The 72,089-nt window shown below is 40.8% G+C and overlaps 2 protein-coding genes across 4 annotated transcripts in view; one reads left to right on the top strand and one right to left on the bottom strand.

Annotated features, from left to right (window-relative positions):
- ALDH7A1 (aldehyde dehydrogenase 7 family member A1) overlaps positions 1-7,135 on the top strand; it is a 16,711-nt gene extending 9,576 nt beyond the window's left edge. Inside the window, exons 10-18 of one of the 2 annotated variants that reach the window (XM_050913028.1) lie at positions 273-314; positions 1,678-1,772; positions 2,647-2,731; positions 3,018-3,124; positions 3,886-4,002; positions 4,444-4,541; positions 4,705-4,778; positions 5,750-5,825; positions 6,630-7,135. In XM_050913028.1, the coding sequence (XP_050768985.1) occupies positions 273-314; positions 1,678-1,772; positions 2,647-2,731; positions 3,018-3,124; positions 3,886-4,002; positions 4,444-4,541; positions 4,705-4,778; positions 5,750-5,825; positions 6,630-6,684 (749 nt within the window). In that variant the 3' untranslated portion in view covers positions 6,685-7,135. The remainder of the gene's footprint in view (positions 1-272; positions 315-1,677; positions 1,773-2,646; positions 2,732-3,017; positions 3,125-3,885; positions 4,003-4,443; positions 4,542-4,704; positions 4,779-5,749; positions 5,826-6,629) is intronic. The other variant, XM_050913029.1, reaches the window with a different exon arrangement.
- Positions 7,136-23,732: 16,597 nt separating this feature from the next.
- GRAMD2B (GRAM domain containing 2B) lies at positions 23,733-70,497 on the bottom strand. Of its 2 annotated transcripts, none has more exons than XM_050912759.1 (14): positions 70,376-70,497; positions 43,833-43,955; positions 41,668-41,755; positions 41,288-41,354; positions 40,215-40,318; positions 36,063-36,158; positions 35,013-35,084; positions 34,815-34,892; positions 34,002-34,113; positions 32,141-32,263; positions 31,860-31,947; positions 31,316-31,417; positions 29,414-29,507; positions 23,733-24,997 (listed from the first exon to the last, which is right to left on the bottom strand). In XM_050912759.1, the coding sequence occupies exons 1-14, from the start codon at positions 70,495-70,497 to the stop codon at positions 24,956-24,958; spliced, it is 1,311 nt and encodes a 436-aa protein (XP_050768716.1). In that variant the 3' UTR covers positions 23,733-24,955. The 2 variants fall into 2 exon arrangements, with proteins under 2 accessions (XP_050768716.1, XP_050768717.1); XM_050912760.1 differs by lacking the exon at positions 70,376-70,497 and adding an exon at positions 60,018-60,075.
- Positions 70,498-72,089: the final 1,592 nt, after the last annotated feature.

Genomic DNA, 72,089 nt, shown 5'->3' with positions numbered 1-72,089 from the left:
TTTCCAGTGCTGTTTTTGCCTTTTTTTTTTAAGCTTCTTACTGGCATAACTGCTCTCCAGGTATCTTTCTTCACAATATGTGATAGATGTAGTATTTGGTGTAATTTTCTGCTTTGGCTAGAGTGTTTAGTTGACTGTGATGCCTAAAATGTTTTGTCTATCCAGAAAAATATGTTTAATGAAATTTAGCTCTAGTTAGAGGTGACCTCACTGAATGAGGTGAAGTGGATCCATGTGCGCATGACATAAGTTGTTTTGTGTGTTTTTATTAGGTCGAAGCCTGCTGGAACTGGGAGGAAACAATGCAATTATTGGTAATATGCACTGTAGAAATTTAGTCCTATAGATGATATTTGGAAGTTAGTATACAAATGTTTGTAGCAAATTGTCCCTTTTTTTTCTTTTTCCACACTGTGGGTTTAAAAAGTATGTAGTAGAATGTTGGGTTTTTTCTGTCTTCAGTATTGTGGAGGGGTAGTGTTTTAAGATAAAAAAATGAAAGTTCAAGCTCTTATATGCATTCACCATTGAAGTGAAGAAGGGAATGAGAGAAGCAGTAAGCTTCAGTAATGGGATGTGGACAATGCTAAATAAATTTGATTTTAGGATAGTTCTAATCTCATGAACACCACATTTTTAGCGTTTTAAAATATAAGTACATATATATAAAGTCTAAGACACTTAATGATACTTGAAAGCAAAGCATGCAGGTATTTATTTCAGTAGCACATTTTACAGGTTTAAGTAGGTTAGGGCATGATCTAATTCCCAGATAAGCATAACTTAAATACCGTGAAGCTGAGCAATGTGGCAGAAAGAAAATATAAGCAAGATAAATACCTAAATTGCTGTCCCGTTACGTTGTAGCCTTCCATTTCACCTTTTTCATACTCTGAACAAATGTAATTGCCTATTTAGAATATTAAGCTCTTTTGAAAGTCACATTTGAGCAGGTCTTTTTTCCTGTGCTGCTTTGCAGCCAGTAGCATAAACTTGCTTTATACTTAGAAAATTGTTTCCTTTTTCATATGAAAGCCCTGCTTTTTCTGGAATTGGCTTTGAATGATGGCATAAACATTGTTTGATTGGACTTTGTCCCAAATTTAATAATAATTTTGGATAGTTAGAGAATTCTGGGGGACTGGTTAAGCTGAGTGATATTTTTGGGATCCTTTGAGGCTTATGCATACTAGCTTTGCTTTAAACATCCCAATGTCTTCTAGCCAGATGAATTTGTTCATCTCATTTATATTTTACATTATTGTATACTTGTGTCTTTTAGCTGGGTTTTTTTGCATGCCATCTGGATGCACTTTACCATTGTTTCTTTATGCTGCTAGACTGCTCAGTGAGAGAAGGACAAGGTGAAGAAATGGCAAGAAATTGCTTGTAGTTTCTTGAATTAAAATTAAGCTGAAGTTCTCTGCAAACTTTATTGCAAAAGGCTCTCTTCAGTAGTTCAGACCTACGTTCATGCCCAATTGTGTGTGTCTCATTCCAGGTGTAAAAGTAATAGGAATTTTGAGGTGTTTCTGTATATCATATTGTGCTACACTAGTGTGACTATTCCTAATGCTTGTTGATCAACCTGTCAGTTTATTATATTGTTTAGTGTCTTAAGTCTTGCGAACTGCCTGTTAACTCCAGTAACATGCTGATGTTTTAATTTTTGTTAAGTATTTGAAGATGCAGATCTGAACCTAGTCATCCCATCTGCTCTATTTGCCGCTGTGGGAACAGCGGGTCAGAGGTGCACAACTGCTAGAAGGCTGGTGAGTAAATGTGTATTGCATGGTTTGGGTAGCTCTGAGTTTAAACTTAATTCCAGGTTAGCTCAGTAAATGCCTAACAATTCCTAATATTATGGAGAGCAACAAACAATCTTTGAAACACATTTTTACTTTGTCAAAATCAGTTTGGTGGGAAAATAAGATGGTAGTTTGTCATTCCACTATAATTCTAGCTCTAAAGAGTTTCTTTGTATGTGTTTCTAAATGTACCTGGTGCGAAAACTCAGGAAAATAAAACTTCCCATACTTCCTGTATTTCTCTGTCTTCATTGCCAGAGCTTCTTTGCTTGTGCCTGCTACAAATTTTGGTGCAGGGTTTAGATTTCAGCAAAGCAAGGATGTGTGTGTTGCTTACTTTATTATTAATTTTTAACCAATTATTTTCAACAAGTTTAAAGGTGTTATAATGTCAGCCTGTGTCTGTATACTCTTTTCAGAGTTGGGTTGATTGTGTAAATATTTGTCAAAATTGATGCGGATTAACTTCGGGTGTATAGGAAGGGCAGTGAGATTCCTCAAATTATAGCAATAAAAATCACTTGAGTATTTGTCCTAAAACACTTAACTGGAGAATTTACAGAACACATTGATACCATTGATCTGAGATGGGGTAAAATTAAAACAGGTTTTTGTTTCTTTGCTTCTTTTAAATCTTTATGGTGAAGATTTTAAATCTTCATTTCATGGTGTTGGTGCTGTTTCGAGGCCTTGCTCATGTGTTTATTTTTAACTTTGGTATTTGCTGAGTATGAGCAACACTATCTCCCCACTTCATTCAGCCCTCTTCAAAGTGCAGTAGTACTTATAGTCACATAGGCTGAGCTGTCTTACAACCTTCTTACTACATTTTGTTTAGTTCCTCCATGAAAGCATCCATGACGAGGTGGTGGCAAAGCTTGCTAAGGCCTATGCCCAGGTCCGCATTGGTGATCCGTGGGATTGTAAGTAGCTATTTCCAGCTCGTGGGTTTAGGAGACAAGTTTCTGTTTCTTTCTGTTTAAATTCCAGACAGATTATAGATCAAAGCTATCTAATTTTAGCAGTTTACCAGGGAGCGGGGATAGCTGGTTTCATTTAGAATACAAACTCTGAAAGGAAGATGAAGGATCCAGCTAATACTGCTCATTTTAGACAGATTAAATAATTACTCCCAAAATGTCATGATAAGAATATTTACAAATATGTACAGTTTTGCTGAAAGTATGTCTTTGGATCTTTTGTTTTTAGCTGACACTCTGTATGGGCCTCTTCATACCAAAGAAGCAGTGAAAATGTTCCTTGATGCAGTAGAACAAGCAAAACAACAGGGTGGCTCTGTGGTCTATGGTGGAAAGGTGACTTACTTTTATTCTCCCTGCTACATTTAGTGCTCTAGGAAAAAAAATACAGTAACATGGTGGCTTAGGCCAAGATTGTACCTCAGTTTGTCCTGTCAGCCATTACAGGATGTTAAGTTAGTCAGTCTGAGAATGTTTGAATTGCAGTCCTGTCTTTAGGGTAAAGATGGGTCTACTTGGAAGCTACCTTCTCCTCCAAGAAATGGCTGAGAGCTTTTGGCTGTTCCTTGCACTACTCCCTAGTTGCAGGTGATGGTGAAAATACAAACAGCAGTATACATGGTGAATATCAAACACTTAACAAAGAAAAATTGCTGTTTTGTCCCTGGATGCACAATATCAAACTTCAGGAAATACTGAAGATTCAAGAGAGCCACTTGCACATCTTCATCATATGGGATGTTTAATTCTCATGGACTTAACGTTCTGGGAATTCTTGTCTTTCACTGGCACCTTCTTTATTCCTAATACCTTTAAAGTTCTGATCAGCTTACAAGTAAGAGAAGGGAAGTGGTTTTTGTCAGCTGCTGGACTTTAAGATTTGATTACCTCCTTAGTAGACTAAGTTATGCTTCTGTATTTTAAATACTTAAACAAGTAAAATCTAAGTTACCTACTCAGATGAGCTGACCTTCTATTTCTGATTGCTAGGCACAACTATAGTAATCAGACTATGAAGGATTCCCTTCCTACACTAGTACTAAGCAGGATGCTGGTTTGAACTTACTCAGTTGTTTCTTCTTTTATGTGTTTTGAAGGTTATAAATCGCCCTGGAAACTATGTTGAACCAACCATTGTGACTGGCCTTCCTCATAATGCACCCATTGTCCATACTGAGACATTTGCCCCCATACTGTATGTGCTGAAATTTAAGGTAAAATAACAATGGGGAATTAGGTGTCAAGGATGCTAACAGAAGAGTCAGGAGAGAGATTTCAGATGTTATGTCGTGTTCATGTAATTGTCGCAGCACTTCAAGTGGTAACTGTTGTTCTGCACTGTGGGATATCCACTGTAATAGCTTACCTCACTGTGTAACTACGTGCATTTTCTGTGAAGAGAACTGGAGTTAAGATGAGAGTCTGTACAGGAATAGATTTTTATTGTTTATGTCAACCTGCTCAAAAGCAGGTTGTGTGTTTTGGGCAGTGGTGGAGGTATCCTGTCCCCAACTTGATGCACGTGTGTTTGCCAAGTGGCATTCAGTATATTTGCCTTATGGCTGTGCTATGTTGGGTTTTTTCTCACAGTACTGCTTTGTAACTGCTTTACTTTGAATGGTCACGATTTAACCTTTGACACATCCTCCTTTTAGGAGGAAGAGGAGGTTTTTGCCTGGAATAATGAAGTAAAACAAGGTCTCTCCAGCAGTATCTTTACCAAGGATTTGGGAAGGATTTTCCGCTGGCTTGGGTATAATTTAAATTATTTTTCTACCTTCCTGAAACATAAGATCAGTCTTTCATGTCTCTTGTCAACCTATGCACAATGCTAGTTGAGCATTTTATAGCCCTTGTTTTAGGGAAGGAGCCTTTCCTGATCCTGAGGGGTAATTATGTCTTATCTTTGTTTGTAGGCCAAAGGGATCTGACTGTGGCATTGTGAATGTCAACATCCCAACCAGTGGGGCTGAGATTGGAGGTGCTTTTGGTATGTTACTTATGCTTTCTTTCTTTATCCTTTAAATGATGGAATCCTCTAGCATCAGGTCTAGAGACTTGATATTATTCCTCGGGCTTCATTTTTTTTAAAGCTCTAGAGACTTGATATTATTCCTCAGGCTGCATTTTTTTTAAAGCTGGGGGGATTTTTTTTTTTTTCTAATTACTCTGGAAGAGAATAAAGCATTACCACTGTAAGACTAGTATAATTTAGGTCTCCTCATCTTATTTTTCAAGGTTTTAATCAGTCCATTTAAATGACTAAATCTGAAGAAATCAATGAAGTTAATTTTGAATTATACTGCTTTAGCAGAAAACAGAAATTGACTAGAGGTAGTTGGGTTTCAGCTTTGGAAAATATCTGTATTTGATTTTTAAATATTCCATGTATCATTCCCTGCCCCCCCATCAAGGGAATGTAACTCATAAGTGTGTTTAGAGATGTGGCTGAGTGGAAAACTGTTTAAAAGAGTTTAATTAAAACAGTCTTGAGCATTTTTGTATATGTTTGCATGTGTATTTAAAGTTTACAGCATAAAGTATTTTTGTGAGAAGTCTTCAAATACATTTTTGCCTTTATTTCTCTTTTTTGTATATACTGAAGGCAGTGGGGGGAGGGAAGAAGAAATATTCGCCTTACCATTTAAACAGTACAAGAACCAGCACATTCTTGTACTCTTGTCTCATGTTAAAATATCTTTTAAAACAAGGTCCCCTGGTGCCAGCATGATGAGACTTTCAACTCGAGGCAGATATTTTTTGGATCAAGCATGAGGAGAGAGAGCTAGCTGTGTGAGTTGTATGTGGTGGTGGTCTGGTAATTTATTTCAGATGTAGAACAAGGGCAAAGGAATAGTTTTTCCCATGAATTTTTATAAAATGTCTCATGTCCTGGAGTTAGTCCAGATTCCCATGCTCCAAAAAAATTCCAAGTTTTCATTTATAACCTTTTTCCTACAGGTGGTGAAAAGCACACTGGTGGGGGAAGAGAATCTGGAAGTGATTCATGGAAACTTTATATGAGACGGTCTACTTGGTAAGACAGACTTTCTAAATTCCAAATAAATGTCGATTACAGATAAACTTGCAATAGTTCAAAACGTATAAATCTTTCACTACAGGAGGTTATCTTCGCTAAATGTGAGATAACCATGTATGAGTGTAACTGCCTTTTCTTCATGCAAGAATTTACATCTCCCTTCCTAGTAGAAGATGATTTGAAGGGTCTAGATAAAGACCTTTCTTCACTCACTGTTCCTCAAAAGGGGGGGGGGGGGGAATCTGGTTTTTTTCCCACTCTTGCCTGATTTTAAACTCGGCTAAAAATTAAATTACTGAAATTTGTCAGGAAATACATGAAGTGACAACCACGGTGAGGGGGCCACTATTGCCAGTGGTGGGTGATTTAGCTACGTGTTGGTTATCTATCCATAAATCTCCTGACAGCCTGTAGTGGTTGACCATTCCCACTCTCTGCTGGCCTCCGTAGCCTTTACCCGTGCTAACTTTGGTTTCCATGCAAAGCCTTATGAACGTGAGAAATCCCACCTTAATTTTTCTGTATGGACATTCTCCTAGTAAGAGATTAAACAGAGAATACTACTTTACTTCCTCTTTGATCTATCAAGGAAGGGATACTGGGGAATGTGGGCTTTCCCCATACATGGTTACTATATTGAAAACCGGAGTAAAGTCAGTTTGTAACTTTAAATAGGCAAACTGCTTACAGAAGTCTTTTGTATGTATGTGACAGAAATCAGAAGCCTTATACATAGGAAATGGACTGCATAATCTGTCTCTGTGATCAAGGCTGGTCTCTAAATATTTGTTTCTCTTCCAGTACAATCAACTACAGCAAGGATTTACCTTTGGCTCAAGGAATCAAGTTTCAGTAACAGCCTTATGAACGGCTGTGCCGTGAACTCTCCTAGCATTTCAGAACCAAGCACCTTCTAAGCCTCCTGGTGAAGAAAATTATCTGAAACTTACCTGCAGCAAAGATACCAATTCTGTCAAAAAATCAGCTACTCTAAAATTGCTTCACTTTCAGTTTATGAAATTACTACTTCAGTCTTCAAATGATAAGTATGTGGTCTTTGGGAAGAAGGGAGGGTGACTGAAACTAACAAACCTGGATTCAGGTGGCCTGGATAATCTGTTGCCTTATCGCTGTAGTTAGTATCAACATGTCTGTATCCCCTGCCTCCTCACCATTCACTGATATTTCCAGCTAGTAGGTCTATGCTTCAAACTACGTGCTGGGTTTCCTACAGATACCTGGTGCTGTGGGGGGTGGGCAGTACAGGGCTATTTTTCACTGCATAAATAAAGGTACATTTTGTGAGATACCTTGGGCTTCTAGGTTTTTTTGTTTGTTGTTTTGGAGCAGGAACATTCAGCTGACTGTCCATGTTCACACACTGAGCTCCTAGCTGGGAGAAGTATCCCTGGGCTAAAAGGACTGCTTTAGTCTTCCTGCCGCTCCTTCAAAAAGGAGACTTTCACCCTGTGTGTTGGGAGATAAGGGGTAACACCAAGGGCTACCACAGTCTCTTGGAACCTCCTCTTAACGCTAGAAGGAGTCACAGCCAATTCAGGTTGTCACAGCCCTTGTGACACCCTACAACCAAACCAGCTGAAGAACTGGACATGCAGCCGGGAGGGTATACTCTTCCAGAGGGAATTTGCCAGGGAAAGGCAGATTGTTTATGTGTGTTTCACCTTAGGTGGGGGTTTCTCATGGCCACTGAAGACTACAGCCATCAGCAACTCATTTAGGAGCCTTGCTCAGAATCCAGGATGAGAAAAGGCATGGTGCTACTAGGCTGATTTTAGCTTTCCACAGAGTAACTTCTGAGGTTTTTAACGTACCATTTTTGGAGGAGATTTCTTTTCCTCTCAGTCTTACATACCAATTTTCCACAATCTCTGAACATGGCAGAGCTGTTCATTTTGGGCTCAGATTCTAGGACTCTGATTTGGCTTTTGGTTTATTTTGATGCTAAGATGTTATAATAGGAATGTCATCCAAATTGTGTTAAAGGTTGAACATACCACAATGCTAGCTGGTCTTCTTTCACCTTAATATCTAGTTTTAAAATACATAGTGTTTTGAATTTTACGTCTGTATTATAGAAGGTATTTTGGGTGTCACTTTCTATAGAACAAGCAGTAGACAGCCAAAGTTTTTTCTTACTGAAGTTCAAAGTTTTTACCTACCGAGTCTCTTAACAGCCAGGTGAACTCTCTCCTGTAGTTCTTTGTGCTTGGCCATTTAACTAGGAAACAGATTTCATGAAAGAATGTTGTGTATTTGCACACAGAAAGAACTGAAATCTCTTAAGCAGACAGATGAATCATTAGCAGATAGAATGCAAAGAAACAATCCAATTTCCAAATGTAATTATTCTGAAAATAGCACAAGTTACAGAAACTGTACTCTTTAACACTGTTCTGTGGCACTGAATGGTACTATGAAACTCTCAACAATGAAAAATAAGAACTTCTCTCTTTCCTCTTCGTGCTGCTTATTGATAGTTTTTGGATAGTCTCATTATGTCACATCTGTTGTTCTAGAAAATAAAGGCCTTTTTACTCTGTTTGGATAAAGTAATTTCACAAGTCCAGTGGTTTAATTTACAGGAATAAGCTTAACTCTGCCATCTGGCTTTAGATATGTGAACTTGGGCCATGGAGCGGAACAAAAATGGGATGGTGAGTCTGATGTTTGACTGGTCTTCAAATCATTATCTGAAAATGAGTATGAATGGGAAAAATGTAGGAATGTAATCAAGAGGGTGACTGTATAGCAAACACACCAAACTTTTTTTTTAAAGGTTAACTTGACATTTTGATATATAACAATCCCTTCTTCAACACAAACTTTTGAGTAGTTTTACAGAGGACTCAGCTTGAAATACTTGTCTAACTACCTCTGTATAATTTGAGTGAGCACATTGGATCCACTTTATGTAGGCAAATAATGGGCTCTCTCTGTAAGTAGATTACAAATTCATCCTGACTTTTGCTGAGTATATGAATTACTATTCCAAAGATCGTGTTATCTGCATTGTCATTGGACTGCTAGTATGGCATTACAGCAGGTAATCATAACGCTTCATCTGCTTCCCAGACAGCTTTGAATTCCTTAGATGATTTTTGCAATTTGCTTCTCTCCACCCTTCTATTTATTTAGTTACCTGTTGAAGAATCCTACCTGAATTGACTAGCTGAATGACTTCCAGTGAAGTGGCTCTGGGGAGAGTGCCTTTTAAAGACAGCTGCAGATTGTAACCAGTTTTGGCAAGGAATTAGGGGCCTATAAGCAGTTATGATTACAATGAAGTATTAAACTAAAGAGGTTTAAAGGTACTGTAAGCACCCTGTTTCTCAATATCTGCTTTAATTTGGAAAGTCCACTCAAGAGACTGTAAATTGCATTAGCTGTTATTGGGTTATCTCACCCAAGGAAAGCAATTTGAGAATTCATAAAATGTGTCTTGGAGCTACTGGTATGTGCAACATAATGAAACTTGCGGTTTTAATACAAATTCTATCAGCGGCTTCCACTGTTGCATAAACTTAATTACCACTGAGTGTGTAACACCAGTGAATAACAAGTGTTAAATGACATGTGATCAATAATTCATTTGTTAGCACAGTATTGCTTACTGTGAAATGACCTTGATGGGAACAGTCTTGCAAGTAACTTCCTTTCTTTTTGCCATGTTATTAACTGAAGAAAAATGCAAATTCTACTAATGTCATTTTTACTGATAAACAGAGCAATTGCTTTTTTTAATGAATGGTGAAAAATCAAACCTGCAGGCTGCTACTCTTCCATTCTGTTGCATCCTATCACATGTAGTGATAGGATGTAGTGCTACATTATAGTAGCAGAGTTAGTACGTGAACTGTTTTCAGGAACCAGGAATACTACTTGCCAGTAGTAGGTCTCAACTTGGGTTTTTGCAAATAGCTGCCCTGCAGTGCTGAATTTAAAACAACTGGGAAAGTGCTCACTGTTGTCTTTCAGTACTAACAGACCAACCCATTCATATTGTATCATGTTGTTTTCTCGTGGTATTTCTGTCATTCAGTTCTATATGTTGTTACTGGATGGGTTCAAAACCACGTGGCTGCCAGAACTCTTAATTTGTGGCAGGTGTCTGTATTTCTGTATGAGATGTATGTATAGCTGCCCCATTGAAGACTCATCAGCCTGTACTAATCCATTCAAGTCTCTGCACTAACCTCAACAGGAGCTATGTAAAAAACTAAAGTGTAAATTACAGGAGACCTCTTTGCCTGGATTGTCTTCTGAATCATTTGCCACGTTGGTGCTGCACCAATGTGTTGGGCGTATATTGCACAAGTGTATACTCTTATTTTCTTGTGTGGAAGAGGAAAAATATTTTTAAGGCTTATATGTGGGTAAAATGACTAAATCACATAGAATTAAATTCTTGAGTAAGAACAATGGCTTGGCAAGGACTTCTTTAATGTCTTGTGTTCGGTGTTCTGAAATGTGTATTCTTTGATCAGCAAAACATGCTGTCATTTGCTACATGCCTAGTGTTTGGAAACTAATGGATTAATTACGTTCAGTTGTTTGCAAGCTTCTGCTGCCACTGAAGTTTTTCTTGCAGTGAAAAGTGTCTCGTCTAACCTTGCATTTTGCACATGGTTGCCTGCAGGTACCTGGTGCAAAGGTACATACTTGTTCACAGTCTCTCTCTTCTGCTAAATTATTAGCATTGATTCTCCATACAGCTCATTGCTTTCTTCCAGATAATAGGGAAACGCTTTTGCGTTTTGGGACAGGGACTTGCACTGTAAGGCATAGCGGAGCCTTCTTTTAATCGTCATGTTCCTCCCAGTGTCGCTGTTGGTCAGGCTAAAGCCTGCTGAAGGGCGGCACAGCAGCCATCCTTCCTGCACAGAGCAGCCTTTGCATTCACTAGCCAGCTGTGTAAAACACAAACCTCTTCGTCTGAAAGTCTTTTATATTCTGGCACATCTGGGAACACTATGTCTGAGCTGGTAATTAAATACACTTTATCTGCAAAAGCCCCGGTTGATCAGTGCAATTGTTACATAAAACGATAATTCCAAAAGCCAAAGGATAAAAATAATAGTGTTTCAGCTGGGTACTCATCTCCAGGGAAGAACAAATTGTTTAATACATACTTTACCCAGTATGTTGCTGTTTCCGGCATTATGGCTCTGTTTTCCTGCAAGCTGATTTCAAGTTGGCGTTAAAGGGAACAAACAGTGCAATGTAGATCTCCGCATCTCAGAGGAAGGCACATCCTTTCATTACATTAAAGTCTGGAAAGCTGGTGGTAATTGTGTTTCATGCTTTCCTGGCCTGATCCTTACAGGTGTCCCAAACCACCTTAGATGTGGTAGTGAAGTTAGCATCACCTGTTCAGCTATTCAGGGGAGTGTTATAGAGGGTAATGAAATGGCAGCATGCAAGTTTAAAAATGAGACTGAGGAAGAACAGAGGATAAATACCATCTCTGGCTTTTATTTAATCCCCAAACTATTACTGAGCGCTTATCATCTCCTGTCTCTTGTGGATTTTAAGAGGCTACTCACTCATCAGCCTGAGATTTAGACTGACATATAATGATATAAACCTCTCGGTCCAATGTGGCAGCTGCATTTGAAAAGTATCTAAAAAGTGCAGCACATACCTCTTCTTTGAGTTGTAGTTCTTCTAACTACATTTTTTACCACAGTTGCTGGTATTTTTGTATTTTTAACACATTTATCACCAGAAGTATGCAGGAGACTCATCTAACCCCAGAATATAAAGTTCTTTCTAGCTCATATGTGACTGTATTCACTTACGACTGTATGTGCTCAGGATTATATGTTTGAGAAATAAGGGATATCTGCTTGCCCTATAAAAAGACATTCCTCCTTCTCTCAATTTGACCCAGACGGCACTTGATTTATGGTCTTGGTTTAAGGCAGAACAAATAGCAGAGTAAGGTTATGGTGATGTTTCATGATACAGTGCTAGTCAAACTATCCTCCTAAGCTTTGCTACGGTATTAAATCTTTGTAGGTTGAAAAAACAATGTGAGGATCTTAGCTGAAGGAGGGTGTATGTAGGATCAAGGAGTGACAGCAAAGGAGAGAGAAACTTACGGCAATAAGAAAAAAGTCAGGGATGGAGCACAAGGTAGGAAATCTAAAAATAGCGAGTCAAGCATTGCTGTTCCAAAGCAGGCTTAACCAACACTGGCTGCTGTGACCCTGTCTTGCCTGCTAATTTCCTTTCCATATTTTTTGTTTAGCTGTGTTACTGATGGTTTTTTTTTCCCCTGCCAATTTAATGCTGAAGTGACTCCCTGCAAAGTCTGACAAGCACCATAGCTGTGCAAGGGAACCTGTAGGAAGGCAGCAACCAGTCACTGGCTGCAGAAAAAGGAAGGGCCTTGAAAGTGAGGATGAGGAATTCAAAACCACCAGCAAAGGAGGTGGTGAAGCCAGGGTGAAAGACACAGGCAGCACTGCAGTGGAGAGAGAGGACCCAGTATCAGGCTTTTAGATGCGGGATATTACATTGGGAACGCTGGGGAAGATAAGGTTGCACTATTGCAAATGGGAGGTGGGGCAGAGTGCACAAACTAGGATAGATTGAAAGAGCATGTTTTTGAATATTGTATAAAAGGAACAAAAGGATAAGAGAATTACTGGTTGAGGAGAACAGGGGGAGCCAGATGTAGTTTAAGCTAACACATAAGGCTGCAATTAGGGCAGATAAAGCATAGACAGACATTCACTATAGAGCAGTATCATCCTAAACCTCCAAATCTGTTAACAGTTCATTGATTGGAGCATGAATCTGGAAAAAAGGAAAAAACCCACCAACAACACAAAGGAAAGCATCTGAGAACAGAAGAAACATTCTTGTTTTGACGGTTGTGTTTCTCGTAATGTTTTCTTTACTGTAAAAATTGTCCCAATGTCATTCAGCATGTTTTGTATAAAAAAAACCAAACTCCACACCAATTTCTTTGTTGCCTGTTTTTTAAAATGAGCTCTGATGTATTAATCCATGCATTTCAAATCTCTGTATATGTTAGATTTATGTCAGCCAATATTTGTCTGAGTACTCTAGTTTGCGTGCTGATCGTATCATTTTCAGCTGTTCACTGCCTTCTTTCTGAACAATAAATACTGAAAGTTCACAGAAAGGCTAACCCTTACTGGTACTTAGCCTGTGTTATTCCATGTTTTGTTATTCCTACAGGAAATAGTAAATATGAAGCATACTTTGCACAACTGTTTTTATGAGTTCTTCAAATCACAAATTTGCTAATTACTGTGAGAAGTTTGTTATTCCTCAGAGTGTTAGCTTGTTTCTCTGGGGCTTTTTTGAAACTGCGTTAAGACATTGGTATTTCAGAATCTGCTGGGTTTGCAAAGAGTAAGTAAGTGATTTGCTTGGCTTACAATGGCCTTCAGCTAATCACAAAACATATTTTGAATTCTGTGTTTAAGCTGATAAGAAAACTTGCTTCGTAATGTAGGTTGAAATACCAGGAAATCATGGTCTTTCATTATCTCCCTACCAGAGACCAAAATGAGTTCTGGCATAGAATTACAGTGGATATGACCCAAGTCAAAACAATTCATTTTTCCCCTAAATACCTATAGACCAACATGTATTTTCTATAGCATCTCCATGACTTTCCATTTGTTTGAATTGTTTATCTAGTTCATCATTCTGTAGCTTCTCATTCCTCAGCACTGAGGTGAGATTAGTCAACCTTTGTTATAGTTCAGTATATCAACAGAGCAGAGCAGAAAATATTTGTGCTCTTCTTTTCTCATTATTCAGGTTTAGCACTGTTTCTCTTTGAATTCTGTATAATTCCGTACAATTATTCCAGAATGATATTTGCTGGGGCGTGGAGAATCTGGATCTGTATGTGTCTCTGCCAGGCCACTTAATGAAGACTCGAGGTATTTATTTTTGCTTTCTTCCACTGTGTCCTGGTTTCGGCTGTTTATATAAACAGGAGGGGTTGGCCGGGAGGCGCGGATCGTGGCTCTGGCATCGGTCAGCAGGTGGTGAGCAATTGCATTGTACATCGCTTGTGTTTTTTTATTTCTTTTTTTTTTTGTTGTATTCTTTTTCATTACAATTATTATTATTCTTAGTTAGTAGTGTATTTTTATTTTTACTTTAGTTATTAAACTGTTCTTATCTCAACCCACGAGTTTTACTTTTTTTTTTCCTTTCCTCCTCCCCACCCCACTGGGAGGGGGGAGGGGGAAGCGGCTGCGTGGTGCTGAGTTGCTGACTGGGGTTAAACCACGACACACTGAGACAGGATTAATACAGTGAGCACAGCCAAAGCACAAATCAAGTTCTCCGTAGTCTCTGTTGTGAAGTACTGTTGTCCAGCTTTTGATTCCTCCACAGCTCTTCCCCAGGAGGGAGGGTACAAGAAGCTGTATTTTTCTGCAATATGCTACTCTGCTGCTCTACTTGTCCAAGAGATGAGAAAAGCTCTCTGCCCTTTCTTGCAGCCTGAGCTGCCCCGCTGTGAATGCCTGCACCAAGGGCAGCCGGCAGAGCTGGGGAACGAGCTCACAGGCATGGCATCCACCCGTGTCCTCCCAATTTCCCATCAGCAGAGCCAGTTGCCGGGGGTCAGAGGTACCAAATAAAGGCCTCATGCTGGTGAAGCACAAACATTATGGCCTGACTGCAGCGTTTCTGAGGGTAAGAGCAATGCATGCTCACAGCAGTGCATGAGCATCTCAGACTGAGCGGTCTGCTCCCATCTACAAGATTTCCAGAGAAATTATTATTGCTCTACAGTTACGCAGTGCAGTGACTGCAAGGTAAAAGCACGGAGAATTCAATATGAAGACAGCTTCCTTCACACAGTTGTGGCCAGAGCACTACAAAGCAGGACTTTGGCTTGCGCATTGAATTAGAAGCCGAACAGAATCCTGGTTAAACTGTTGCCCCATGCTGCCGGTTCCCAGACAAGACCTGTGCCGCCCTCTGGGACACTGCTGTTTTCTCTGTGACCCACCAAACCGTGGCAGTGAATCAGCTGCTGTCCCGCAGCCTTTGGCTGCCTGATTCAGCAGGTTTTCTCTGAGCCAGGCCAGGGAATCTAACAAAATCTAGGTTTTCTTTTATGACTGGGGTATATAGGTGTGTGTATGATGGTCCTATTCCAGCTCGCTATTAAATGGCAAGTAAGTGCTGCCAAAAGGGAATTAGACACCCAAAGCAGCATCTTCCACATCTACCCACAGGAGATAAATGTGTTTTTACCCTGGTCATTCATCATTCCCAGCTCCTCCTTCCTCTGCCAAACTGGTTACTCAGATGCTCTAATCTATTTAGCAGAGCTGATGCAGCAGAGGTGATGATACAACATACCTTTGCACTCTGGACTTTGCACAAAATTAACCCCGCCTGATTTTCCTGGAAGCAAATTAGGGATACTGATGGCCCTGCACCACAGGCATACTGGTGGGGATGGGAAGCAGCAGCACGTGACCAGGAAGGGGGGTGACGGTAGGGTGGCAGCAGTACTGGTCTTTAACGAAGGCAACTGCTGGCAGATTGGACAACTGTCACAGTCTGCCTCCTTTAAGTGCTTAATGGTAGAGGAGATGGAAATGTGCATGTGTCTGAAGTGGCTTGGTCAGCTGTATAACTAAACCCTTAAGGATCAGGCAATGCTGATTTCTTTACACTCATTTTTAATCTCAGGAAAGACACCAGCTGCTCAACGTTACAAGTGGTGCAATAAATAATAATGTAGCTGGCCACAAGTGTTTTGTAAGGGATTGCTCATTGCAGGTGCTAGAGAGCTGGCAGAAAAACAGGTAGTGTAGGTTATTCAAAAAGCCCTGCACTCCTGTGGCCGAGCTCATGACGCATGCTATTGCCAATAAAATCCCAGGTGAGCAACTTACTCATCAGCCAGCCCTAGGAGAGAAACGGGCCGATTGCATGTGACTTAGAGGAACAAGAAGAACCACCGAGCCGAGCCTACAATGGAGGTGTGAATGGATATTTTCTTTTATTGAGCTCATTTGCACTTCCTGAACTGTGCCCTAGGCCACTAGGCCAACTAGATTTTGGTAGTAAAATTATTGACTTTTTTCCCCTCAAGAAACCTATATTGAAAGTAGCAGCTTGGCAGCAACTTGCACAGTGCTGCTTCTCGGGTGTTGTCATTTGCACTGCTGCCAAAAGGCTGTTGGTGCCCTGAGGCAGAAGCCACTGTTTGCTTAAGACCTCTGAGGCAGTACACACTCACCCACTGCAGCAATTCACACTTAAATTGCATTATCATATGTGTTATACAATTGTATGTGATGCAAAGCAGTGGGGAAATGCCCTGGGAGTCCAAATGAAGACCATCACAATAGAGAGACTTTCATCCTTTTGGCAATTTCTTGACCATAAATTGATTAGATAATCTAGGCTGCTAATATTTACTTTTCGATGGGGCAGACTTCCTACTGACTTTCTTAATAAGGTTGTCAAAATTTGTTCTAGACTGATGACAGGTAGGAGGACAAATATGTTGGAGGAAACATCAAGACTTCATTTCAGTGGATAAAAGGTCTGTGTTCCATTTGCTCAAATTGCACATCCTCTTTACTCTGCAATGATGGCAAACTTTTGCAGAACTTAATGTTACACTTTTCATCCCAGCATGACTGATTGATAAGAATGCTGCAGTCTGCTGTCATGAGGCTGCAGTTGTTAGCCTGTGTGCAAGCTTATTTGCTTATGAAATTTGTGTGTCAAGTTCAATACAGGGAGGAATAGTTCTCTCCTCCTAGGGCTTCCACAGTCCCTGATGGGACCAGTGTGGGATGAGCATCGACTAGAAGCACATCCCCTCGTCCAACAGCAGTGGCACATAGCTTTAAGTGGTGTTATCACCAGGAGAAGTAACAGCTAGCGAAAGTGGTGCAATAGCTGGAGATTTAAAATTTTCCCAGTGGTGGTATATTATGGAAGGACTTTGCCTGGGGGCAATGGGAGCAGAACCGTTCTGCTGCACGGGGGGCACTTCCCCAAGCAGAGCCAGGAAAGGGCAGTAGGGGAAATCCTGTACTGCTCTGAGCTTTCCAAGTCCAGGCTCCCAAGCAGCCTTCTAGGATGGCCCAGGACACCACGCAATAATAATTTAGTGGCTAAAGCAGCACAGCTGTTACACGCTCACTCATCCATGCTTGGGGTGTATTGTAACAAGTTTTTACCTGTTGGAAAAACTGTCAGAGAAAAAAAAAAAAAAGGCATGTTCTATGATTTAGACATTAACATCTCTGTTTTTCCAATGGGATTTGAATACATCTGTTTTTGCAGTACATTCTTGCACATTGTAAAAGAAAGAATGGATCCGTTCAGACCAGAATAAATACCCACACTCTGGAAATCAAACTAGCTTGAAGATCTCTCAGTCTTCAGAGCTGAAAAAAAAAAGGTAGGTTTCAGAAAGACAGAAAAAAAGCTTTTGAAAAGAACACTGTACAGTTGTGACTGTATGTCTCCAACACAAAAAGAACCACATTTTTTCACTAAATGCAGAAACATAAAGGAATTTCTAGTATTAGCTTAAATAGCTTATTATAAATAGTAAAACAGACCCAGGATTTGATGGCTCTGCTTCTTACAGCAGAGCAGAGCTGATTCGTGAAAAAGAAGTGAATGGGAAAAGAAAACTGGTAAGCAGAGAAAGTAAGAGATGAGGGAGATGATGCCTGTTTGGTGTTGGCCCCTGGAGACTAATTTCACTATTCAAAATAAGGAGAAAAAAATCCAATGAAGCGTGTCAGCATATAACGTTGCTTTTGCAGGAGAAAAATGAATATTGCACTTAGCTTACAGTCCATCTTATCATGAGGAATACTTGCTATGACCGACATGCTTCCAACTTTGACATTAAAGGCTGTCACAACTTTAAAAACAAATCTGATTTCCGTAAGTTGGAAATAGTAATACAGGTCTGATTGCGCTAGGTAACTCTATCTGCTTCCTGAGGGAACACAAACAAAATAAAAATCACAGGAAAAATACATTATCCTTTGATAATCCTCCATTGTCATATATTGAGGAGTTTTCTCTGATGCTTACAGTTGAGGACTGCAACCAGAGTTGCGTGGAAGCCTAAGTTACTGCTGCTGACTTATTTGGTCCATCATCCCATTCGTCTGTGCCCGTGGCTCCTTGGGGAAGCATAGAGGTACAGGAAAATTGCCTCAGAATATTCTTGCTGTTTCCAATGTTGTTTCACTTCGCATGGAATAAAATTACAGAAAACAATAGAGGGGAAAAGTAGTAATGTCAGCAAAACTCCTAAAATATTATTTCAAGCATTGGTCAACAGGCCTGTCTTTGATACTGGGCTGTCTTACAGACTCTTCATATCTCTGGTGGAAAATTAACTATTTTTGGATGGGTTACTATTTAGCAGATCAACTTTTGGATCCAGGCTACATCTGGTAGCAGAAGGGAAATGGAGGCAGAGGATGGCCTATAAGCAGAAGGAGGGCGTAACTAAGTATGGGAGTTCTCAATAGCCAACTCTAAGCACCCTCGTTTCCTTAGTCCTAATCCTAATCTAACTCTTGTGCTTTCATTAGTTCAATTAGACCCCAAACCACAAATTGTTTTCATGGGAGGAGTTCTGTGATGATCAAAGCGTGATTTCAGAACCAGAAATGTATGAAGGGACTTGGACAAGAAGTGTGGAAGTTGTGTTCCCACAATCAAGAAAGTGTAAGTCTTTCAGATCAACAACTATCTTCCTTACAGCCAGTACCATTGATCAGACTCTTTAGAAGGCTGACCATTTCCAAATCAGCTAATGTAGATTTTTTTTTTTTTTTAGTGTGTGCTGTTAGTGGCATCGCTTAGACCTGTTTTGGGGGAAAACATAGAAGGACATCTCTTCACGCTAGTATCATAAGCCAGTGTCATAAAGCATTTATTTTTCACGATTCATCTGTGAGAGAAGGTTCATGGTTCATTACATACATCATGGAAACAGCTGTTAGTACAAGCTGACTTTCTTCCCACCTTGCCCCTGCTCCAGAATGCGGCCACGTGTGCATATTGCCACGATAGCAAGCTGTAAGTGTGGGAAGGATTCAGAGCTACATTTTGCCCTGCGTGCCAGGTCCAGCATGTAAGGTTATAATTAAGTTACTCATTACCTTTTCTTCTTGGAAGGAGCCCTTATCTATCTGTAGATAGTGCGAAGAGCTGGTTTTTAATTTTTTACTTGACAGCACATGGGAATGATTTTCCTTTAATCTCCTGCTAAGCACTGCTAAAATGCCTACTCAGTGGAAAATTACCTTATCAATACCATTAAGTGAGAACAGCAGTTGAAGAGGCCTTTATTGTACAGTCCAAACTCCCTGCATTACCAAAGACTAATAAATCCTTGTTATGAAGCTTAATATAGAACGTCACACCTCCAGAATAGGATGCAGTTACTACATCATCATGCATCATGACATGAGCTTGCTGTTTGTTATGAAAAGCCTGGGAAAAGATATGTTTTCAACTTTAAGAACATAATGAACATTTAAGCAGTATCCAAATGAACTCAGTACAGAAGTTGGCAAGGCAAGAAGGTCACACACGATAAAATAAATTGGCACAGGCTCCACACATAATGGACAAAAAGAAAAAAAATGGGGGGGAGGGGGAAAAGCTATCTAGACTGAATTCACAGAGGCTGGCAGCTAGCGAGCCTAGTCAGTATGAAATGTATATGGAGGGCAATAATTTCTAGGACACTCTGCAAGGAGCTAATTTCCACATTTTCTGCCACAGATGTCTACTTAGTAAACAGACATCCAGCTCAGGGTGGTTACTCCTTCCACCAACAGTTACACTCTCGGAAAGGTGTTCGGACCTTCCAGGAGAGCAAAGATTTTTGGAACAAATACTGTCCATTGTGGGGAAAAAAGGTAAATTGATTCATGCAAAGCATTTGTAACTTCAATAGGGGCTAGCTGGAATATTCTTATACTTTTTGTATTAGAAACACAAGCTTGGGGGAGGCTTCGCTGACATACGATTGCTTTGAATTCCTGCTCAAAGTCTGCTTGCTAAGATGCTGCAGCCTGACCACTTGTTTGTAAATTATAATAGAGATGATACCAGGTACAGAAGAAAGACAAAAGCTTCTGATTATTACACCAATCCTGCTGGTATCTTCTCAGAGCACTTTTCTAATCAGTTCCTTCTTGGGATCATCCCCTTTGAGGGTCCTACCAACAGCAGGTGTAGACAAGGGCTCCTAACCACAGCGCCGTAAGGATGTAGGCTTAGTCACCCAAATCATTTCAGATTTAATCTAAGCTGAGTAGGCACAGTATTGCTGGCCAGTTTGACTAAATGGAAACTTGAGGGTCAGTAGAAGCCACCAGGAGGAAAACTAGAAAGTCTAAAAAACAACTATGTATGTATCAGTCAAATGCCTACATTTGGACAGGAATAGTTACAGGCATCATAACATTGTGTGAAGCTCAGGGAATAAACTCCACTAAGAGCTGCTGAGTTAGTGCATATAGCGTACATTGTTTTATTATATGCATTTGACTGATTTTTTCTTAAAATCCAGGAAGGCTACTGATACACTGGGAATAACTTGAGACAATTAAATGAAATTTACTGGCATATATTTTGTTGTGGCTCTTCACTGAACAACAGGCTATCATGAAGCTCTACAATTATAAAATTGTATTACACTGATTTTATAACCCAAGAAAGCAAAAAACCCCATCCCTTTTGTAAAGTCTCATTACCTGCAACCATGTTTAGCAGAAAGCTCCACTGGGTTTAAACCATAAACCCAGAAGTGTTGAATGAGATTAGTCAATTTTCCCTCTTGAGCAAATTTGCCTGTCAGACTCAGATAATCTCATCAGGCAAACTGAAAGCAGGTGCTGGCAAAATCCTTTCAAAGGACGTTATTCCTCTGCTGTTTACAGAAGCATACACACAGGCACTGAGCACAAAAGGAACTGTTTGCGCAGTTTAACTGTTTGCTCAGTTTTCTGTCTAAGTAGCCAGCTTTCTCATGATCTTTATTGCATGTCACACCTGCTCTGTAAACGCAAAAACTCCTATGTTCTTGGGAGTAACACCTCACTAGCAGCTGCAGCTGAACCAGCTGAGCAATAGCCTGCAACGGCCTGGATAACACCAAGCTGGAGATTTGTTTAGCATTTGTCAGCTGACTATTAGGTGGAAACTTGGAAATGAAAGTGCAGGCATAGCAGGAAGCGGAGAGCATTACTACACACCTGCATGAAGGTTCACGTGAAAGCAGTGACAGTATTAAGTTCAAACGCATGCACACATACACAAAACTGTTCGTCTTTTCTGCAAATGCTAATGGGAGTTACTACCTTTCTGCTGAGAGGGGGCTTTATAATACTTCCCCTTCTTCAAGTGCTAGCTGCATCCTTCACACCAACAGAATCATAAACTTGATACTCCTCAGCCCAAGCCAGTTCAGGCAACTAATTTGGCAGAAAAGTAATTCAACAACCCCTCAACCCAACCAGCCTCTCCAAACCCACATTACTTTTTTCCCCTCCTTTTTGCTATCTGTGAAAATGCACGAGAACAACTGGGAATATGGAAGAGAGGAGAAATGGAAAGGAGGACTCTTCCTCTTGAGAGCAGCCTGAAGATAAATGAATTCCAAAACATCAGAAAATCATTTCTATAATATACTCCCATGTTTCCCCCCTGGCCCCTGCCCCCAGCGACTATTTGCTATTTGGTACACATTCATACCAGTGAGGTGGAAAAAAATACTTTAAATTAATCTTGCCAGGCCAGGATGTAAGAAGTTCACTTACTGGACATTGGCAGAATGTACGTGGAAAAGTCAGGTCTTATCTATGGCTCCTACCCACAACCACCAAAGTGTCTTGGGAGTTTCCTCAAAATTCATTTTCTGAGAAAGAAAATCATGCAGCTGTTTGTTTGTTTGTTTTTTCTCCCTTAGAAAAAGCACTCACATGAACTGAAGAAGGTTGGGCTAAGACTGTTAAGAAAAAATAACTGGGTCACCAACTACAACTAGAGAAAACATTAGTGATGTGCCCCTGTTGCCTTCCATACCTCTGCACTTTCAAAGTGTCTTGCCAGAACCTGGTACTACTACTAGGCCCTTCATGGCTGGTGGAACCCAGTTGTTTTTCCAGCCTCTATGCTGTGAGGGACAGCAGACAGACAAAATTGGAAAAACAAAACCAAAAGAAATAAGAAAATTGGCTTTTCAAATCAGATTTCCAGGCAGCCTATGCAGCAAATTAAAAGTGATCATTATTAACACCATGTGCTAAACATTTGGTGTAGATTTCTGACTTCCCTGAAGTTGCACATCTTTCCCACCTATTTCTGCGAACTAGCACTTCACCTTTGCCAAACAGCAAAACCCCTCCTCGTGGCCTTTGTTTGCACTACCTACCACAGATGCTGGAAAGAGAAGCCCCCTTACCCTTTGCCCGACTCCCACCCTCGCAGGAAGCAGCTTTTCCTTGCTCATCACTGCTGTTGGTAGTTCCCTCCCAAACAGGATTGGGGCAAACCCCTCCTCTTCAGTCAGAAGAGTGAATCACAGGATTGAAACCACTTCACTCACACTTCTAAGCTTTGCCTCCACAGGGTCTTGTGTGCGCTCTCTCCCAGTTTGGAAGCACCGCAGTACTACACACTGCACAACTGCGCACTGACCTGAACTGTATGACATCCTCGAGACATCCTCCTCCTCCCTCTAGGAAGAGGAGGAATGAGAGTACCAACTGAAGGGCAGAGAAGACGTGGCCACACTGAATTGCATCGGTGAGCTGATGTGACCACAGAGTCACAAGCACTAAGCGCCAGCTCTTTCTTTGGAGTGTAATTTGCTTCTCCTCCGTTTGAAAGACACTGTTACACCTTTGTCCAGGCTCGCCTCCCCTGGCACGCTGCCACAATGGGCTAAAGGGCACACATTCACCTCTGATTACTCATTCACTCCAATAATTATTTTGTCCGCTTATGGCTAATGATAAGGGGTTAGCCGGCCTGCTTTACATAAGGCACATGCCAAATACTGTCTCCCCTTGTTTTCCTACAGCAAAGCACATCCTTGCTGATGTAATGGAGTAACAGGCTAACTCAGTTCAGCTGCTGGATATAATCAACCTTCCTTGAAGTTCCTTCGATAAAGGTGACTTGTGGCATCAATTTCTAAACCATAAATAGAACTACAGACTTCTGTTACTGATAGAGAATTAAAGGGAGGGAAACAGAGAAGAAGAGAGAGGATGAGGTCAGAGTCCAAAACATTGCATAAGCTGTGTAACTGTGGAAGAAGAAGAGAGTAGGGAAAAGGATAGAAAAAGAAAAAAAAAAAAAGTTATTTCTATAGTTCTCTTGTGAAACTAAGTATTCCAATAATCTCATGATAGTTGAGGAAGGAAAGGCAGAGGCTGCAACAGCGAGAACAGCCAAATCTCACAGATTTCTGACAGACCATGCTCAGATGGGATCTTGAGCCAGGCAGGCACATTAGAGAGCACGTAGGGCTCTCTAAGCTGCCTCAAAATTATGATACTCATCCAATATCCTTCAAGGAGGAACCACTTGAGAAAACTATTAAAATTTGCTCAAAACTCTGGGGGCCAAATTTGCTCCTACTGTTTTGTCACTGCAGTCTGGGAAGACCTTGAGTACAGCTGAGTCAGAGGAAGCACAGCAGCAGGATGCAGTTCCTAACCCTTTGTGTTGGGTACTGGGTTTTGCACACTTTGTACTGTGAGCTATGAGCCTCACGATCATGAGTATCATGTTTGACTAAACCTGATGGCTGGAATTGGGTTCATCCAAATTATAGTACTGACTCGCTTGTTTTAAAAAAGTTTATTTAAACAAAGTAGGTACATTTCACAGAAATGGTTATAAAATGCATAGCATATTATAAACAATACTGTCACTTTACAGATACTAGCTGTTATTATCCTAAATATTGCTCTTTAAAAACTAAGCAGCCTGCTTGGTGAATCAGAAAGCTAAAAATCCCCAGTTATCCCATCTTAGGCACTATGAAAAAAAATAGTACGATATAACAAAGCAGGTGTCCACTTTTTCATTCACTCTACTGATTGTTTGTATTGCTGCATCATTAATTCACCAGTTCCTATTACGTGGAAATATCCGGACCCTGGAGTCACATACCAAGACTAGATTTCCATCAACTGGAGCACAAATTGCACTTGCTCACCCAACCAAAACCCCATGCAACTCCAAGGAAAGCTGACTGAGGGTCTTCACACCGATTAACTTCATGGACCGAGACGGTATGAGTGGTCAAAAAACCTAGCAGTTTTTCTAAGTTGTGCAGATATGTCACACCCATACTGCTATTCATAAAGCAACTTGATTGTAAGTTGGCAAGTCCATACATATTTCAAGCTTGACCTCAAGGGAAACTGAATGCCCAGTAGAAACAGACCTTACCCTCAGCAGTAACGCAATGCCACAGAAAGTAGAATTGAGCTTTTTTATAGCACCTGAGAACTGAGCACACCTCGAACATTCAGAACTTCACATAACCTAATCCAGAGGTGTCTGTTTTCTGATCTTTGGGATGCCAGGGCACAAAGAAGTAAAAATGAAGAGCACAGCACCGATCCATAACCGTAGCTGAGACAGATACCAGCTCATTCACACAACACTGCAGCACATGAGTCATGACTGAAATTCTTCCCATTTACACTTGTATGACAATAGGCAGAAATCAAATGCTGAGGTAAAAGGAGATGCACCAGGTTTGCACTGGTGTAAGAAAGTGTAGGATCAAGCAAGCTATAAAATCCATTAATTCACACACAATAGAGAAGGAAAAATCCCCTTATTTTCAAAACATAGATACATGTAGATCAAAACATATGTTTTCAAAACATATAGATACATGCTCAAGAATAAACTGACTTTCTGCATTATGACATGAATTTTACAGTAGTTTAGGCTTGGCTTGGACTGAAAATAAAGAAGCTTGAACTCTGGCCAGCAGAGCCCCTTTGGAACTGTTTGTCAAGAGAGAAGAATGAGGTCTGAAGCAGTCCAAGAACATCAACGTTTCATTCACCTTCTTCAAGTAGTTTTTGCAAGTTGCTCTGTATCTTAGAAAAAGAGAAAAATAATTGGGAGGCAGGAAGTGTTATACTGCATTAAAAAAAAAATCAAGATATAGTCTTCAGTATATTCTCTGTGTGCACATTAATTCTGTCACAACTCTTCATACCAATAGTATTCATGTTAAATGTTTCCTGCACTAGAGTCAAAGGAAACATCTGGATACAATCAGCCAGCAGCACACCTAGCTTTCAGATTATGAGTATCTCCTGCAATTTCCTCCTATAGATTCTCTCCTTGAGAAAATAAGATAGAAAAAAACCTAGAGCTAGCAAGAAAGGGACAAGAAACCCAATTATTTTGAACTTGATCAAAACCCAATAAAAGCCTCAAATTTCAAAGTCACAGCTCTTAGGTTTAAGTGCGTAATTCAAATAGTTTTGTAATGGCTTCAGCTACACAGCTGGCTATGACGTGTGCGCAGCAAAATAAGGTCTTCTAACCATTAGCAGATATGTCCCATTTGCCAGATTTAGTGTACTGATTGTGGGTTATCTTCCCTTAGTGACACTGAAGGCAATGCCAGCCAGTTGCATCCTCAAGGATGATTTGTGCAGACCTATTTTACACAGCCTATTTATCCACCTTTCATCTCCTTGTCCTTAAAAGCAGAGAGTGGGGAATATAGTGGGTCACATCCCCTGGCACATGTGTTCTCTATATCTTAGTAACTAGCAGTCACCGGCTACAGAAGGTTTAGTCACCGCTACTTTCAGGCTTTAATTTGAGGAACCATTGTACTTCCTGTTTAAGGATACCCTTTCTTAATCCTACCTCATGATTTCTAGCCCAGATGCACACCTTTTTCACGAGGAACATTTCGGGGAAAGGAAAACAGTAAGAAGCACCTAATTTTATAAGTCACTTAATGCATACACAGGGATTTTCTTTTAACAAGCTACATTAGAGTAAGGGAATGAGTAACATCAGGCCACATTTTCCCTCCCCCAATTTAACACTTTATCCTCTGATAGACATGGTGCATGTTAAGAACCTGTTAAACACACTTAAATGCCAAAGCAAAATTCTGCTAAGCCATGGTAATTCCTTGGCTCCCAGTATGAAGTAGAGCTTGTAAAAAACACAAGGTCACACTGAAAAAGTCATTGCAACATACTCTTGCACTGAACACTTTTTAACTGGAGAGTAATTTTTAGTTTTTAACCTAGATAATTTCTGTGCTCTAGTTTACAATGTTGCAGTCACACGGGAAGCGAGGGGAGAGATGACCAGTTAGAATGGAACTTTTATGCTACCTTTGCTGCTGAAGCCAGCTGCAGTCAATTACTAGCACTTTTCACTAAGGCATATGAAACAATTAAGCAACTGCAGTTACTTTGCTCAGAGAACATAAAGCTATCAGATTTCTACCAGTTTGCAGTACAAGAGTAGGGTCAAACATCCTGTTCTAACCACTGCTCATCTAGATTAGAGAGGACCGGGATGTGGCAATATGCAGCTACAGGCAATACTCATTTAGCTTGTATGCGCAGCACTCGATTGTGTCTTGAGTATTTGGCAAATACAAGGTAAGACTTTAAGGGTCCAACCCTGTAGACGCTAACTGAAAAAAGCACATGACTTAAGATGCTAATTCAGGACAGAGTCACCTCTCTGGGAACAGGTGAATGATCCAACCATCCAGCTGCCTTTTACTGTGTCTCCAAGCAGAGACTATATAAGGGAGTGGGAAAGTGCCTAGCCCTGCTGCAAAGGGCTGGCTTCCCACTGAAATGAAGTCTCCCATGAACCATCTTGCCAGCCTGTCCCAGACAGCTGGAAAGCAGTAACCTCTTAAATGACCTAATTTGGCTAAAGATTGTATCTGGGAATCATCTGGTAAGCATTTTCCCCTTGTATTCATATTGTTATTATCCCGAGCATACAGAGGGGTTACGCTAGCATTAACTCTAGACTTCCACAGCCAGGGGGGTAGCGATGTGGGGGGAGAAACCTCTTTTTGGCAGTCTTTGTAAAACCTATGCCACACAGGTAAACAGTGGTATTATATAATCCTAGCTTTATGATATTTGAGAAACTTCGTTTGGGAAAAAAGAATGTTGAAAGACCTCGGCATGCACTCAGTTTTAGAAACAGAGGCAAAAATATCCCATGTGACTTAATCACATCGGAATTCAAGTAACTTTTGTTTTCGCTCCACTAATACTTTTTTTCATGCTTGGCCAGTGTGTTCCCAACACATAACACTTCATACACCTGTACTGGGTGCAGTTGTCAAGGTTTGGGGCAGGGGTGGGACAGGGGGCTGCAGGGACGGCTGCTGTGGGAAGAGGCCAGGGGCTGTCCCGTGCTGGACACGGCCATTCCAGCAGCCTCCAATGGACCCATCACAGGGCACAGCTGAGCCCCTCAGCCAAGATGGTGGTGGAGCCTCTGGGAAAGTGTATTTAAGAAAGTGGAAAAACACCAGTGACAGGAGGAGAGTAAGAGGGTGAGAAACAGCAGAAGGAACACCAAGGTCTGAGAAGGAGAGGGAGCCAAGGTGCTCCATGGCAGAGATGTCCACGCTGCAGCCCATGGAGAACCCATGCCAGAACAGGCAGTAACTTCCTGAACAACTGGAGCCCTTGGAGGAGCCCATGCTGCAGCAAGGGGAAAACGGGGGAAGAAAGGAGCAGCAGAGAGAAAACTTTTCTGTACTGACTGTAACCCCCCACCAGCCCCACGTGGGGGGCAGGGAGTGGGCGAGTAGTCAGGAGCGAAGGAGTGAAGTTGAGCCTGGGACAGGGGGGAGAAAGGGTGTTGTTCTATCATTCATCCTTGTTTTTCACTACCCAAATCATAGAATCATAGAATGGTTTGGGTTGGAAGGGAAAGATCACCTAGTTCCAACCCCCCTGCCACAGGCAGGGACACCTTCCACTAGACCACATTGCTCAAAGCCCCATCCAACCTGGCCTTGAACGCTTCCAGGGATGGGGCATCCACAGCCTCTTTGGGCAACCTGTTCCAGTGCCTCACCACCCTCACAGTAAAGAACTTCTTCCCTACATCTAATCTAAATCTACCCTCTTTCAGTTTAAAGCCATTACTCCTTGTCCTATCACTACATGCCCTTGTTAAAAGTCCCTCTCTGTCTTTCTTGTAGGCCCCCTTTAGGTACTGGAAGGCTGCTGTAAGGTCCCTCTGGAGCCTTCTCTTCTTGAGGCTGAACAACCCCAACTCTCTCAGCCTGTCTTCACAGGAGAGGTGCTCCAGCCTCTGATCATCTTCATGGCCCTCCTCTGGGCTCACTCCAACAGGTCCATGTCCTTCTTATGTTTGGGACCCCAGAGCTGGATGCAGTACTCCAGGTGGGGTCTCATGAGAGCGGAGTAGAGGGAGAGAATCACCTCCCTCGACCTGCTGGTCACACGTCTTTTGATGCAGCCCAGGATAAGGTTGGCTTTCTGGGCTGCAAACGTACGTTGCCGGGTCATGTTGAGCTTCTTGTCAACCAACACCCCCAAGTCCTTCTCCTCAGGGCTGCTCTCAACCCATTCTCTGCCCAGCCTGTATTTGTGCTTGGGATTGCCCTGACTGATGTGCAGGACCTTGCCCTTGGCCTTGTTGAACTTCATGAGGTTTGCAAATCTATTTTAACTGGTACTATATTAAATTGATTTTCCCAAAGTCGAGTTTGTTTTGCCTGCGATGGTAACTGGTAAGCAATCCCCCTGCCTTTATCTTGACCCACGAGCTTTCTCATCCTATTTTCTCCCCCTGCCCTGCTAGGAAGGGGGAGTGAGACAGCAGCGGGGTGGGAGTCTGACTGCTGGCCAAGGTTAGCCCACCACAACATCTGAAGTGGAAATAAGGTCTGCACACCCACTCTTGTTTTGCGTAGGTTTCCAATTCAAGTCAGCAAGTGTGTTTAGTTTTGCAATTAGAGAACAGTAGAAAGGTCAGGTATAGGGAATTACACAACTGGTGCAGCAGCATTTGTGTTACTAAAGTGAAACAGGCAGATTCCAGCCACTTCATATGAAGAGGCTGACTACATATGAAAGTCAGCATCGTTTTTCTTAATCAAAATAACAAAACTCAAACAAAAGCCCCAGACAGAAAAGTTCATCAAGCAGTAATAAAAGTCAAGTTCAGAATCCTTAGCCTTGATGGACAAAAAAAAATTGAGATCATTACATTAATAATCACCCCTGAAGTGTCCAGTTTATTAGTATTCCTGGCTGTAAGCCTCAGCTCAAGGCAAAACATTTATACATACCAATGCTTGTACTTGGGCTAATTTATAGTCCAAAACCCAGTCCTTTGTCTAGGAAAACATGCCAGCTTCTGGTATCAAATCTGGGGGTAACTTGGCACTTTTCAAAACAACAGACAACAGAAATTCAGCAAAAACCTGATTAGTGTATCAGCATTTGCATTATATCATAGGAAGTTACCTTTTCCAATTTTATAAGATTAGCGGTTAACTCATCACAAAGGGCATCAGCATTAATTTGCAGATGAGATCCCAAACCTTGGCGCACTCGATGTCTGTCAAACAGAATGAAGAAGTAAGTGTGACAGAAGCGAAAAAGAGGAAAACAGAACTGAGATACATGTAGATGGGAATACAGTGGCGACATTGTGAACTGTACTTGTTTACAGAAACAAAGGCCTAAGTCACTTCTGCACTCTTGACTACATTCTTTATGTGGTCTCATTCTCCAAAAGTTTGGATGGAAAACTTTACAGCTATTTCCACTGGAAATAAGTTGAAAAGCTGTGTAAGTGCCATGTCCTGTGACTTGGAGGAAATCAAAAAGCCCAACTCCTTGACACTGCAGAAGTGCACATTAGATCATCCTGTATCTTGTACTGTTTGGGATAAGAGCAACGGAAAACAGGACTTTCTCGTGTAAGAGTGCTTCAGAAGAGGGACACAGCATCCTGCTAATAAAAACATGTCAAAAGTGGGAAAATGGCTTTTGACATTGCCTACTATTAGAGGCAGGTTTACCCCTCTCCTTCCATTATTGGTAAAATATAAATGCAGGCCTGTTTAAGATAAAGAACCATTTCCTTCCTACTCCTTTTTTATCAAGAACCTAGCTCTGTCTTCTGACACATGCATACAAGTCCGACTGCTTTCCACAGACGACAGCTGAGAGCAGTTGGATCCTAAGCAGCACAGTCATTGTTCAATATGACCACAAGTGCATTGTCAGAGTGACCTGTTTGTCATGGATGGGTCATCAAAGAAAGCTGAATTAACAAGCACACTTATTCAAGAGCTTGCTACAGGTTTGAAACACTTTGTAGACAGTCCCACCCAGCCTGGGTACAGCTCTGTCTTAAATTTTATTTTCCCCCTCTGTTTTTCAGGTGGTGCTTCTCCACCTGTCAGCATTCCCACTCATGCTGCATGTGGCTGCAGGTTTTGCACTGAGATTTACAAATGACTTTTGAAGCTATGTTTTTCAGAGCAGCTCAGAAAAAAATCAGTTATAAGAAGGGGAGAAGAGCTAATGCAAAATTTAATGCTGAATAAACTGATTAGTATTCTCAACAGTATCCTATTAACTGCCTTCTGTCCTAACAAAGCAGCAGAAAGCTGATACAACTTACAGTGGCATACTGCTGTGGTGTATGTCCCTGCACTGCCTCTCCATTTGATGTTTGCATATTTCCTATCCATGCAACATGGAGATTAAAAAAAACATAAAATACACAGGGGCAGATGACATCCACAACTCTAGCTACGGAATGGAACTATCTATGGAACTATAGCTCCTTTCCCTATTTCCTCTTCAAATACACGAAGAACCTTCCCTTGGTGTGTCTGGATTTTTGTTTTGGTTTGGTTTTGTGGTGTGGGGTTTTTTTTAACTTTTTTTTTTATTTTAGCAAGACAGGATATCGGTTTCTGAAGAGAATATAGGCAGCCCAAAGCTTTAGAAAACACTGTACAAGCAAGTCAGATGTATTAGCCCAAAGCTTATAAAGTACCTTCTGTCATCTTAGGCTAATCAAATGACATTAAGACTGAAGACAGAAGTTACACCTTTTCCACAGAATCATCGCTCTGGAAAGGAACGGCTCATTTCAGCAGTTTACACTGAAGTTACTCACAGCTATCTGAAACATTCTCAAGGTAGGAGCACACCATGATATATCACATTTGTACTAAAAGTCTTAAACAGAAAGCTGTGAGATGAGGCTACTACAGATACAAGAACTACAGGACACTAAAGGATCACAAGGGCACTACAGTATCATAGTCGTTTCTAAAGAAAATAGATGAGCATGACAGATACTTGAAAAGATTTTAGAACCCCAAAATTTTACAGAGTGTATCTTACTCCTTAATATGTGAATCAAAGGATGTGATGGAAATAAGACGTTCCTCCAGGACACTGATTTTATATCTCATGTAGAAGGTTGAAAATATTAATACACAAACACTGTAAGAGAGAAAAATAAGGTACATCAATTAATGGCAACTTTAGAGCTACCTGACAAATTTAATGTTAAAAGCCATTTAAATTGTTACTTGTACATGTTGCATAATAAAGGTATCATTCTTAGAAACACCTCAGGAATACCCATCAGTGGCATTCAGACAGTTAAAATCTCAGCCTTGAGTATGGCTTTGCTAAGTGACATGTAAAATAAACTTGCAAGTAGTTAAACTCTTCTAACATTTCCTGAACCAAAAGACCCTTTGCTTTTAAAAGTAAAACGGCTGTTAAGTAAGCCTGCCCCAGCATTGCTACTTCTGAAAAGTATAAAGGCCACAATTCCCAATAATTTCCTTTTTTCAAGTGAAGCTTAGATTATATTAATCTATGTAAACATAAGAAAACCCTAGTATTTTGACAATCTTGGTATCAATTGGTAACTTACAGAACTGCGTAAAATATAAGTACATGGTTCACAGATAAAAGCTTCTGGGACTTCACTTTGTGGAAGAACCTGAAGGCTTCAGAATGGCCTGCAAGGAAAAGAACCAAGTGCTACTTTGATCAAAGCAGACCATGGCACACAAACAGTGTTCTGAAGCATGCAACAGATAATATAAACAGAGGAATAAACAAGAAAGAGATCTTCCAAGTTATGTGAACTGACATAACTATGTAAACTTATTTCAGCTAACTCCAGCTGAAGATCTGCCCTTGAATTCTTACCATTTCGAGGACTGTTTCGGACTTTTCCATCAGGTCCACGTTTACAGTGCGCATCTGAACGGACAGATTTTGCCTCAGTCTTGGAAACTTTCAAGTGCGTCTGTGTCTCAACGACATGATAATCTGTCAAAAGCAACGTTTTTAATAAAGTTGAAATATGAAGTCAAAGGAAGCTGTTGGTAGCTTAAGTTAGTCAAGGAGTAGGGGAAGAGGAGGATTTTAAAAGGTGCATTTCTGGACTTGGGTAGAAAGCAGCAGTTGGTTTAGTAGCCTTAAAACAGTTTACATAGTAATTCCACATCGTCACAAAATACAAAGAAGCACCTGGACTGGAAGAGGATGATGTATGCTGCATTTACATTCCCAGATCCCTTGAAAGATGGCAACCTGTGCAAACTTTGAAGGTTATCACTGAATTTCCAGTCAGAAGATTATACAGATACAAAATTCATCTCTCACAAGGACTGAATATGCTAGAGTAATGATTCCAAATGACTTTAATAGCAACATCAAATAGAGATATTGCATTGTTACTTTAAAAAGAAGATTATAGCTCCCTTTCCTGACTGTTTTTTAAATGCAGACAATGTCTTGAAAGAGATGGGCAGAAAAATCCAGTCACACTCAGTTTTGTTCATGCTTTACTTGCACATCCAGGACTGCTCTAATGATGCACAAGAAACAGAATCGCAAGTGACAGATGTGCTCTTCCCGACCCCCCAATTCTTTTTCCTAGGGTAACTCTTTAACTGGATATTGGTTTTTTACTTGTGGAAAAGGAAAATGGAAAGGTTTGAAGTAGTTATTAGCCGTAATGAAGTAAGACAGCAAGTTAAATCATTATTCAGAAGCATTCATGTGTCAAGTGATGACACCACAATTTAGTTACTCCTTCACAAACACCACCAAACAATTAAAAACACACACAGAGTAAATACCAAAGACCAATGAAAGCAAATAGCCCCAAATCATACCACTGAACAAAAGACACAGCAAAGAAGAAGAGTTAATTAAAACTAATGACAGAAAACTGCTATTAAAAAAAAAGGTGTTTCATTTAAAAGTAACGGTAAAAGTTTCTTATTATACATATTCTTTTACAGTCAAGATGGAACCCAGAGTAATAACAGCATAACAACACATTAATATGTTAATATATATTAATTGTACAGCAGAATAATACCCTAGGTTTTGCTAATAACATTCGGCATGTGCTACATAAAACAAGTTCTGCTGTACTTATAAACTTATATGCAGTGAGTTTCTACACAGCATTTCTGCTAATTAGGCGAAGAACTTGAGGCATATGAGATTACAAACAGCAGTGTTAAGAAAGAACAATTTTGGACAGTATCTTCAAGTGTCTTAATAACTGCAAAGAATAAAATGAGGGTTTAAAAAAAAAACCCACAAAAACATGTCAAAAATAACTTTTTTGATGACCAAAAGCCACCACGGTACAGAATGTTATTTGTATAGATTAGAAGAAGTTACAGTGTGTCTTGAACTACTTTAGAATAGGGGGTTTTCTTTGTTTGTTTGGTTTTTGTTTTAAAGGAGGAACATCTCCTACATTATATCTCTGCTAGCATAACTAATGGGGGATGTGGGGAGCAGATAGTACATGGATAAGCAGCTGGAGGCAGTACTGACAAATCAGATCCAAGTGATTGCCTGAGTCTGGATTGCAATGGGATATAATAATGGGAACGTCGCTATTGTGGCTTTGAGGAAGACCTTAAAAACCATGTAATTCTCCAGGACTGTGGAGAATGTAGATTCCACATCAGAAGGGGATTACAGAAGCAAAACTGAGAGCTAAGCTTTTCTCATTTTCTTGGGGCCCCATGATTCCACTCACCTTGGAAGCATTCCAGCTCTGGGGTCTGTGAGCCTGTGCTGCTGGACTCTTCCGTCTCTTGTCTCTGCTGCTGCACTATTCCATCCAGATCAGAATAGTCTTCATTGAAATCCTGATGGGGAGGAAGAGTCACAAGAAAGCTCAGCCCTCTTCTAAATCTAAACAACCTTATTCCTCTGTCCTCCCTCTAGAAACTGAACAAACAATTACAGATTTAAAACTGTTTAACCAGGAACAATCTCTGGTATCAAGATGTTGAGATCAAGTTAGCAAAATAAACCCCGTATGATCACCAGAATTCAAGCCTCATCCCCTGCCTTCATTTAAGTGAAGAGATTAAGTCTGTGTACAAAAGACAGACTGTTAAGTTAGACAAACTGAGAATTCCAGGACCGGCATTACCAGAATTAGACTCTGGTCATCACATGTGGCTACACAGCTCTTTCAGATGTCTGAACTGGCTCACAGAGGAAGGACTGCAACTACAAACACTTCAAAAACTGTTCATGGCAGAGGAAGAAGCAACTTTAAGTCAGTACAGAGTGCTGTGAAACCTGACTGCTAAAGAGAGACATGTAGAGCATACAGACCTGTGGAATATATCCAAAGCATACTCATGTGTATATACTGCATGTGATCAGATCAAATTACAACTATGCTAATCATCCCACTGCTTCCTAATGTTAAAAAACTCATGGAAATTTCAGAAACAGATGTCATGATTTCCTTCAGTTTCCTTTCTTCAGACATTATAAGTAGTACTTGCAATGAAAGGTGCCATGCAACAAAAGAACAAACATCCAAGCCATTTACCAAGGGCAGAGTTGAAGGACGATCAGCCCTGAAGCTTTCTGTAGAAGAGGGATTTGGACTGTTGCCCATGCCTGTGTCCTGAAAAAACCAGCAGTATTAACAAGGAACACACTCAGAAACCACCTAGCATTTAAAAGTAGAAAAGCAGTGATAACGAACACAAAGCTACATACCATCTTCACTCCCATTAGCACTTACCTCAAGATGTCTACAGATAGATTTTAATAGCTTGTAGGTGGTATCTCTGGAGAGTAAGGAGACAAACACGTACTGAAAAACAGAAGTTTCAAAACTGTTTGAGAAGAGGCATACAGTACAAGCTTCCTGTTGCCTAACTGAAACTGACAGGTGGTTTTGCTGATCAAGTAAGTATTTTCAAGAACATTCATATAGCAGGAAAAACCTCCACTGCTAAGCGTATGACCTGAGGTTAATCACAAGGAACACAGAACAGGCACATGAAAGTTACCACATTCTGCTGCAGGAACCAGAGCATAGTCCAGATCTGTTCTTTTTTTAAAAAGACTTCACAAACTATGTTTTACCTACCCCTTTAAAAAAAAAACAAAACCCAGCTTGTTTTTTGTACAGTCTCCTGCATCCACAAAATATTTGTGCAATGAAAATGGGCTGGTTCTAAAGCTGCTCTTAGGATAATCACATTTTCTACTGATTGATGCAATTACTATTCCTGAGTATCACTGTAAGCAACTGTATTTTGTGCATCTAAGGTATTGCTGGTCAGGTAGGAGACCCAGGTAAATGAAAGAATACTGTCAGAGCTGACAACAAGGCACGTAAGCCTCTGTGCATGCACTTCCTGACCCAGCTGTTTCAGTTCCTCCAGTGCTACTACACAGCAGTCTTGGAGAATGGGGAATGACAGACTACAGAGAGCAGGTGGCAACCAGAGATTCCATTTCTTATTTTCTCACCAAGTTCTACACAGCTTCATCTACTGCAGATCCAAAGAAAAAAGACAAGGAGCCAGTAAGATGAAAAAAAATGGTCCTTGCCTGTCACAAGAGAGGAGGAAGAAGCAGCTAGAATCGTCCTCTAAGAAACCAGATCCTTCAGGGTCCTAAGTCTAAATCCCCACGTCATCAATTCCTATAGCTGTTTAAGTGGCCACTTGGCACTTTCAAGAATCCCTCATATTACTGTCAAGGGGCTCAGGGGGGGAAGTAGAAAAAAAATGAAAAAGAAAGCAGGCAGAGTGCAATAGCTTCGCCCTCTACCAGTACTTACCCTATCTGTGACTGTTGCTATGATCAGAGCATTTGGCACAAGAAGGGCAGTTTTGGTTTTCTTCAAAAGCGTCACCGAGAGCACAGGTATACTAATCTGAAACAAGATCAATGTAGTGTTAGAGTCCCAATATAGGCACACAAATCTGCATGCTCTTTCACAAGGAGCCAGCCTACTAACTGTGATAAGCCAGACCTTCAACACTCTTCATTTAAAGATTTCTCCACTACATCCCTGATTACTAATATTTCATATGGAACAGGCATGGTTTCAGATTATTACTATTTCTTAACTATTTTTACTCCTGTTTTTATCAGATGCCAGTCCAGGCTTTTGTTTATGTCTTCCTTTCCTGATCCCTTCTGGCTCTTAGAAGACTACAGGCTTAGTTCACTGTAGATCTGCAGAAAAAAACAGTCTTAAAGCTAGGCTTCTTTGTTTAGAAACAAAACATTTCAGAACACATCAGACAAGAGAGGCTTGTTGAAGAATGAACAAAGTCTTCCCACCACTTACAGATCCTTTAGTCTGCAACAAGCAGCTGAGTAAACAGCTCGTCCTTCAGTACTGTTGAAAGATCCAATACCCACACACCCACTGACTTACTTAAACTGATTCCTGTGTGTGCAATCCAGACTGTCTACATTTACACTGAAAAGTTCTCAATTTTCCTTCCTGCTTTGTGTTTACATCCAACCCCATTAGCTTAATGCCTGCTAAGTTTCAGAGTATTTCACTTCAGATATTCTGCATGGGCTCTTCTTATAAACCCTGTATTACAAAGGACGAAATACCTGGTCTGACTTTCAGTTGAAAAGCCTGGAGTTCAGCAAGTTAGGCAAATATAATAATCCTGGATACACATGATTAAGATACAGCTCCTGTTAAAAATTCCTTTGGCACACACTGTCACAACTACCTGAGAAATTTGGAAGCAAGATTAAAAGTGTCCAAAGATTGTTCAACGAGCAATCACAACACTGAATTAAAACCACATGTCAGTGCAGAAGGAGAATGAAGGTATTCTGCGCACAGTTTCATAAAACCTTGTTAACTTGTGTTCAGAACAGCAACACAAAGTCATGAAATAAAAAATTGTTTCAGGTAACAAAAAATGTATTTCTGTACATTAGTCTGGGTATAAGATTGCCAACCACTGTTGAAGCATGGCTAGTCAAGTATCTGCTTGTCATCTAAGGGCTAGAAACTCGCTCTTTACTCGCTACTTAGTTTCATTTAAAAAAGGTGTGCTAGCAGAAGAGAACCAAACCAACCCAAAGCATATAATTTTAATTATGCTTAGTCCCAGGCCTGGGTCTAAGAATCTGTAAATCTGGTCACCATTTGTTCTATTGATTTTTTAACATCTCAACTCTATTTGTCCTGCTTCAGGAGCCACGTCTTTTGAAAATGGGTAATTAAACAGGTCCTCCACTATACCTTTTCTTCTTAAACTGGACATCGTATCATTCCGCTAAGTTTTTGCAATACTTTTCAAAACAGCTTTTTCTGGAAGTGGGGAGAAGGGAGCAGCTATGATGTGTGTTTGATAGGAAAAACCCAGAATCCTCAGCTAGTCAGAACAGAATCTGTATAACTTTAAAAAAAACAAAGCAAAACAACAAACCAAAACCAAACCAAACCAGAAGATTTTTCAGCAGAAATCCTGCTAATGGTAATGATAAAAAAAGCAGCTTAGAAGTTTTCTAACTGGTTCAGTTCACCTCAAAGACCTTTAAATCAGAGATGTTAATGGCATTCTACTGCATGCTATTTTGATGGATAACATTACTGTAATCAAGACTAAAGTGTACTTAAGTGGGATTAAGTACTTGCTTACTGCACTGTTACCCCAGCAATAGATTAAAATGGTAAAATCACTGCAAAGTACTTTATTTCTATCTGGAGTAAGAATTATTTCAGGAAACAAGGTTTACCTGCAGGCAACTTGGAAAGCAACTAAACTGCGTAAGATAATGCTTAGCTCCAGGAAAGACTCAAGGCCAATATATATAGCCAAAACAGAACTACCTGGAAAGACAGTGATGTCTTTCAAAGTCTATTCAATCCTGTAGAAGCAATCTTTTATTTTTTGAATATGCACAGTGTTTACACTGCAGACTCAAATCTCCTGACTTGCATGGCTATTCCCTCCACCAAAGCTTTCAATAAAAAAAATTCTGCATGTAGAAGAATTCATGTTGAAAAATTTGTTAGAACGTGTAGACCTGCTATTTCTCACCATAAACCACTTTATCACAAAGCTTAAACTGTTTACAAGTTCTAAGCAATAGAGGTTGTGTGCCTTGGAAACTTTGTCAGTGTATCTGACTGCTAAGAATGTTCCTCTTCCTGTCAAGCTTGATTTCTCCCTCCCCCTTCCATTACATTATTTTTCATTATAACCCTGATTTTCCTGCTTTTTTGTTGATGGTACTCCTAAAAACTTGTGCCTGCTGTATGTGACTGAACAAAGCTTTAAGTGTGTGTTCCAGGGGTAGGGGAAGACAGCTGGAAGTAAATGATCAGGCCTACCCCCTTCACTCTTAATTTTCCCTGCAATGTTTTCTGAAAACAATGACCCAGAATTGAATAATGTGGAATACCACTGTAGCCACATTTACAAATACTGTGTAGTCTACCCTATCTTGTAATATGTTTTCCCTTTTCATCGTATACATAAATATGTATATATTCCTGCATTTACAACCCTGTTGACAAAGATAATTTCCTAGTACTACATCATTATCATTCTGCATCTTTTTTTCCAGGTCTTTCTAGTCTACTTGGTAGAGTTCTACCAGATTTTTGTATACATTTAGCTTAGTTTGAATTTAGAAAGCTGTCCCACAGTTTGAAGTAGTCACACTTGTTTGTGGTGAACAGCAGCTTCAATTTTAATGAAACTAACTGCCAAGACAGCTGTTACTAATTATGAATGACAGTATCCAACCATATGTTAATTCTTATTTCCTTTGTGCCACATGGCTTTCACCGACATACACACCATCCACATTAACGTACTGCCTATAACTAATAGAATCCATTAACCAGGAACAACAATAACTCAGTTTCTTGGGCCAAGCAGTAAAACACACTAACCCATAAGGTCACTATGAACAACGTGTCATTAATAATTTTAAGCATTCTTTAAACCTATTCCACCTTCTTAAAAGTCCTTTCAAAGATAGATGGTGTTCCATCAAAATGGTTGACAGCAGAGAAATGAGATACTGTCAACTTCTAAACTGGTATCAGCACCGAATTCACTGACAAAGGGTTTGGATCTAACCAGGAACTTTGTTCAAGGAAGTACTCGAGAAAGAAGGCAAAGAATTCCTTGCAGCAAATCGAGCTGTTTCCCAATAAAAGCTCAAAAACAAAGCAGAGTTTATGTAAACAAAACCACTCCAAAAGCTCTAAGTCAACAGAACCAGAACACAAATCTTTTTGGAAAGGCTTTATTTTTATCTGTATGCATATCATTCACCACAAGGGGCCCGAGCCTTAGGTGGGTCATATCTGCATCAAGAAAGAGCAAATGATGATCTTGTAAATTAGGATCTTCCCGATTGTTATGTCCCATTTCTGCTCTTCATATTAGGCTCACAAGTAAAAACCTAGCAAACTCATTTTTCTTTCCCCATTCTCTGTTTTTGCAGAACAGGAGTGCTGGAAGAATCCCTCAAAGACCTTTGCCACTCAACTCAGAAGCCAGTTTTAGTTCTTCCTCTTTAATTGTCTTAATATGCTTGATCCTTCCCTCCAGTTCCCCAACTACAGTCTTGTAGTCCTTATACTTTTCAGCCTTCCTTCCTCCTCCTCTTTTCCATACTTAGCCCAAGAGAGACATTTTTGTACAGTTGATGCTACATGGGCTTAGCAATGCCCTCACTGCTGCATGTCAGATCCTTTCCTTTCATGTATTTTTTTTTCAGACAGGAAGTCCTTAAGAGAGAAACTCAATCTTTAATAATAATAGTGCTCCAGTTCTAGAGTGACTTTTGGGCATCACTTCTGAACAGTGATTGTATTCAATAATACTTAGAGGTATTAGTAGTATTCTAGCCTTGCATAATAATGTGAACTTCTGGTGATGAACAAATTGTTAAGGAATAGCATTACCGTTCTGTACATAAAGATTTTACTAACCTTAGTGTCTTTACCAAAAACCTTGGAATGGAAGCAAATCCAGTTTTCAGAAAGGAATAACTTTCCTTGGTACAGAATTTCTTTCTGCAGAGCACAGGTAAAGCCTGAAACAAATAGATACTCTATAATCTTTAAGGTAACCACAACCCAAGCCTACTGTTATCAGTTTGGCTTTTGTTTTGCTCTTTTTTCAAAGCCATAATACGTTTAGGTTTATACCTTTTGATAAACATTGTCAAACCTTGAAATATTCAATAAGTTCAACTAATACTGACAAGCTCAGAAGATTTCACAGGCCTAAGTTTAGGCTCAAAATATCTGAAGGACAAAGACTGAAATGCGTAATAACATGCAACTGGCCCCCAGAAGCCAAGAATCCTTTCTGAGAGAGTACCACCTAGCTTCCTATAAACTTTTTGACTAGCTTTCAGGTAACTATATTATGTAAATGTAAAGAGCTTAATGAAAGGTTTCAGCTTCAAACTTTTAGCTCTATAGCAGTTGTCTGGACTAGATGACAAACAGAGGTACAACACATGTAAATTAATACTGCTTTTACTTCACAGCCATTGAGCAAACCATTTCTCACTCATGAACCGCCTTCCTTGTATTCCTTCAAGAAACATTTGTTATACATATCTATATAGAATTCACTTGTTATAACTACCACAGAGAACAGTAGAGTCTTTAAACATTTTGTCCTTCTCCTACCAGTGTTTTTAAATCTTAAAGCATCATCAACAGCAAAACTCAAGCTAGTCACTTGACCAGTGCTGTTTCAATTAAGTACTGCCTTTAGTAAGGAAGCTTCAGTATGAAAAAATTTTGCACTAGGTTACTCTGCTAAGAAGTACAAAGTGGGCTACAATTCCCAAAGATGCCCAACATCTGAAGATTTAAGTTTTGCAAGATTACAACAAAAACACCTACTGCATGCAGATGAAGGCCTTGTAGCTCTATGCAGCTGGAGTTCAAGGTTTTTAAAATTTAGGTAGTCCCTCTTGTACATCACCACAGTTGGCAGGTAACAACATTATCTTAGATCCACAGCCAGTAAGGGGGTTAATACTTACTTTGTTTCAGTGGCTCATCAATGGGAACATCTACAAACAGCTTATGAAAGTGTGCATTTGCCTTCAGCTGAAAAACAAAAAGCCCCACACCCAGAGACACATACCTTATTAGATAGTCTTACAATCAAGTGACCCATTCCACTTCCTGTCCTCCCAATACCTTCTCATTTTGCCCACTTGTTTTACAATAAAGCCTCCTTTTTGCTATGTGGCTATTAAGTCTGTAACCTACTTTACCCACACTCTAACACACTGATGAAAAAGGAACTTACGTCCTTATACAACCATGAACTATAATATTGCTAAACAAGGGGGCTCTCATGCTAGTTATGTATTTACTCTTACTATATATAAACAAAGAAGTCCATCCTCTGCCCTACCTGATTTGAGGCACGTTTTTTCCTTTCAATCTTGGAGTCATTCTTGATATCCATTGTCAGGAGTGGACTATCTGTGCTGCTCTTTGTCCTGAAGATTAAAAAAGGCATCCCATATAAGCTTGGCCTCAGTTCATTAGTCTTGGTAAGTTATCAACAGGACGTGCTTTTCCATGAAACATGTTAATCCTTTAATAACTATTATCTGATTCATCACGGATTATGCACCAATAAAGAGGAGTATATCTTATTCTTAAACCATGCCAGCCCTCACTGAAGGTCATCTTTTAATTTAGAAGGAATATTCTAAATTACTAGTTGTAAGGAAGTAAAAAAAGTTCAAGACATTTTTACATCTTAATGAATTGTCACAGAGCTTAGCTCCATGTTCGTTTGTTTCTCGGTAACATGTGAAATACTAACACTAATCCAAGATAAAGTAAGATAAAACTTAGTAGCTGAGAATGCAAGGTAGTGTACTGAAAGCTATGAACTTGTACTGCAAAATGCGAGCTCATTTGGAAAGTGCAACAGAGAAGAAACAAAGGTCCGCAAGTCACAGGATGGCTATGAACTGTGTAGTATAGTGTAATGAAATCGTTAAGATAGCCAGCAATCCTAGAGGAGATGAAAGGGAATTGTGAGTGCCAGTTGTATAGGAAGCTGTACCTGTACAGCTCTAGCCGTTCACATTGGAAAAACCAAGAAAAAAACCAACAACTCTAGAGTAGAACAAGTACAGACAAAAGTCTCTGCAGATGCCTGGGAAAATAAGTTTTGTTTGTTTTATACAGGAGAAATTAATGGCATGGACTGTTCAGAAAAACAAAACCAGAGGTGGGATAACAGTGTTTCATAAATCAGGAAGAGAAGAACATTATCCCTGAGAGCTATTTAGCACAGAACGAAAGCATATCAACAGGCTATAAAAATAAGGTAACTCTTTTTCAGAGGCCTTCAGATGCAGACTGAAGAGCAGAAGGAAAAACACAACACAGGACTCCTATACTGAATGACCTGAAGAACATGTTGTGCTAAAGACTCAACGGGGAAAGAAAGGTGCTACAAAAGTTTCCATTACTGCAACTTACCCTGCACAGTAAGTCTTCTTTACTTTCCTAAACTTGAGAGGTTCAGGATTTCCAGTAAAAACTGTAAGGGTGAGAGGAAGAGAACCCCCAAGTCTAATGGAGATATAGCTGGATTTAGGAAAGAGATTGTACAGCACAACTCATTTAGACAGCAGGGGGACTGGCTGCATATCTCAGGTCATCCCTCACAGAAGAAAACTCTAAAATACATGTGTACATGTATTTGTGTCCCTATGTAAAGTACAGGTGAAACTGAAATGAACAGTGAGCCTTACAAAAAACTTATACCAATCCCTCACCAGCACACAATTACATTGTATGTGAGAGGTAAGACTGGAAGGAGAGTTTGCAAAAAAAGAAAAAAGTAATCACGTATTTCTTCAAATACCTTCTCCTCCAAGACACTTCAGGAAATTAAGTGATGTTTTTCAAATATCTGCCTTGTGACCAAAACCAGTGTCAGGTTGACTGCTGACTTTTGCATTGGCTGCTCAGTTGACAAAGTGAAAGGGATGCAAAATTTGTATTCAAGCCCTCCAAGAGGGATTTTAGTATTATTTTGTTTTCTTTTAGAAGAGTTTCAAACGCATTCCAGTTCTCCAACAAAGGAAGAATGACCGTTTTTGCAGAGACATTACAATAACCCGATGCAATATACAGCATAGAGTCCAAAATTAAAACTTTTGTCATAGTTTTACCACAGACAATCAATATTCCAGCATGAAAGTGTTCTGGGAACAGCCCAGGACTCAAACTGCAGCTTAGTTTGACTGCCTGTCAAATTGACTGTGAAAGGGATGTAACTAGCAGTGGCAACAAACAGTGCAATATATTTTTTCCTAGAACAGGGAAGCTAAGCCAGCCAGAAGTCTAAATTCCCACTATTCTGACTGCTTGTGGTGGGTAAGAGAGCAACCCCTGGAAGGTGGCTCCGATTCCTGTTTACTTGCATAGTGTGCAAGCTAACCCACAAGTAGGATGCCTGATAAATCTTGCTAGTCAGTGCAGCTTCTTGAATGGGTTGTAACCATTCTGATTATCTGACTAGGAGAAAACTGACAGCATTTCTGATATTACCTAGCAACATCAACTTTTTTCCGGTCATCAAAATATTCCATTTCACAGGTAGTGGTCTGCAGCAACACAGTAGGCGATTTTCCTGCCTTTCTTTTGTCATCTGTTCCATTTTCTCCATCTGAACTGCAGGGGGGGGGAAGAAAAAAAAAAAAAAAAGAGATAGAAATGTGTATTGCAGGATTCATACCGATGTCAAACGCCACTACAACACGTTGACAATACAGCAGATATTCAAGAACAAAATTATGACATATCTTTTATATTAAGGTCCTGAAAAGTCTTAATCTACTGACTTGATAGTATTATACATCTGAACAGTATTCTGAGCTCCAGTACTGGAATTTCAGCAATGAAGAGAGGAAAACTAAAACACTGCCATGGATATTTCAGCGCTCATAAAATTTGTAGCTCTAGCTTCTGTTCCAAAGAGAATGTCTTGTTTAGGAAAAATGCATTCCATGTTCAGTACTCAGACTCGATGACTAATGGAAATTAATTTGATTGGCAAGTTGGGAGAAAAACATCCTGCATGACAGTACCTAGTGCTTAGCAGATTATTTGTGGCTCAATGTTGCAAGAGGAAGCTGGGTCCTATTTTGCCTCTCACTTACCTCTTCTGTGAGAGTCCACCTGCAGGATTTTCACCATAAAGGGTCCTCTCAAAGTATCAAAAGCACTGGTTTTATTTTACAAAAGCAGCACTGCCACCACAGTGCATTGCCTTTTCACAGCACATGCCACTGCCTCAGAAATATATGTTAAGGAACTACAGTTCGTTAGCCTGAGGGTTAAGAGATGTGCCATCAGAGCCTTTCCCTGGCTTCCCTTTTCATAATTTTCTAATAAAATGTTAACTCAGAAAATTTAGAGGGAAAAAAGCTGTCATTAATAGCAGGGTCTGAAGAATGACAATACTTTAAAATAAGACATGACAAATATATACACACCCCCTCCTTTGGAAGACTAAAGCCTCAGACTAAAAGATGCTCACAGCATTAAAGAAGCCAAACTATGTTGCTCGTTAATTTAATGCCTGGCCTGAACGACCCCATTTACAGAAGCTTTCCATTATAGTGTTTAATTTCTCCAATTTTATGGCAACAACACAGCCACTGCCATCATGTGACAGTGTCTTTACAATAAACAGTTTCTTTTGCTACTAAGACAAAAGTTCTGCTGATAGACATTCCCAGCCTAATTTAATCTCTCTTCTTTTCGGAAGGGCATAAAAAGATCCATTGCTTTGATTAGACTTTGGTGAATAAGATCAGAACATACACCTCACAACATCTTAATTGAGATCTGATGAGGTGGTATCCTACGTTGCAGCTAAACTAGAGCTTATGTCACAGGACAAAAGCCATGGAGTTTTGCCTTACTGGTGCTGGGACTTGTTCTCAAGGGATCTTATGTGTACACACAGCCACTATTCCCCTATCTAATCCTTCCTGAACCCTTAGCACTCCCCACCACAGGGGCACTGAATTGACGCTTCCGGCACTTGGTGTGTACTTGAAAGGGTTACCGCACTAATAAAGTCAATAAGGAAAAAACCAATTGTTTCCCCATTGCTTCACTCTTGGATCAGCCCTGCCTGACCACAAGGCACCAGCTTTTACTTTTAGCCAGCATAAACTAGAATTAAATGGGCAATTCAAGAGATAGAAGCAGAACCCAACCTTTTGCCTGAAAAACCCAAATAAGCAGTTTTATGCTGTTTGAGATTTTAAGCAGACAGAACTGCCAACCCAAGGTGCTCCCTGCAACCATAGGGGAGCTTGTATTCCAAAAGTCTGCAAATCCTGCAAATGTCTTAGTCACAAGTCTTGCTATCTGTTATTTTTCTGTTCCCCAAATTCTTGGGCTTCAAGGGAGGCCAGAGAATACCAGACATGAGTGGGATGAGGAACAGGGTGAGGCAAAATTGTCAGGTTCAATGACACCTGCATTTCAAAAGAGTACCACAGCATGGAAACTCCCAAGTGAATAAGACTACCTGACACAGCAGCATTTTTAAGATGTAGTTGCTTGAGCGTGGAACCTGACTGGTGTCCATCATTGCCTTGGACAGCCTGCTATTCTTAGACAGCAATGCTATTGACTGATCAAAGCAGCCTGTATCACACCCACACCTCTGTACTACAAATTTGTTTCAAGAATACCTATAACACAGGTTTTAGTGTTCACTTACACCTGCCAGCACAGTTAGATATTTTGTTGCTCTTAAACGCTTTATTTACTTAGCACTCTTATTCCCTTTTCCCTCATCCATAAATTAATCCCTACTTCGCAGTGAAATCTATTAGCCTATTCTATCCTGTCTGTCTTCCCTATTAACCATTACTATTCCTGAACCTCTACTGTCTGAACTCATTCCCTCTAGCTGCTTTCAGACGGCGGAGAGCGAGGGCATCTCAATACACTAATCCTGCTGACTGTTGTGTGTAGAAATGCTGAGCTATCTCATGCCAGTCTGGTCACCTCTCCAGGATCATCTTCTGCAGCTGAGAACAGGGAGAATGTACCCAAACACAGCAAGAGCTTCCTCCAGAACATCTCAGGCGTGAGGAGACTTACCCGTGTAACACATGCCACTGACAGTAGCAATTGGGTGTATTCCTACTAGCTGATATGGTTTTGCTATGTCTGTCCTTCACTCTACCTCCCATATGCCCCCTTCACATAATGAAAAACTACATAAGGATTTGTCCTTACACTTCTGATAACTATAGCTTCACACAGCAACTAAGTTCCTAGTAGGTGTCTTCAAAGTATCAGAAGAATCTTAGCTGCCTTCTGGAGAAGGAAAGATCATAGGTATGACCTAAAAACAGTACAATATTGTTCGTCAAGTCACAAGCAAATCAAAGCACTCCTTACATTTTCATGTGTGAGTCAGGATTCATAAATGCTTTGTAAAAAGAGCACAAAAGTCAGCAATCCATGAAAAAAATTAGATCAAGTGCACTTAAGAAACAAAGTGATGCTCACTACAACTGTTAGCAATAGTTGCATACAAGTGGACTGTCTTTGCAAGTATCAGGGCAAAGCATATAAACTTTGTGACATCAGGACTTTGTTGATACAAAAATAAACATTTTTCAAACTGAACATATATTGTGTATTTCATACTACTACCAAGCCTATTTAAAATAACAGCTAAAAGAAAAAAAGAAAAAAGTTGTCTCTAGTTTCCAAATAAAGAACAGTTGTCATAAGGAGTATTTTCAAAGCCAAGGCTTGTGCTTACTATGGGATTGTATCTTGTATCTAAGCAACTTAAAATAAACATTAGTTGCAAGCACTCTAACTAAACTTTTTGCAAGACATGTTTCTTTTCCTTTTTTAAATATACACCAATAACTGAACCAAGTAATTTAAGATTAAATCACAGAAAAGGGAAAGTGCTATGAAATACATTAACCAAGGCAGTGGACTAAGTTTCATTCTAATGAAGTGTTCAGACGTACATTATTCATCAATATATTTTAAAAGCCAGACGAACTTTATCTCTTCCAATTTGAATGGTTTCTGTGAAACAAAAACTTTCTGACAGACAGGTGTGTCAAGTTCCTTGTACTGCAGAAAGTTTTCTGAACTTCAAAAGGTTTTCTTATTTGGCACTAATCTTCTCCAGGACCTGAAAAATTCAGACTTCCTGTGAAAATTATGCTGTGTCATATTAATGGGGATTTTTCAAGAGGAAAAAAATTAAAGACAGTAATCTAAAATATAAACTTTTTCCCTGTTCCCTGCAGAACTAGTTTGAATAAGAAGCACTGAACAGAAATAATGTGAGAGATGTGCTAATAGGCCACAGTTTGGAAAGTGAGCCTTAAAGAACAACTGTTGTCTTTGACAACCCCAATATATTCTTACCAGACATGAACACTTCTCAGGCATACATAAGAGAGATCAAAAACTCCAGAACTGTACAGTGGTTACTGTCTTTAATTCCCCACAACCACACAAACCTTTCTACAAAGCTTCCTCAGATCCACCCCAAAGGACACCCACACTACTCGGTCCGCATGATAACAGGTCTAAAAAGCTCAGAAGCCACAATAAGTTGCGACAAACCAGTCCCCCAGTCCACAAACTGTAGATCAGTTACGTAGGAGGAAAAAAGCATCTTGAATAACCAGAGATGTTAGCTACAATTTCAATCGATTGCAGAAGTGCAGCCAAACCAATATTTCCCTAGGGTTTAAAGTGAGTCAGCATTGCTGCAACATTCCCTCTGTGGATGGAGCATATACATCGAATCATCATGTTACCTTAGAAGCCCTGTTATCCTGCTTTGTCTTTGCAACAGCAGACTGCTGTATTATTGCAAATGATCAACCAGAAGAGTGCAGAGTAATTTCTTCCCTACTGTCCACAACCATGCTTGGTACAACGTATGTGGAAATATCCATCACAAATACAATGACATTCTGTATCTTTTGGTTCTGTTGGGTAGCTATTAGCAGACCAAAAGGATTTGACAAAGGAATCAAAGCAGTGCGAAAGGCCCAAATACCAAGAGACAGTGTTATTTAAGCTATTCTTATTCCCAGATGTGAGACTATTCAGATAAAGGAATTGGTTATTCTTTCAGAAACTAAAAGCCAAAGGGAGAGGCTCAAAACATTTCAGGATCCCAAATCAAGATGAGACTTTGGCAGGCTTAAAAGCAGAGGAGATGGAGCAGGATGAAGAGATTTATCTAGGCAGCATCCAGGAGACATACCAGCAACATGCTTCAAGCAGAGATGACTGCAAGGGGATAAGATGAAATGTGCTAATGCTTGAAAGGACACCCTGCTAAGCGTGCTGCAGGCCAGAGGCCTCCTCCTCAGCACAGACTTTCCTTGACCTATCACGCCCTGAAGGAGCAATCATTTCAACCTTCCTTTTGCTAGGCCTAAGTCTTAAGTCTTCTTTCAGAAGGCGTGTCCCATCTTTCCACTAAACATCTTTTCTATGCCACACCAGTTTGAACAAACCTTTTTTGGATGTGTGATCAGAATCTGGAGTGCTTTATCTGATGAGCTTGCTTTCATACCTTACACAGTTGAATTATTTCATCCTGGACTGAGGAAAATACCTTTTCCATTGTAAACTCTTCTGCTGTCCTCTTCAAAGCAGATTAGAGTGGTCTCTGTACTGGATAAACTAACAACAGTGCTCAAGTCGAGGATTTAGATGTCATCTGTTTCTACAAAGTCTGGTCACTCAGAAGCAAAATGCCTCCAGTAGCTCTACAGCCATGCTCCAGTGTTACGTGGCACAAGACACTGTTTATGGGAGAAAATACATCTCCTAAAAAACCATGCCTCAGAATAATGTTATGATTTAATCTACTTCTAAGACCAAGTATCATTTTTACCGTGCAAATGGAAAGACAAACATTGACTATCATTGAGACTCCAAACTTATCAAAAGAGGCAGAAAATGAGCTACAGCTACCCTAATCACAAAGGAGCAGAGAGCTGCTTAACAGCTGCTATAATGGATGTTATGGATAGCCATAATGTATGCATTTGGTATTTGTATAATTCCATATACTTAGTACAGAGCCTGTACTTAGGGCTGAAACGTGAAGGAAGTAAAGCAGCTGATTCTGAAGTACGGCATTTCTTATGTATTTTGTATGACAGATATACAGCCAGCAGATGTATTTATACCAAATATGGAGAGCAGCAAAGCTTTAATGAAGGAGCAGATATGTGAAACCCTGCATGAGGGAAAGCGTCAGTTTGTTAATATGAATAGGTATGAACCAGACTGAGATTTAACTACCTCGGGTTGTTCAAGCAGCAGGCTAATTCTCTTCTCATGAGATCACAGTCAAACACAGCATAATGGAGGCAAAGTTATACAGCTGCACATTAATTGAATATCATATGCATATGGATGGGCACACGCATATACACCACTTATCTCTCTATGCATTTCTAGGATGAAATAGGTCTGCAGGCACAGATGGAATCCCGATGTCAGCTAGCACCAAAAGAGGAACCAACCCAATTGTTAAAGACTTTAATTGTGAATCTTATTTTACATATCAAGGTAATTAATTTCAGAAATATTTACTGTGTTCTATTTCATAGCTATCTCTTCAAACACAATAGTTTCGTATGTCTGTGTTGCTATATCTTTATTAAAAGGATGAATGAAATTTTTCAGTTAATACTGAACAGAGACCCCTCCAACACTATTAAGGATAGAGGAAGTCAGTTTTTTTCCTCAACTGAATAGACATTTCACATAATAACCAGATCAAGTTTCACACTACCTTACCACTTGGACATCAGCAAGATCACTGTGACACCGCAGACGTCATTAGCAAGTATGTAAATTCTCTGCTCTAAATACCATCTATTATTAACTGGCTGTATTCCCTGTCTAATCAAAACCAGACTGCTATCAAGTTCCATAGGGAAAAAAAAAAAACCACCAACCACAGAAGAATTCCCTGTGCTCTGAAACATGAGACACTATAACAAGATATTTTATTAAGTTAACACTAGAATAGGAACATAAGCCATTTAGCTCTCCTGTCTTTTCAAGAGTTTCCGTTTCAGATACCCACTTCAAAAAGCAAAAACCCTCTCATGTATCTTCACTGAACTCACAAGATTCCCATGATGCAGTTTTCATGGGAGTCTCAGTAGGGCGACCAACAACTATTTATCTGAACACAGGCATGGCCAAATCCACCACACGACACAAATCTTTGACAGACACATTTCTGAAAAAAATGTGAAGCAAAAGACCTTGGGGGAGACACTCATTCACATATGCTTTGGACTGGAGCATGTGTTCTTTTCATTCTCCAACTCGCTGGCAGCCTTTAGGAGGAAAGGTTTTCCTGTCTCCTAGCTCTAGCCTACCTTATTTCTAACCCAGAACAAGACAAAAAATAGGATCACAATTCCTACTGAAGAGGAAGCGTGCAGCCTTAGATCACATTTTTATCTTTAGGTTCCAGAGGTAACAGGAAAAAGTGAAAAGAAAGAAGAATTCCTGACCTACAACTTGTTCAGGGTGCAGAAAAGAGGGCAAAGGCACTTAAGTGTCAGGTCTACCAATTGTTCTATACCAAATTCAATAAAAAAGATAAATACTGCATCTACACACAATCCATGTGTTCATTATGACCTCATAGGCATCTATCAATTAGATCTGCTCCGTAACTCAGGCAGAAACAAGACAAATCTCTCTCTGAAACAACACAAGCATCTTTATAAATGAGGCCTGATCACCAGAGCATAAGCATAAAGGTTTGGCCTCATTACCTGAAGCTATATCTCTGTTTTTTGGAGGAAGAACTCCAGAGCAACATGCCTCCACATGATACAAGACTTGGCTACCAGTTTTCCAGCACTAATTGTGTTTTTGAAAAAATTGAGTAGTTACATCAGACTGTACTAGGATTAAAAGAAAAGAAAAAAAAAAGCAGACACCAGCAATTATATTAACAACTGCTATTAAGAATGCAGAAGTTAGAGACGATAGCAGAGGTTTGGGAGCAATCTTACCAACACCTTTATTCCTTTCTCTGCTGCTTAAGAAAAAGTTAAAAAGTGAAGCTGCCATGAATCACTTGATCAGAAGCTTCTGTTTTATAGCACTTTTAGAAATAATGACTGAATATGCTGCATAGAAATAATGACTCAGTATGTTGCACACAAAGTGTTTTAATCAATGTACATGGGGAAAAAATAATTTTGGTTCTTCAAACAGGTTATACACAAAGAGAAGGATGGTTGGGTTTGATCATGCAGCAGTTTCTTTGAGAACTGGCATTGACAACAGATAATCCACATTCATTAATGAGCTTTCTCTGTTTAAAAGGCAATAGTAACTGAGCAGAGAAAATTTAAAGTAGATATTTCAAGGGATGCCTGAGTACTTTTTTTGTAGGTTCCCCAGCAAGAACAGTGCACAACAAGGCCTAATGCAAAACACTAACTGAGATGAAAATGAACATCTAATTGTGTCCATCTACTCTGTTTCATCACACCTTCCATCAAGGATGGAAGCGGATCAAAGTGAAATCACTGTTGGAGGCTAACTGTTCACCAAGGGTCTGGCAATGCTGAATTGCCCATAATTATCTTTGCAACCTACAATTTTTCTTATAGGCCCACCCACGTGTTCATGGAAAAGACCAGAACAATGTAGATAACCTAATATAAAAGCTATTATTTCACAGTAGGAAATACTAGCTTCCCACAATGGGTCTGACTGACACCAATCACAACAGTGCCTTTGACTGCAACACTGTATATAAGGAAACAATTTTCCTTCCAAAGTCTTGGAAAAAGATATTCTTATTAGAATCAGATGCGACACGTGGTGGCCAAATCCCTGCTAGGGCCAGCCTGACTTTCTATTTTCTGTGTCACCAGGACACTGAGTCTGAATGCTCTGTAAGACTCCTTCTTCAGTATGAGCCTTTTCACTGGCCACATGCTGTTCTCCATGGCAACGCCCACTCTCTCCTATGCTGGCCATAGCATATTTACATGTATTGCAAAATTTCACAAGACCAAATGGGCATATATATAATCTTGTTATTTACTGAACTTTTGTACTATAACATTCCTTCTTGTCCAGAAAAACACTGAACAAACCTAAATGGCTCTTCTTGAACTAGTGTAGCATAACCGGTAGCTACAAAATTACCATCAAGAGTCTTGCACGTAGGTGGTCTACCTTTCATAAACAGCCTAAACTAAGATTCCCAGAGTGCTAAGCCGCTGAGGTACTGTCGTGGTTTAACCCCAGGCAGCAACTAAGCACCACACAGCTGCTCGCTCACTCCCCCCACCCAGCGGGATAGGGGAGAGAATCGGGAATGCATTGGGTTTGCATGGCAAGGTTTTGGTAGCGGGGGGGCTACAGGAGCAGCTTCTGTGAGAAGCTGCTAGAAGCTTCCCCTATGTCTGATAAAGTTAATGCCAGCGGGTTCCAAGATGGACCCGCCGCTGGCCAAGGCCGAGCCAATCAGCAATGGTGGTAGCAACTCTGGGATAGCATATTTAAGAAAGGGAAAAGAAGTTACAGGGGAGTAGCAATTGCTGCCAGAGAAAGAAGAGTGAGAATATGTGAGAGGAACAATTCTGCAGACACCAAGGCCAGTGAAGAAGGAGGGGGAGGAGGTGCTCCAGGCACCAGGGCAGAGATTCCCCTGCAGCCCGTGGGGAAGACCATGGTGAGGCAGGCTGTCCCCCTGCAGCCCATGGAGGTCCACGGTGGAGCAGATATCCACCTGCAGCCTGTGCAGGACCCCACGCCAGAGCAGGTGGATGCCCGAAGGAGGCTGTGACCCCGTGGGAAGCCCACGCTGGAGCAGGCTCCTGGCAGGACCTGTGGACCCGTGGCCCCGTGGAGAGAGGAGCCCACGCTGGAGCAGGTTTGCTGGCAGGACTTGTGACCCCATGGGGGACCCACGCTGGAGCAGTCTGTTCCTCAAGGACTGCACCCCATGGAAGGGACCCATGCTGGAGCAGTTCATGAAGAACTGTAGCCCGTGGGAAGGACTCATGTTGGAGAAGTTTGTGGAGGACTGTCTCCCATGGGAGGGACCCCACGCTGGAGCAGGGGAAGAGTGTGAGGAGTCCTCCCCCTGAGGAGGAAGGAGAGGCAGAAACAACGTGTGATGAACTGACCGAAATCCCCATTCCCCTGCGCCGCTCAGGGGGGAGGAGGTAGAAAAATTGGGAGTAAAGTTAAGCCTGGGAAGAAGGGAGGGGTGGGGGGGAAGGTGTTTTGAGATTTGGTTCTATTTCTCATTATCCTGCTCTGATTTGACTAGTAATAAATTAAACTAATTTTTCCCCAAGTCAAGTCTGTTCTGCCCATGACAGTAATTGGTGAGTGATCTCCCTGTCCTTATCTCGACCCACAAGCCTTTCATTTTATTTTCTCTCCCCTGTCCAGTTGAGGAAGGGGAGTGATAGAGCGGCTTTGGTGGGCACTTGGCATCCAGCGAGGGTCAACCCACCACAGGGGAAAAAAAAGTAAACTCGTGGGTTGAGATAAAGACAGTTTAATAGGACAGAAAAGGAAGAAAATAATAATAATGGTAATAATAATAATAATAAAAATTTTGGAGAATGTGCTGGTTTTGCTGGGACAGAGTTAATTTTCTTCACAGTAGCTAGTATAGGGCTATGTTTTGGATTTGTGCTGAAAACAGTGTTGAAAATACAGGGATGTTTTTGTTATTGCTGAGCAGTGCTTACACAGAGTCAAAGCCTTTTCTGCTTCTCACACCACCCCACCAGCGAGTAGGCTGGGGGTGCACAACAAACTGGGAGGGGGAACAGCTGGGACAGCTGACCCCAACTGACCAAAGGGATATTCCATACCATATGACGTCAAGCTCAGCATACAAAGCTGGGGGAAGAAGAAGGAAGGGGAGGATGTTTGGAGTGATGGTGTTTGTCTTCCCAAGTAACCGCTACGCAATGGAGCCCTGCTTTCCTGGAGATGGCTGAACACCTGCCTGCTGATGAGAAGCAGTGAATGAACTCCTTGTTTTGCTTTGCTTGCACGCCTGCCTTTTGCTTTACTTATTAAACTGTCTTTATCTCAACCCATGAGTTCTCTCACTTTTACTCTTCTGATTCTCTCCCCCATCCCACCAGGGTGGGGAGTGAGCTAGCAGTTGTGTGGTGCCTAGTTGCTGGCTGGGCTTAAACCACAACAGGCGCCTACAGGAATGGATCTTTGTAGAGGACACGCCTAGGTATGGTTGTTTTTTGGGGGGGATGTCAGGAACTGTTGTTTCATAGTAAGGTAACTAGAAGGCTTCCTCCATCTATCCACAGAGCAGGAAGGCTTCAGTCTGCCTCTACATCCTCTACCCTGCTGAGCTTCTCTGCTGCCTATCTGCAATCTGCACATTATTTCCTGCCACTCTTCCTGGAAGCTTATCAACCTCCCTCTCCTTCATGTGCTATTTTTCAAGGATGGAGGCAGAAGCCAGTCAGTGTCAGGCAGAAGTTTAGTTAAAGGAAGTGAACACTTCAGTACAGCACTGAAGCTCAGTTACCAGGGAATTAAGAAGAGGCAACTGTGTTCTCCTTGTACGTACCCCTACAACCCCTGGTTCTCCCTTTTATTCAGGTGTCCCACCTCCCAGTACTTAATTCCATTACTGTAACTATCACCCCAGCATGAGACAGCACATTATGCCATTTTACAAAGAGGAGACAAAGGCCCTATACAGTGGGCTTGTAGTGAGCAGTTGCCCATGTCCTCATGGAATCTCCCACTGACCCTTGCATTATCTGGAATGAAAAATGGATGTTTTAAATATTTGTTTACAGCTTTCTAGCAAGAAAACATGATCTCTCTGTAATTTTGGGCAGCTCAGAGATCTTCTAGATAAAGCAAGAAGTTTCTTTTCAAGGAAAAGTGGAGAAACAGGGAAAGACAACTTGTCCTACCGTATTCCTATCATCTGCAGAGAAATTATTTGCTCTGTGACGACAATACATGGCCTAGCTGGATCCAGATAGCTACCTATGAATTTTGATTAAAATAAGTACTACAAAAGAGGTCTGTAAAGATTGCTAGACCAAACACAAGATCCCTCTGGTATAACAGTAACACAAGTCTAAGGAGGTTAACTGGAAAGGATATATATGAACTTGACAACAGCTATGTGCAGAGAATGAAGATCATTAGTCCCAGCCGTGGTATCATTAGATAAGCGCATAATTTCTAACCATGACTGCAACATTTATGGAGATGGTGGTAAGAAGACAATACTCTGATACTATGTTTATGCATCACCTGTCAAACACCAGCAACAAATCCTGCTGCCCAAAGCTTATCTGTAGTATTACGTTGCCTAATAAGCATTTCTCACAGACTGCACCTAACCAGTAAAGGCAGCACATTTGGGAGTATTTCAGGTTAGCCAATGAGGCACTTTGGTAAAACGAAAACGCTCTTCAGATTCATGGCGTGCATTTACACATGGTACATTTTTAAAAAGCTGCTTTTATAACTCAAGCATGTATATACAGTGAACTAAGTAAGAATGACAGGAAAAAAGGAAAAAATAGCAGCAATTAAAAAACATCATCATGAACAAATGGAGGTCATCCAGATTGGAAACCTCTTTTCCGTCACAACTCAAAATTAAATGTTTCACTTTTCAAGCCTATCCTTCTTTTCAGATCACGCATGACAACTTTCCCTATAAAAACAGGGAAGAACTACCAGGGAAGAATTAAAAAATATGATACTTAGTATGTGTTAATATCTTCATCCACTGAAAGTACAGAACATGAATAACATAGGCACATATCTACGCCTTTTTCCCTTCACAAAAAACCAGTAGAAGTTTGCCTTCTGGAAAGGAGTTAACCTGGATCAAAGCTGAAACAAAACTTTGAATCAGTAATAAATAACTTTCCCTTTCTTCTCTGCATTTTGTATTTCTCCCAAGTAAGAGAGTTTAGGAAAAAAAGTTAGTGAGTTGTGATTATGCACAGGTCAGTCAATTAATCATCTTTTAACTTACCAACTGATAAACAGTTACTAGGAAACATCTATGATGGCAGCATAACATGTCAGACAAACAAACTATAAAAATCACATTCTCTCTTTTCCCAGAAGTACATAATTTGCCTGTAAGCATTTTCCACTGCTTTCAGTAGCATATTTTCCCCAGCATCTGCAATGTATTTTTGCTCAAAAAAAAAAAAAAAAAAAATCTAAAATTTTCCATACCTTTCAGAGTCTTAAGTCCCAGCCTCCTCATTTCTTTAAGTTACACTCTGGACATTACCTTATGCTGTAACTGTAAGGGGGCAGAATGTGCCACTTAATGTTAGTGGTATCTTACCATACAGTAACTCAGCACACTGCCCTAATACAGACAGATTTAATCCTACTAGGCCAAATACTATCTGTGGAAACCAAAAAAAGGCTATATTGACTTCAACAGAAGCAAGCATGCATGAAAGCAGAAGGATGCTGACATGGAATATGAACTGCTTGTTATTATACCTCTGCCATTTCTTCTTAATGTAACACACTGTTTTCAACGATACAACATCTGTTCCGCCAGCTGTCCCTGCAGTGGGGCTGACAGCTTCTGAGGCAGGTCCAGGGCCACCACAAACACAACACACCCCACTTTCAAGTCAGAAAAATAAATATCTTTTAAATACAATCAAGAGTTAATTCCTTTTTGGTCCAAGGCCACATCAGAATGTCATGGTCAGGGAACACGACTTGGAAGGTATTTTCTGTCCAGTAACTTCTGATTTGCTTGGGAGAAACTCCATGTAATGACAAACTTTTGGCACATCACTATTTTGGGTCCGCATAATAACAGTGCCCATCTTGCACACAGTGTTATCTCTGCGGTTGTACAACCCACAGAGATGTACTGCAAACTTTGCAAAGATACAACTATTGCTAAACATGCCGGAGAAGCCCGTTTTCCAAATCAGTATGAATGTACTTAACTCTTTCTGTATAAAGTTCCTGAATCACTGGCAGATTGTAATCTTCTCAGATCTAATCTTGAAATAATTAAGAAAAACCAATCAACACCCCCACCCCACCCCCACCCCCCAAACACTTCTACAGCTTCAATCCTTCAGAAACACCTATCCCCCAGGGACACCTTTACGGTAGCAGCAGAAGCATATTGAGCTATGAAGTCCACCTCTAAACTGAACAACATTTTAAGCATACCTCCAGGAAGTACAGACTACAGTACACACATAAATCTCTCTCCCTTGAGCTTCGGAAAACACTGAAAGTTTCCCTGAGCCTCTATAACTCTGCTATGACTTTTTTCAAATAGAGGTCAGCATGAGCTCTGTTGGTTGTGTATTATTCCCTGGAAGTACATGAAGGGAATGAAACCCCACAACAACCACACACACTTACTTCGGAAATTTTCTAAAAACAAATCTTCAGCGATCCAACTTTTAGCAAGTTCACTTCTAACTGAGTCAACACCAAGATTCTGTTCTTGTTCTTCAGCTGAACAATCCCCCCTGTAGGTTCACATTAGTTAAATCAAAGTTACTTGGTTTCTGAGGTTAACTCACAGTCAAATGAACACGATGGTTTCTCAGAAGGATCCAGGTACCAGTTAAATGGGATTGGCAAATAAATTCCAGCTTTGTTTCCAGCCAGCAAATGCATAAACAATTTTCTAGTTTAAGACAAAGCATTTCAACTTTTTTGCCTACCCCAGCCTTTTCACCCTCCTGCTGCCCAGGCTAGTATTGCTGAACACTGTAGCTTGCAGCATAACAGATCGCCTAGCTTTCCCCTGCATGATACCTACCATCTATTGAACAGCAAAAATTGACAGCTAAAAAAAGGAGAGTCATAGTCAGTGAGACTTCTCCATTTATCACACTGGTTAAGACTGACCTCACTTCTACAACTGTAGCTGACTCAGGACTGAAAGATTTAACACCTGGGGGCAAAACAGAGGGTCAGTTAGTTAGCTGGCACATGTGCAATGTCTCTGACATCAAGCTTTCCATACACTATCTTGGACTCCTAGTCCTGTTCTCAAGAAAAAAAATCAGATACAGATCTTGCATACCTGAAGAACTTCATTAGGTTCACTGGCATAATTCTGCGTGCGGGATCAGGACCCAAGGCTTGAAGTCAGAAGGCTCTAGAGAAGGTCAGGGAATTATGTCTCATTTGTAATGTGAAGTCACTGATGTGACTACACCATACAGGATAAAGGACACTTAGAAGACACTTTGATTCCCAGTGCTCTCTAACAAGCAAGTTATTTCTGGCAACAGATTTCACCACGATACGTACTTTGGGAATACACCTGCTTAGAGACCAGGGATATAACAGCTGGCAAAAAAACCCCCAAAACCACAGACCTTCTCAGAGTTTCTTTCCAGAGAAAGAGCTAGTTGCTGGTAACTTGTTCTCTTTTCTCCTGGAGGCTGTTTAAGATTAAATCTTCGTGAAGAAAAGTTCTTTGAGGAGTGGAATCATCCCAGATTAAGAGAAAGCATGGTTTGTTTGGGTTTTTTTTTCCTTCTTTTGAGGAGAAAGCCCCAGATTTTTTAGTTTCTTGTTTCACAGATGTTTCACTTCTCAAACAGTATCTGTGGGAGCCTGGTATGGAACCAGACAGCTGCTTGATTCCAGCAAGATTTTCAGGTGATGGTCACTACCACAGCATAGGAGCACCTAAACAACCTGAGACCTCCACAGGAAGCCAAAGACCAATGCAGGAGATGCAGCCTTTAACCCCAGATGTCCCCAGCCACCATCAGAGGCTGGGAAGGTCAGCGGCCTCAGGGGAGTGCAGGGAGTCCTCCTGCCCATGGAAGGGGAAGCCCTCTGACTTCCCTACCTTCCATCAGTTAGCCTAAGCAGCATTTACCAGCAAGGCCTCCTCTTCCTCCCAAAGAATATTAAGTATTTTTGATCTCTTCATCTGCTCAATTTTTACAGTACCTCTCAGGTTAAAAAGCAGGAGGAGGCTGGGTGTGGGTATGGTTGCACTGGGTGAGGAACCACACCAAGGCAGGCAAGCACCCACCGCCATGCCCCGTCCTGTCTCTGTGTGGGACAGAAGTCAGACTGAACTCCCATTTCCCTACATCTTGCCTGTAGCAAAGTCGGTGAACTTTCGACAAAGTTCTGGGTTTTCTTGGCACCCAGAGGAGAGGATCACAGCTTCCCACTGGAGGCCATGCACATTACTGTAAGTGATAAAGCACAGCTGCTGGATTTCTCTGCCACAGCAGAGAAGGATTTCCAGGCTGCTGCATTAAAGTACTAGAAGCAACATTTATACGCCTTGCTCCTAAAAGGACGACTTCGGAGTTTAACGCTGTGCTCGGGGCCGCCTCCTGAAGAGCACAGACGTCGGCTGAGCGGAGGTGTTCGTGCTTAATTTAAGCCTGGACGCAGAGACCCCTTGGCAACTCTTCCCCACGAACTTCGAACCAAAGCCAACGCCCAGAACAGCGAAGCCCCCACCGCGCCGCCGAGCCCCACGCCCGCCGCCCCGGGGGCTCCCCCCGCCGCCGTGACTCCGCCGAGCAACTCTCCGCGGCCGCCACACCCCGCGGGGCAGCCCAGGCAGGAGCCGCGCCCCGCGCACGGCTGCGCGGGGCCCCCGCGGGCGGGCGGGCGGCCGCCCCGCCCGGTCCGGGCAGTACTCACAGCCGCAGGGCGCCCCTGTTTTCCCGCCTCCCGGCGGCCCGCGCAGCCTTCGGCTCCTCCGCATCGCACCGCTGCTCGGTCATGAGCACCATCGGCACCCCACAGCACGACACAGCCCGCCGCCGCCGCACGGCACTCAACCGCCGGGCCGGGCCGCCCCCGCCGCCCCGCCCCGGGGCGGGTCCCGCCGCCGCCGCCGCCGCCGCCGCAGGCCGGTTGGAGCCAGAGCGCGGGCCCGCGGCGGGAGGCCGCGAGAAACCGGTTCCGCCCGCCTGTCCGGGGGCTGGCTGCCGCCCCGGGCCGCGGCGGAGAGGTCGGCCTGGTTTTGCGGCCGCGAAGTGACTGACGCGGCCCCAGGTGGCAGCGGGGGCCCGCGCTCCCCCCGTGGCCGACCCGTTACGCGCCTTAAATTATTCAGTCAGGACGTTGTGGCGTGAGACGCTGCCTCCCGCTGGCTCGAACAAAAGGTGTCCTTAATGCTTTATACCGGGGAAGAGGAGATGCGGTTTCACACACACACGGCCTGAGGAGGGAAAGTGGCGGGGGCCGGGGCTCTGAAGTGAAGGCAGCCGGGCCGGACACCGGACGGCGCGGCTCGCACGGCTGCCTGGCCCAGCCTGCGAGAAAGGCTGCAGGCTGGCAGTAACTCACGGAAAACGGCTTTCCACAGGTTTCTGTCAGCGCATTTCCCCGGTGTCTCTTTGAAGCAGGCAGTAGTCCAAATACCGATGCTGGCCTCCAGACAGCTGTACTAAAACAAACTTCTGTGGTGATTAGCCGATGCTTCCATCTGTGGCTGCCTCAGGTGGTTTTTTGTTTCCTTTTTCTTCAGCAGCACCCTGGGCTGGTTTGTCTGCCCAGGAAATGACCTAATGTGCAAAAAACAGAGTGAGCGTAGCTTTCCCTCAGCTTGCGCTGGTGGGACTGTCGGGGAAGTTGCATGGCCTCAGGTTAAATGGCAGCATTTGGCACAAGTCATCTCGCATGGCAGACACAAACTGTCAACGTGCATATGAAAAATGTTTTCATTACCTGGTTAATACAGGAGTCGGGGTTCAGTTTGGTGAACTAATATTTTCACAAAGCAAAGATGGAGTCTGTGGCTATAAAGATACAATCTAAGAAGGGCCAACCTTGGGATGAGAGTTCAAAGTAACATCTCTAGAAAAAGGTATATTTTCATGGTTTAATGTGTTAGAATATATTAATAGAATTAATAATAGAATATATGAAGTTTTCTTCCTAACTGCCGGACTGTTCACAGGAAGTAAGGGGAGAATATGTACAGGAGAGTGGTCTCTGGTAGTGGACATCAGCATAGGAGATAGATACTAATGTACATTTCAGATTAAAAGATGTATGAAGCAAATCAGTCACCTTCCAGTGGCATTGTTAGGATTGCTTGATACTTACACAGTATTTTGAAGGTGCAAGAACTAAGTATTAGTTATTGTTGCAATATATTCAGGAAATCAGTAAAAAGAAAGAGGTGTTAATGGTGAAAAGGCTCAGGACTGCCATAGCTGCTTGGGTACACAGGTCCTGCAGAAAATGTGAGATTCCTGTATGGTCTTAGCTAGACCAGGTGGGTTTAATTAGCTCCAGTCCAAGAAAATTTAAAGACTGTGCCAAGCTGCATAGAAAGGAAGACGTTTAAAATGGCTGTATTTCTGGAAGACACCATTAACTAATGTTTATGTATTATTTAACATGAAAACCAAGGCACATGTGGAAAAGAAATGAGATGTAACTTACAATAAAGATTATTCAGAGCTGTTAGGTCCTGCACATGTGAAACTTTGATTGCTGCTTTATGCTCCCCTGCGGAGCACCTGAGCAGGTTTGGCACTGCATTGCACAGCCTCTCCCACCCGCTTATGCCAGGTGCAACCTGTGCCTATATAGTGGCATCCCATTTATCCAAGGGATAACAGAATAGGACCCATTTTAGCTGTCTGGGCTGTGACTAGAGCTGGAACTGAAAAAGCCAGGGGAGGCAGGGTTGGCATCCTGTGTCTGTTTGGACCCAGGACCCTTTGCTGGGGTGCAGCAACCTGTTTGAGGTTTTGGGTTCCCTGGGAATTGTTCTTATATCAGTGTGCGCTACCAAGGCATGCACAGTATGTCTGGAATCAGTAGGAAAAGTGACTGCCTACCCTTCATCTCGTTTTTGGAGGTCTCTCATTGCACTTGAAAGGTATCAGTTGCTATTTTAGTCCTAATTTTGAGGCTGAAGGCGGACTTGTGGTTGAATAACTCTTGTGTAGCTCTACCCACTCCAGCAGAACAATGCTGGTTTACAGTAGGTGAGAGTCTGACTTTTAGGTATTTGAACAAGTAAAATCCACCTGCGTTTTGAGTGCTTAGATTTTCAGTCTCTGGCAGATTTAGCTACAGGAGATAAATGCTACCGCTGACTGGTTTGTTCACTCATCTCCAGAGGTTCCTGCCTCTACCACAGTGGTGCAAGAACTGGAAAAGAGCTGCTTGGTCCCTGGAGCTCAGTCTCTGTTTTAGTTTCGTCTGGCTCCATTCTCAAGATATGCAAAGCTCTCTGTTTTAGTTAGTCAAGGTATTTACTGCAGAAGAAACTTACATTCAAATAAATTGATGCCTGCAGCCTAGACACTAGAAATGAATCCTTACTAAATACTTTGTTCCTTATCATGATATCTTAACTCTTGTCAGAGACTTGGTTCTGGCAAATTGTCAATACATGCCTCCTTACTGCATTTTGTTATTATCTGTTAATGACAGTGGAGGTAAGAAGCAATGACTATAGCTTGTGTTTTTTGGAGGATTTGAAAAAGAAACTCTGTGGCCAAGCTTTGTCAAACTGCGCATGGTGCAGCAACTCCAGAGCGAGAGGACACACTCCGAGTGATAAAAGTCTTGAATGCTAGGATTCTCAGTAATATGTAGTGAGGAGTGCCTTACATTAAACAATCAAATGTGCAGCTGCTCATGTGGGTGGAATATACTTGAAAACCTTATGCTTTTATTTTGATATGCTGTGGCAAGTCTTACATATGCGCAAAAAAAAGCACAAAGGACCTTTTACTGTGCAGTTATAATTGCTCATGTATACAAATACAGTGTATGTGAAGACCAAGCTGTCACCAACAGAGACCCATTGTTGTGTGAAAATCTGGACTGTATTTTTCTCTAATTGGTGAAGTGCAGATGGGGGAGAGAAAGAGAAATTAGTGTACTATAAAATTACTGATTACTGTTTAATGCCTGCAGTACTGGTGATGTCATGTAGGCAACAATGGACATGTTCCTGCTCTGAAGAGACTACATCAAGCCTCAGAGAGGGTTGAGGGTTTTTGATAATCAGGACCTCCAACATTATGTATAACACAGCAAAGGATGAAAAACTAGAGATGAAATAATAGGAAAAACTTTCATTGTAAGAAAAGATTTAAGATACATATGAAACCACAGAAAAGCAGAATGGGGAGAGACTCACCTAGTTATCAAGTTCATTCCCTATCCCAAGGCAAGGCCTGCTATTCCTGTGTCATTCCTGACACTTGTCTAAGTTGTTCTTAGAAGTCAGCCATGTATCCAGGCAATCAATTCCAGTGCTTGCTATCATCCAGGGAAAGTCCTCCTTAATCTCTGACATGATCCTGAATCCTTCTTGCTGAAATTTAAAGCCATTGCTTCTTAATTTATTCAATATGAAGAACACTGAAAAACTGTCTCCCATTTTCCCCCATTTTCTTCTTCTCTTTAGCCTCAGAGAAAAGGTAGAAATTATGTTGTCTGGGCTTCTTTTTTTCCTATGAACTGCCTCTAATAGCTTCAGATATTTTCTCAAGTGCACTGCCCCAAGCTGGACACCAGAAGCCTTATGAAGGCTGTATAGAGGCAAGATTAAAAGATTACTTCATCTGTCCTATACACACTAGCATTGTTTATATTTTGTAGTAAAGTGTTTATGTGTTTCACAGCAGGGTGAGGCTGGCTCAGGTTTACCTGTTGAACCACTATGACCTGGTGAAGCTTTTATAAAGGACAACTGAGACATTGTTGTCCTCTAGTACATTAGCAGCTCATTGTTAGATCTGACTACGTATGACCTTCTACATACCCTTTTTGAATTTCACTCTTTTTTTTTTTTTCCCCAGACTGTTTCTTCAATTTATCAGAATAATTATGAATCCTGTCTTGAATGACATGAGGAAAGGAAGAGTAAAGAAGCCCAATGAGACACACTGGAAAGGTCAGTATAAAAAGCAGTAGGACTGCTACCCATGCCTAGAGATTCTTGGATAGGATATTGCCGATGAGTGATAAAAAATACAATCTAGCTGGAAATAAACAGGGTTAGAGATTGTCGTAATCAGCAGTATTTATGTATCTTGGGTTTTTATTTCAGTACAGTCATCAAGGATGTTCATAAAGTATTTCTCAGCTTATGTGGCGAGTATCAGCATGCCTGAATGTGAGGAAAGTTCCTTGGGGAGGAACAAATCAGAAAATGAGTGCAGTGATTTCTGGCATTCTGTGTACTTTGAGCACATTTCTCCTCAGCAGAGAATTCTTCTGTACTTCTTTGAAGGTGCGAAAAGGTACAAAGAGATACAGCCTTAATAGTACCTGAATACAGGTACTTTTGGTTTATAGGTCATTATATGTCTCGTCTTCAGTTTTCTATATGATATTCTGCATTGGTGGGATTCTGTGAAAGCTACTCAAATGCCGTGGAAGCCAGTAAGTGATGAAAGACTTGCTAAATAAGTCCTTATAGTACTCTGTTGAAATATGATAGGAAAGCAGTCTTATGTTAGATACCATAGAAATAGGAGCTGTGATAGTATGAGACATTTGGAAAGATGCTGAAACAGTGAAAAATTTTGATTTCTAGAATATGTGCAAGTCAGCCACAAGCCAGAGTGAAATGGCTTACAGCTTGGGAGGTGCAGACTAGAAAAGACAGAAAAACTGCACTAAAAGAGTGGTGCAGCATTGGAAGAAGTTGCCCAGAGAGGCTGTAGACTCTGTCTTTGCAGGTTACAAGACCCAGCCATACAAGACAAAGCCATACCTGATCTGATCTGGTCTTGGTGATACTCCTGCCTGAAGCAGGAATGTTCAGAAACATCTGCAAGTCACTCAGCATACTTGACGTATGCTCAAAATAAATGGAGTAAACCAAGGTCCTAAATAGTCTGTAGAGGATAACTAGGGCCAGAACACAGTCAGTGGTGCAGTTTTGTAAGGAGTGAAAAGCAGTTTTGGCCAATTGATCCCCATTCCTTGCCTGGATTAAGAGTTTAGTAATTTATTTGTTTTTAAAAGTGAGATTGCTTTATAGAGACCTGTATCAGGTGATTGGTTTCTTCTGAGCAGTTTGCTAGAAGTCATATCTGCCTATCCATTCCTGTTTTTTGTTTAAAGGAGCTTGGATTACTGTATTGGTTGAACTCCCCTTTGGACAGGAAAGTGCATAGGGCCTATGAAGTAAGCTGGGCTGAAAGCTAGAGCATTTCTCACCACAGATGGTGAGGCACACTGAGGCTGTTCATTGTGGCTGAATACTGAAGCAATTGGATGAAATAGACTACATTACAATTATGTACTGTAGCACCCAGCAGGAAAAAGGAGAGAAAATCTCACGCAAAACTTCTGGGGTGTTAGTAATGTGGTGTCAGCCCCCCTCATAGTGAATGTGTAACACATTGTACGTGTACTCCATCAGCACATTTACTGCCATTTTGATACCAATGACCTTCACACAACTTACTGTGTACAGTCACAGAAGACACACTGCATACTGTGCATCTTACCAATGTGTCTTCTTGTGTGTCATACTGATCAAAAGGACAGTATGGGAAGGAGGGTTAATGGCAAAACACAGCGGAACCAGTGAAGTAAAGGAACATTGATCTCTCTCCAAATTGTTCAGGGCAATTTTCTTACATTCTGAAAAAAGCACCCTTGTGACATGTAATAATTCAGTTCTGCTACCTATGAGATGGCACTTAGCCAGTTGGCACTTTGCTGAAAAACACAGGTCAGTGTCTCCTCTTAGTTCATGAGAAAAAAAGCAGTCATGGCATATTTCCCAAGCAATATATTGCCCTGGATGCCTTATGGATGGCATTGTTAGAATGCTGTGATACCTAGATCTTGTAACTTATAATGAAAGTACCAAATCCCATAGCAGTGAAATCCATTTTTCTCCATTTATAACCATCATTTAATATACTGGCCAGCTAGGCAGGAAAAGGTAAATAAAAATATTGCTTGTTCTACCCTGGTGGATCAGCTTAGCTTGATGTGTCATCCTCTGCTTATAAATGTCCAAAGGAAATCCTGGGTGACATCCAAGTGTGACATCTCTGTATACAGATAACATGGACAAAAATTTCAGTCCAGGTGCACCAGTATGTTTAAGACATCAAACAGATTACGTGTGTCTAATGAATAATGTGCATGCATGTATGTAATTATTGAGTCTGTGTATCATAAAAGGAATACAAATGGATACCTCTTTGAACCAGATGTGCGTGCATGCATGCAAACATTCATGGTATATCTAAATATGGTGATCATTTTGTTGAGAGAAACCTTTAGTCATCTGCCAGTCTCTGAAGAGCAGCACTATAGTATGTTAAGTATGTAAGAAAGTGAAAGTTAGCACAGCTTCTTTGAGGATAAATTGAATCTTCCACAAGAAAAAAATAGTACCCAGTCTTTCCAGGAGCTTAGGAAGGGATTGTTCTTACCCTGAGGAGAGGAAGGTTAAAGTGAGGGACACAAGATAATGTGAAAGAATGAATCATGCTATCAGTTCTCTCACAGTCTTTACATCCGATGGGATTGTGAATAATAAGCTATTCTACTGAGGCAGATAGACTTACTGTTTTGTCTCATTTAGAGCTAGGAGCTGTATTACTGTGGGGGGCGGGGGGAAACAAACGTAGATATGTCTTGCATAGCAAGGCCACGTAGGGTGAATGCCAAATCCCAGGTGCAAGCCATTGAGCAGTAAAGTGGTTGCCAGTGTTTCAGGTGCTCATAATTGAGCTATAAAGACAACACACCTTTTAGAAGATGGTAGGCATGTGCTTATCTCTTTAACATGACTGCTTGGATTAGTCTGAACTAAGCCTCAGCCTTACATTGGATGTTTCTGAGGGGTATAATTTCAATGCAGAAGTAAATTTCCTTAAAAAAAGTTCACATTTCCATCCAAAAATCTTCAGAGAGAAAACCTGAATGTACAGATCCTTTCTTGCATCCAAACAAAAACCCAACTGCAACAAAACAGTCTTTACAGTTTATGTTACAAGTTGTTACACAGTTTTTCTGTTACTCTGCTGTATGCAAAAGACAGGTAAATATTAATTCCAGATCATAGATGGAAAACACAAGTATTGTGTTTCCCCGCGGCAGGGGGGTTGGAACTAGATGATCTTTAAGGTCCCTTCCAACCCAAACCACTCCATGATTCTATGATTCTATTTAATTGATTTACGCATTGCAACACGCCAAATGAACTGCCAAGCCAGGATTAGAGTTGAGGACCCTTTTGACTGCCATTTCCATGACTTTCCATTTAGAAAACATACCTCTCCATACTGTACTTTTTTCCTGGGGTTTTTTATTTACTTATAATTTTTACCTAATATCAATGTTACTGACAAATGCTGAATCTTCACTTTTTTTTTTTTTATACGCATTTGATATACAACCTGCATTTGATTATTCCTACGGTTGATGTTAACATAGGTAGCAGTATGACATTCACAGAGCTGGTGGTCAGTAGTCCTGATCTAAATTGCTTAAAAATCTCATTCTCTTGTGTTCAATATATTTTTTTCAGGGTCATTCTGAAGATGGGTCAAAACCGCAAGGCTTGAGATTTTTCTAAAGTTGAGAAGATCTGGATGCAGGGTATTGACTCACATTATAGGGATGGGCTCCAAAGCAGAGGTTGAGATCCCTATTGTTTTTGCCAATATTTTGATCGGGACTATGGGAAAATGTTTTCTTCTAATGTCAGAACAACTCTACACATTCATGCTGATAAAATGCTGCATACACATGTGACCACTACTTCTATCAATACAAATCTCTGATCTGTGATGCATGGCTGACACCTCAGGTATAGCTCCACAGTCTTAATATGCTTCTGAAATCAGTTCCGCTCTGTGTCAGGAATAACATGCTGCCATGGTGATAAACTGTGAGCTCCCCTGTCTGAAGTGTTAATAACCCCCTGGATTCTAGCAAATTTGTGCTCATCCATATGGTGCCAATTACAGTGAGGTAAAAACAGAGGCATATAAAAGCTTAAGCATATAGTCAGTTTTTGTCCTCAGCATGAATAATTAGGATGAACAAGAGCAATCGTTAATACAGTAAATTTTCTCTGTGGATGCATCTTCATATATGGGAAATATGCTCTAAGTAAATAAGACTGTATTGAGAATAGTACCTAAAAATGCAGAGCCTGCATTTCTTTTTCTCAAAAGCGTTTTTCCTGATTTTTCATGTGGCTCATTCTGTATAAGTGTATCATGACTGTGACAAACACATGAAGAGGAAGTTTGGTGAGAGCTCAGTCCAGTCCATTGTGTGCAATCATGCATTCTTCTTATTAGATTGTCTAGTATTTGCAGCCTGCTATTCCAGCTTTGCTATTGATAGAGGTATAGTTTCACAGCAGGGCTTTGCGATCATACTATCCTTCTTACTGAAACAGCAGTTGAGTAAACTGGATTTCTAGAAGGCCTGCCCCTGCCACTCGCTACTTGGCAGGCAGGTTGATTATTGAGAAATCTGAGGCAAAGGACTCTGTTCTTTGTAAGGGCTGATCACGTTGCTATCAGAGCATATATGGTAGCTTTTTGTGTACTGGTTATCTAGTGGTAAATAAAAAAGTAGGTAAATCTGTCTGCCCAGTGTTCCGGGCTGGACAGAGAAAAGAGGGCAAACTTTCTATTGCCCAAATCAGAAGTGGTTAAACATCACCTACTTGTGTTGAACCCTCCATACGCCACTGTATGTACTCATGTCCCATGCCTAATCAGAAAATGAGATCGAGAGGCATACAAAAACACATGTGGATGTTTTTTTAAAAAACAGGCTCTAAGTGATTAGTTCTAGGTAAGAGCCTTTGAGAGCTCTAATTAAAACTTAAAATTTCTGATTCCGTATTTTCTGTTCAAACTGTTGGACATTCTCTCTCTGACATTTGAGTTGGAAGAAAGGACATTATGCAGATACAATATTAAAAAGCCCTAATAACATTTCAAAAGAGGAAAAATGAGGCCAGCAGACTTATTTATACTTGTGACCCAATTAGTGATATGAGCCATCACCCCATATAAAGAATTCATGCACATCTACAAAGAAATATAATTCAGCCACACAAAGACTATATAGAGGTGCTCCCTCCAAATCACTCTGCAGGGTGGCTGGGCACTGAGCAGATATTAAGGACAGCGCTTGGTAAGGAATTTGCAAGTTGGTTAAGAACCAATAAATGTCTAAAGCTACTTTGAATAGCTTTTTAAAGCTATTTTATTCTTAATGGGTTGACATAGATACTGTGGATGTTTACTTGTCTCTTTCCTGCAGTAGATGGGGAAGGATAAGTGGTAAGTGCCAGTAACCCTCTGACATTGCCCTCCCTCATTTATCTATGGTGTCTAAAATGTGCATGATTTATCCAGAACTCTTCATTGCAATGAATTCCACTTCAATGTGAGTCTGCAATCCAACAAGTCCACCCTTCCAAAGTAAGAAAACAGATTTCCCCTTAAAAATTGTTTGCAATTGTTCTATCAGCAAACCCTTTAGGAATAAGCATTCATGCAAGCGTTCAGCTTCCATGAATACACCTTGTGATTATGGTAGCTTTCTCTTGAAACATAATTTAATAAGCATTGTAAAGTTTCATATAGGCCAAAACACACGTGAAAATATTTTGTTAAATTCCCTGTTCTAACAAAGCTTATATTTGTTTTGTACAGATATCCAATCAAATATCATAGATAGTACTGGATGACCTCGCAGAGGTCATTTTAAGACTTCAGTTTATTAGTGTATAGTGCTATACACATTCAAAGCCCTACTTCAGTGTAATAGGCAAGGAAAGAGAGAACAACACCCTCCTGTCCTAGGTTACAAATTTGTCCTTTACAGTAGTGCTCCCCTTCCCAGTGCAATCAGTAACATGAGTGAAATTATCATCTCTGCGTCCATTGCCTTCTCATATTAAGCTTCCTTATCAGGGTATTTTCACTGGTGTATTTGTCCCAGTGCCCTCTTGTGTTGCTGCCCTGTCCCCCCCGGCATCAAGTACATACAGAACACTCAAACACATCAGGATTTACCTTATAAATACTGATCCAAAACTCTCTGTAGAGCTGACTGGGGTGTCATTACTTGACCTTTGGAAGCTGTTCTGACTTTCAGAATGAAAAACGGAGTCCTCCAAGGAATTTCCTTTTCTCATTGTTTTAAGGGAGTTAACTGCAGAGTTAGGCAAGTTCAATTCTAGAGCGATCCTTCAAACGCACAGCCTTTCACTGCTATAGGAAGTGCAGTCTTGGTATGACTCCAGCTCAGGCTAGTTTTTAAAATCAGTTAATGAGTAACATATTGATGTGACATCATAAAAAGGTTTTCTTTTTTATCCGCAGCACTTCATAGGTTTATTTGGAAGCAAAAATCATCAAATCTAGGTGCACTGTGTCTTTGGAATGTCATTATTAATAGCAATAACTTGTTTTGATGAATTTAGAAAAAGAAGGCATGTAAAACAAGAACTCTAATTCAAATGATGCTTCATTGACAGGTTTGTACCAAAAACTGTAACACGGTCTGTCATAAATTCTACTTTGTGGATTATCTACCTGTCTCTAATTACCCAAGTCTGAATAACATAATTGTCTGTCTTTCAGAAGTGACTATATGCACCCGTCCTGACATGTCAAAATTATTATATTCCACTTCTCCAGTGACAAATTGGTGCACATGCATGCATGTAGCTGCTATAAAGTCAAGTCATTGCAGTTCAGCTTAAATACAGATAATCTTTCAATTCTCAATGCACCAAAACCCAACTGAACAAAACCAGTTTGCCTAACCATTTTTTCCATAGGAATTGGCAAACATTAACTACAAACTTACAGTTTGTTTGTTGAAGATGACTATAATGATTAGGTTAGTCAAGGAAATGATAAGCAATGTTTCTTAGATTGCAAGTCCTCTTATAATACTGAATTAAAACCCCAAAGCCTCCAGAAATTCTGTTAAACTTCATTTAGGGCCTGCATGGTAATAAGGGTTTGTCTGTGAGACTGAACAAACATGTGGAATGTAGTGCTCTCTTTCTATTCCCAGCATCTATAAGCAGATTGTGAAACAATACAGATGCATTTGGACTGTTCCCAGGTTTTACTCATAAGCTCAAAGACATCTAGTCAAACTACGATGTTTTTCTCCATATTTGGGGGTTTTTTTGTCTCTGGTTTCTTTATATGACTAAATACCTGGTCTTTGCTTTTTAAAATATAAAATTTGTTTTGTGATCAGTGTTAAGCAAACTGTAATGACATCTATAAATGTCAGAAACAACAGGAGAAACAGTAACTATTAAAATACACGATTAGCATAATAGCTAAGAAGCAAAGGTAAAGACAAAACAGCAATTTCCTTGGAAGTGATAATTCTGAATAAATGTGAGAAGTCTTGAAAGAAAAAAGGCAGAAAAGGAATGAAATACACACTCTTCATCACCTTGGGTATTTCCTGTGAAATGGAAAAAATTGAACACTTGTACTTAGGAGCAGTATCTAAGCTGCTTGGAAATTGAGTTGGACTTCTTGTTTTTCCCAAGTTAAATGTTCTGAATTAATGCCTCCTTCCGTAGCTATGCTATACGTCTTTGGTTTCCTGCTATCTAGGTCTTTTTCTTACTCTGATTCTGCTTGATCCTGTGTGATCACAGACTACAAACACAGGGCTGGCTAGCTAGGCAAAGTCTCTGTACTTTATTCCCTCTCCATAAAACAAGCGATATAACCTTCAACAAATACAGTAAAC

This window comes from Gymnogyps californianus, chromosome Z (genome assembly GCF_018139145.2).
Source record: "Gymnogyps californianus isolate 813 chromosome Z, ASM1813914v2, whole genome shotgun sequence".
Lineage (NCBI taxonomy): Eukaryota > Metazoa > Chordata > Aves > Accipitriformes > Cathartidae > Gymnogyps > Gymnogyps californianus.
The sequence above is the reverse complement of the archived record's forward strand: the minus strand, read 5'-3'. Positions and strand labels throughout refer to the sequence as shown.

Excerpts from the sequence above, each read along its gene's own strand:
- GRAMD2B (XM_050912759.1), bottom strand. The coding sequence starts at position 70,497 with ATGAGAAAAGGAAATTCCTTGGAGGACTCCGTTTTTCATTCTGAAAGT. Across the intron at positions 41,756-43,832 it reads AAAAAAGTTGATGTTGCTAG|GACAAAGAGCAGCACAGATA; the intron begins GTAATATCAGAA and ends TTTAATCTTCAG. Across the intron at positions 34,893-35,012 it reads CTATCTGTAGACATCTTGAG|GACACAGGCATGGGCAACAG; the intron begins GTAAGTGCTAAT and ends TGGTTTTTTCAG.